The sequence below is a fragment of the Lygodium microphyllum genome, chromosome 20, assembly GCF_053477565.2.
Source record: "Lygodium microphyllum isolate KBCC chromosome 20, Lygodium_microphyllum_v1.1.10, whole genome shotgun sequence".
Classification (NCBI taxonomy): Eukaryota; Viridiplantae; Streptophyta; class Polypodiopsida; order Schizaeales; family Lygodiaceae; genus Lygodium; species Lygodium microphyllum.
This window is the reverse complement of record NC_141154.1, coordinates 36,245,587-36,317,675: the sequence shown is the minus strand read 5'-3', so window position 1 is coordinate 36,317,675 and position 72,089 is coordinate 36,245,587.

Sequence of the window (72,089 nt, the reverse complement as noted above, 5' to 3'; positions counted from 1 at the left end):
TATGTGACTTCTACTATGCTTGTGGTTGTCACAAGTTGGGGCTTTGAGCTTAGTAGGTTCGTTTTCTCTCTATAGAATGTAGGCTCTTAGTGATGCCTCCTTGTAGATCTCCTAGTGCATAGTGATGATGAATGCATAAGTATATATTTTGACCTTGTTTTGAAATTTCCCATATAAGGTAGTCTCTAGGTCAACGGAGAGCATCATAGTGATGATTCTTGCATGATTTCCCTTCTATTAAGCCTATAGATTGGGTCAACTTGGTGGCCATTGTCCTTTGCAATTTATCACATGTGATCTTCCGATATTCTTTCTCTTATAAGTGATGTTTGTGCTCTTTTTCCCAAAGCTATAAATTTTCCAAGGCCTTCAAATGTCCCATTATGCCTTGCTACTTGGGAGGATTCTAAGTGCTCTAGACTTGCTACTACTTTTCCTGATGTATTGTAGTGATGATCCTAATTGTAGGTCTCGCCTTGACTAGTTTTACTATTTGTATCAACTGTTGTACTTGATTTGTCTGGTTTTCCATTTAGATCTATATAGGCAGTGCCAAGAAATTTGGATTAGTTTAGTGGAGCCTCTTCTACTTTCTCCTTCCCTTTTATGGAGCTTCCCTCTCCTTTTTCTATCAAAATCCCAATTGCTTGTGCAAGGATTCTTCAAGGAGAAGCCTTATAACTTGATGATACTCTTCTTAGGCCCTTCTCATTTTGTCTTGTTTTTCTTGTTCCCTTTTGTCATATTCATATTTAGATTTCTTAATTGCTTTTTCTAGTAGGATTCTATCTCCTTCCATTTCCATTGCTCTAGCTTCCCTCCTTATTCCTTTTGCTATTGTTCCTTTTCTAGCTCTTATAGGCTCAATGGTGAAAGGTGGATAATATTGGGGCCTGCAAAGATGCCCATGTGAGTGGCTATGAGGTGGAATAGAGAACTACCATAATTAATGATAGTATTATTAGCTTCCATGTGATTCAGCTTGCTAGTTGTCTCCCCTAAGTAGACCTTATGGACCTTGGCCAGGGATTCAGTGATGCATATAATCCACAATGCATTCAAATCTTGCTTCATTTGGTTCCTTGTTAGGATGTCCTCCATAAGCCACTTAGGTAGTCAGTTTTTCTAGCTAGTCGAGGGCTTACTGTAGTTGAATAAATGAAGGAACACATATGCAGTGACCCTTAGCTCCTCATCCTATATATCAAGAACTAACATTCCCTTCTAACCAAGAATGGGATCCTTCAAATATTGGGCACCTCCACCAATTTTTGAGCTTTCATATATCTTATTGACTTTTCTTTTATCCCCAAGGTTTTCTTGACCACCTCTGTAGTGATCTCAATCATAGATTCTTAGATCACCCGTTATTCCCTACTTTGTACATTGTATGTGGGTTTAAAGGCTTTTCTTTCTAGGGAGTATTAGAAGGTGGCACATCCACAAGATGGTGGGAAGTGGATGGGGCTAGTCATTGCTCTGATTCACATTTTGATATTAGTTCTCAAAGTGATTGGTAATGATTCACTAGTTTCTTAATGATGCTTGTAGTTTGGAATCAAATGTAACCCATTTCATACATGTTTATTACTATTTCAAAATCAATGCATTGTTGGGTAGTGAAGCTGGTCTTACCCTCATTACGGGCATCCTTTGACAAGGATGGGCTTGTTCCTATTCTTGGTTGCTCAATATTCTATAAGACCAAAGATGTTCTCATGAGTTCTTTAAAAATGCTTGAAATATTATTTCATATTTAGAGTTATTCAAAAATTTAAATTTCTAATTATTTTAATACCTAGACATAGAATGAGAAATTCTAGAATTATTCCATCATCTCACCATCATTATAATAATTTGTTACTTGGTTGAAAGCCATCATTGTTCATCTTGTCTTGCTCTCTTTGGTCAAGACTTTATGTTTGGAGGTTGCAAAGATCTTGATCACTTAGTATCTTTAGTCTACCTTCCCCTCTTGCTAAATAGGAGCAAGCTTCCTAGCTTGGAAGAGAATTTCACAATGTGTGCATAATGTTTTTATTTTGTAAGGTGTATAGTTTTATTGTTATGTACAATTGAAGAAGTGGTTTATTTGTGTGTAATGGGAGAAGAGTCTAGAGTCCACTAGTCATAAAAGTGGGGGCTATACTCCATGTTGGCGTGAGAGTATTTAGATTGACCAAATGGACAGGCAACTTGCAAAGATATGATTTGAGATTGTCCTAGACGTGAAGGTCCATTGAATCAATTAGTGATGTGGATCTCTTCCTTAGTTAGTATCTTGTCCAAGAGTGGGTAATAAAAGAGATCTTTTGGAGGTGTTAGCATGTGGCACTGGATTATTTCCCATAGTAAAGAGGTCTCATAGTATATCAAGTCATATTTCAAGAGGTTGAAAATCTTTGTGTGTTTGGAGGTGGTGACCATTTTTCTTCCTAATGTTGTAGCCTCATGGCAAAGTGTATACCATTTGTTTAAGATTTGTTTAAGAGGTAAGTGGTTGAACAATAGAGTAGTTGTAAGTTTTTGACACCATAGAAGTCTTCGATAATTGTAGTTGGTAGATACGAAAAATTGGGTATGCTTATAAGCTATCAAGATGACGTAAGAGACTTTGAGACTTATAGTTGGTAGATAAGAAGAAAGGATTTAGAATGCTTATAATTTCTTTTGTGATATTTCTTGAGCTAGTTGGGTCCAAGGTGTAAAGCCATGTTGTAGAAGAGGTGCTCATGTTGCTCCCATGTAGGGTGCCATTGATGAGAAGGCACCATCAACATGTTGGTGTTGGCCAACCCTAACTCTATTGCAAATAGTTTGGTAAAGATGCTAAATATAGAGTCCAATTGCAAAAATCCATCAACAATGGGATTTTTAGATAGTGCAGATAGATGCTTAGCCATTTTGAAAATAGACAAGCATTGTTGTGGCACTTTGTTGGGTAGCTAGTTGGGGGGGTCTACATTTGCTTGATTGATTTGGGAGAAAAGTTTGTAGGCATTGACAAGGATCTCATCTTTCGATGGTAGGTATTCATTGTTTGAGTATATGGTTAGATCCAAGGACGGACTAGGAAATTTATAAAAGATGGTGTGAGAAGGTGAGATAGGGATAGTAGGGAGAGAAGAGTTTGAGAAAGAGCCCTAATCTACTAATATAACAAGCTCAACATATACAAACATTGATAATGGACCACCTAGTTAAATGGGTCTGCATGTCTACACTTAGTATGTTGGTGATAATTATGAGCATTACATAACTAATGACTTGTCACTAATTATATTCAATTATTATACCTACCTACAATTAGCATAATTATAACACCAATTGATTAGTATAGTTAGTTATGCATTGTTTGACTTAATAGACCTCTTTCCTCTTGAGTGAGATTTCTTCTATGTGCATTGTATGTATTCAGCATCATAGCTAAAGTAAGTCCCCCCACCATGTGATTCCTAACATGGTATCAAACCATTGAGAGAGGCTGGTTTTGAAGGTTGAAGTGAAGGAGAAGAAGCAAGGATTCAAGTAAGCAAGCAATTGATAAGAAGCTCTCCTATTCTCGTTCTTTTTCCCATATATAGTGCTTGTGGAAACATTGGAAGTAGGGTAGAGCAAAATTTTTAGATTTGGTTGTTATCATTAATCAATCATTTATGGCTTTTCCACAGTGTTTTTGGCTATCTAAGGTCATTTTGGACCTTGTTTTAGCTCCATAGGTTTGCAAACAATAGTTCCAAGGTATACTGTAATTTTTGCTATATCAGTTATTATTTGGTGTACAAGTTATATATTTCAAATTTGTAAGTTTTAAAGTTTTTTGAAGAAGAAAACATAAATTTTATCTATAAATAGGTTGCATATTGTATGTATTATTGAGTAATTAGTGGAAAATATTGTTTGATTTATTATTATGCACATTTTGTGAAGGGTTGTAGAAGTTTTGCTTACGGTTTGATACTCAATTGTATCATAATGACTAAGAATGGTGGAAATCTAACTATCAAGAAGCTAGACATGAACAACTACTGATCATGAAAGTTCCATGTGATAAAATTCCCTATAGAAAAAGGCCTCTATGTGTTCGTCTTAGGCAAAGAAAATAAACTAGAGCTAATTAATCATGTAACTATTTTGCTAAACAATTAAAGGTGTGGAAAGAATGTAATGCAAAAGACAAATAAGTAATGTATTGGCTATTTGCACTAATTGATAACATTATGCTTGGGTATATTAGAAATGCAAAAAGGTCACATACAACTTAGACATGATTTAATCATGGGATTATGAAGTGTTTTACTTTTGAGCATCAAGTAAAAGCCATTCCATCAAGAGTGATTCAACATTGGAGCAATAGACCTTGATTCATAGCATTTCTTTCTTCTTGAATACTTGGGCAGCTATGGATTATTGAAATCACTTCAATTCTTATTTATAATCAAGAATTGAAGTAGGATCATTTGTAGACTTGGAGGTTCCTTCTCCGGTGGGTATGATTTCTTTTTCTTTACCTTTTGTAGAAAGATGCATATTCAGTGTTCTAGTCAAAGGAGAAGTAAAATGTGATGTCCATCCTTTTTGCAATCTCTTGTTAGAGAAGTTGGACCAATTTGTCACATTACTTGATGTAGGCACCAATGAAGAAGAAACATGAGTTGGTACTATTGTGGTTGGTTTTGCAACCATAATTTTTTGCATCTGGTGACATAGAGTAAGTAGTTGGTTTGAGATTTGATGCAAAGATTCCATATTCTATATGAGACTTGTTAGGGCAAGATGTGTCCAATTCATAGCTTGTATTTCTACTGTCCAGGAACTATTATCTTGAGGATGTAGATACAGGGCTGCCTTATACCGATTACTTTCGTATTCAAATTATTGAATAATGTTAAGCACACAAGATGTAGCTCTTTCAATTAGCTTCTTACAGTGTTGGCAAACACCATGGATGACTTGATCATGAGAACATGGTTGGGTATGAAACTTCAGTGTGTTATCTCTTTGTGAAGGTGAAATTCTCAACTGTGGCTGCACTATAGCCTTTGAAGATGATGAAGAAGATGACTGTACTAGAGGAGGATTGTCAATCATCTGTTTCTATGCAAGTGGAGGGAGTAATTAATTTTTTCTAATGGAGGTGATATCTAATTTTCACTCATTAGGTAATTCAATTTCGGACCAGTTTACAAATCAGGTAAGAACCTTTGTGTAATCTCGTCTGATTTCATGATAATGGTTTGACCTTTATCATGAGATGAGTTCACTCCTTCTATGACTCTAGAATAGCTAAGGAGATACATCTAAAAATCATTTTGTATTGTATTGCTAGATGGGTGGATGATGCCTTCATCTGCAGTCCCATTGTTTTTATGTGTAGCATGAGTAGTTCAAGTAAGTAGGGATCATCTACAGCTATTACATAGTTTGGTCTTACCTCAAAAAAGATAGGGCCATTGAATGGTGGTGACACTGCTGCTCCTATAATCATGTCATGGAGGTTGAGATGGCATGTATCTAGTATGTTGCCATACATGATGCATTTATACCTTTACAAAATAAGGGTATAATGCCTATAGCAATGTAGCCAAGATGTATGTAAGGATACTCTTTTCTATTCTATTTTTTTTGGATTTTTGGGTATACAAGAGACAAAAAATTCACATGTTTATCTTCTAAAAGAGAGTCTCCAACAGTTACGATACCTTGATATTTGATGTACATAGTTGAATCCTTGAACTTGAAATTTCCATTTTCTCCATAGATTTGTGAAGCACCGATTTCCAGTAGAATCCATTTAGAGTTGGGCTGCTGAGATTCATCAACGATGATAGTGGAGTTCCCTAATGATTTGTATATTTCGAATAGTTTCTTGAGTGTAGAAGAGAAAGAATTTCCAACTTTCTTGGAAGCCATGAGGACTTTACTTGACTCAAAGAGGATAAACACTCAAAAGCGGCAACACAGCACTCACAAAGCCTCAATGCCTAAGTATGAGCTAAGCCTCTTAATGTCACTAACAACCTCACTTCCTTTGAGTTGATAAATGAAAATCTTGCTTTGATACCAAACATAGAGAGACACAGCAGAAAATGAGAGAATACACAAGATCAAGACAGAAACTCTTTAGAACAAGCACTTGAAAACACTAGATGGATGAGGCCAAAACGTGAGATGATGAGAACTTGAGACAGTATGCTTAGAAAGCTTCGGGAGACAGGGAGCCAAGACTCTTTCTGAGATGATGAGAACTTGAGACAGTATGCTCAGAAAGCTTCGGGAGATAGGGAGCCAAGACTCTTTCTGAGTGAATGTTGCTCTTGTATTTCATTATGTTACAATGGTTACAAAGGATGGATTTTATAGGCTTGAGCCAAGAAGCAAAGGTTTTCCCATGTAAAGAGATAAGATGGTATCTTTTTGAGTGTGGGGTGACATGGAGAAGTTTATGCCTTTTGGCGGGAACAATATTTGGTTTTTGTTACAAGAATATTTTAAATTAGGAATAATCTTTTACTTTTTTTAAGGTGGCTTTCTGGGAGAATTGCCATAGTGTTTTGGATTCCCGACACATGTTCGAAACTGACATCTAGAGCATCGAAGAAAAGTGACCATCGAAGTAATCTTTTATTCCTGATTTCATTTGGGGCCTTTTTGGTCAGGTAGCTTAGAACATGCTTCAAGTCGGTACGGATTGTGAAGTGGAAAAATTCCATGAAGAAGCAAAAGGCTTTGATGGCCTTTATCATTGCCAATATTTCCATTTGATAAGAGGGATAATTCTTCTGTGTGCTTGAAAATATGCTTGAGGCATATCCGCATAGGTGTAATTCTGAAGATTCTTCTTCACAAAGACATGCGCCCCATCCAAAATCTAAAGCATCTGTATAAAGGATAAGGGGATGGCTAGTTGGCAACCTTAATGGTGGAAGATTGCTAATTAATTTTTTAAATATTTTGCACAGCCAATGTGTGGATTTCCTTCAATTGGAAATTATATTTTCTTAATAAGGGATATAATTCTTTATAATAAAGGGCAATGTTGGGGGTCAAAGAGTTAACCCAATTTAAGCAACCTAGAAATTGCTATAGTTTCTTAATACTGACTAAATTATCCGGCATATCAAAGTTTTAACTTAATTTATCCTTGACTTATCTCAATTCCCAAGAACTCAATTGAAGTTTGAAACATTATTGATTTTGTAGGTGACAAAACCATTATTGTTTCTTCAATTGCTTTAGCAAACTTTGAGAGGTGGTCCAAATGATCTTGGATTGTATCTGAGAATACCAAAATATCATCTATATATGTCAGGAAAAAGGGAAATACCCTATGTTAGAATATCAAGCTCCCATTACTCTTCAATCAGTCTATCTTTATGTGTGTGACTGACATTAGCTGGATACAGTTGTATACGTGTGTGACATTCAATAAGTCGATGTAGTCATTGACTTAACCACAATTAGTCTTGGTTAGTCATACTTATGTGTGTAAGTCTCTTTCAGTTAGTATGATGGAAGAATAATGGAAGAAGAACAACAATGAGCTGAGGTTCATCTTCTGCTCCACTCTGTCTCTCTCCCTCTCTTTCAATGTGGTATCAGAGCTTCAATGCATGAAGCTTGAAGGCTTGGCAGTGGCCATTTGACATCAAGACATCAGATCTAACGAAAATGTCATCAAAGGTGTAGTGGGAGCTCACACTCAACCGCCAAGACCCACGGACCGCTTATTGCTTCAAGTGTTTCAAGCTGAATGCTAATGGCTACCTCTCACATAGCCTACGCGCTCTCATGCCTACCGAGTGTAGTGAGCTTACCTTCATGCCAATCGAGTTGCCTCCTCTCCCGCACACTCCAGTAGCTCCACGATCCAAGTGCAAGCTTCAAGCAAGCTCGATCCTCCCGCTCCAAGCTCCAAGCTCCATCGCCGCGAGCAAGATAAGAGAAGAGAAGAGAAGAGAAGAAGAGAGGAGAAGATGGAGAGCTTCTTCATCCCACAGTCCCTCACCCTCACACACTCACTCCCTCACACTCTCACACTTCTTATCTCAAGCACAAGCTCAAGCAAGAAAGAAGAAGAAGAAGAAGAAGAAGAGGAGGAGAGCTACTTTTGGCCACACACAAGAATGAGCTTCTCATTCACTTTTCAACTTTATATACAAAACCCTAAATCCCTTTTGGGTGGTCATCCCCTTATCCCCTTTTTTACATGGCCGACCGTGGCCTAGGACCTTTTTCCCACTGCCCTTCTATCTTCCTAGCTTCCTTCCTACCGCCCATCTACCTTTACAAATTGCATGGGTGAGAGCCCGGTGCTCTTTAAATTAAACCATGCTGCGCTTGTGCTCTTTTACAAAAGTATTGATTCACGCTTTTTCTTGTGCGTCCTTTTCCTTTATTTAGGACTTTTTTGCATTTCTTGTGCTTCCATATTTTTCTTGGCACGCCTTTGTCTTCAGTTTCACTTTTGCCTTGGCCTTTGTTTTCTGCTTTAGCTTTTTCAAAATTTTCACCTTGTTCGTCTAACGGTTAACATTATCCCCTCCTAGACGAGTGCCAGTCCCATGGCACTCACCATCGTAGGTAGCAGGCTTTAGCATGCACCGAAGACGTGGGTGGCAAGGACATTGGTGGCTGCCATGGAGGAGTGTTGGTGGTGGTGTGGAGGAAGGTCGTTGGGGGCACGTTGGTGGCCTAGGTGGCTGGTGCTAGGGCTTTTCTTTGTTGGGGATTTGGCACATGATGATTCTTGGTGGGCCTGCAGGACAATAAAGGATAAGAATTCAGAGTTGGGTGTCGATGAAGAGCAAATGACACTGTTGTTGGAGTCTTCAATACTTGCAATTGAAAACCTCTCATAGGTGGTCTCTCCCTAGGGGTAGTGCTAGTCTTCTCTATTGTGCACAAGACATAGTGCAATTAGTTTGGAAGACAGGTAAGCAAGCTGAGAGTATTGTCCTGCACTTGAGGACCCAAACTGTGTATATACTTCGGTGCATATATTATGTGAGTGCTCGTGCATACTTAGATATTACATAGTTAGAAGACCGTGGGCTAGTTTCTCGTAACAATGTGTGGATGAAGCAAAGTTTTCCATGTTGAGAAGAAGTAAACGTGAAGGTATATGAGACATCCTTTGCATTGTGATTGCATGACGTAGCATAATTGAATATAGGGACACCGCACTTTCTGTAGCTGGAAGCTATTGGACTTGCTTGATGAGGACGGTGTACTTTTCATGGCCAATCGTGTGGTGCTTACCACAATTGATTGCACTTTTCGGTACTGAAGCTATTGGACTTGCTTGATGAGGACGGTGTACTTTTCATGGCCAATCGTGTGGTGCTTACCACAATTGATTGCAAGGATATTAAGGCAGAGTGCAAGAGGGAATTGTGCAAGTGGGTCAGGGTGACAGGTCTAACCATAGGCGAGACAAGCTCCCTAGGTATGCCCTGCCCTTGATGTGCCCTGAACAATTGTGGGTGATGCTAAAGGGCTAGGGGACTAGGGATGGAGCCAGTCGACCAAGGTCACTGGACGTACCTAATTTGAGGACCCCTAGGTGTTGTGCTACGATCGTGGGTGCTTCTTATCTTTTCGTTCGTTTATTTTATTTTATTTTATTTTATTTTTTCTTTTCTGTTTTCTTTTTTGTTTCTTTTTCTTGTGCTTTTTTCTTTCTTTCTTTCTCTTCTCTTTTCTTCTCTCTTTTTTTTTTTGGACTTGCCTGAGTACAACCATTGCAATATGTTGAGGCTATTAGCCTTTCAATGGGTTGGAAAATGTCAAGCTTTGAAGGCTCAGGAAATGGATATTATAGTGATGATTGTGCCCTAGCCTCGTTATTAGAGAAGCAATTGTTGAGATGGGGAGATACACTTGAGATATTGCAAACCTCTTTGCAACATGCGATGTTGGTACAATTGAGGTAGCAACTGCCGTGAGTCAACTATAGAGCTTGACCCAGAAAGAGAGCATAGCCCATGAATATGCTTTGGGCCATGCGATGTGGGCAGTCGGCCAGGGTGATTTTTGCTTTCGACAGCATGGCTTTGTCGCGGCTCTTTCTGGGGTCGATGGTCTTGTGGTGATCGGGCATTGAATACTTTCACACAAAGATCTGTATCATCCTGCATCCACTTGTCACTTCATGAGATTACATGCATGGTATATGCCACAGCTATAATAAACTAGTGCAACTCAAGGAGACATCACTTATCTGACTTCCATGGTGTTGACTTAGATACTTATTACCTGCGCTTGATTAGCTTTTTCTTTTGCTAAAGACGTGAAATATATTAAATGTAGATATGAAAAGTTTGTACAATTGGGGAACATGTCAACACTTAACCATTTAAAGACAAAAATCCATGGCCAGGTAGCATTTGATAAGCCTTTTATACAACATGGGGCTACTCTATTTGTATGAGGCGGGGCGAGTCTGGGTGGTCGGGCGATTGAGGCTGTGCTGGTGAGGGGCTCCTGTGAGGTTGGGAGGGAAAAATGTCCACTAGGACCCGGATGGTGTAGTCCCTTGCTGCAACTGTTTCCAGAATGCTTTTAAACAATGCGTCAAATTCTTGCTTGTCTCGAGCTACCCTCTCCTCTTTCGAGCACCTGGTGCTGCTCAAGCGTCTGGTAGGAGCCTGCACGGTTGGTGTTGCCATGCACTGTGTGCTCCCTTGAGCTTCTATTCCCCTGGCCTGGGGATCTTTTGGCCTACGTCCGAGCTGGTGTCACTTCATTTCTTTGCATACCTTTTAAGGGTAGGTACGTAGCGTTCCGACGGAGGCGCTTTTGCTACCTACTCCCTTCGACAATGGATAGAGTCCTTGCAAGCCAACTGCACTGGGTGCTCCATGTCGGCTATTGTAGGGGGACCTACAAAATGCGAACCAAGGATTAGGCCTTGAGGCAGAATAAAAACTATTTGCATGGAAGGGATTATATAGTGGGTTGTCAAGCGCATATGATGAGGAGGGGAGAGGTGAGGCATGCAATGTTTGTTGTAAAGGGATGGCCCCCATGATGATGTTCGTTTTGCCTCCAGATATTAGCAGATATTGGCTTATGCTAAGTTGTGTGGACTGATTGTCATGGAGTGGGGCAGGGCTCATCCTCGGAAGGATAGACCGAAAAGGGGGAAAGGTGTATAGAAAGGGACGGTACCCTATCTACACCATCAGAGTTGTTGGTCAAGGCTTCCTACGGCGGTAATGAGGGTTGGATGCCCTTCACTTGGAGGTGGGGATGGTCATACGACTTTTAAATGTGTGATGAGAGGACCTAAGGAGCTTAGCCTGTCAAACCCAACTCTTCTCCCTACGCTTGACTATCATTGCTTGTGTGTGTTGATATTGTCTATACAGGGTCACACAAAAATCATTGTTTATTTATATACATATTTACGAATCCATGTCACTTCACGAGGATAAAAGCCAATTGTAGAACTCCGGATTGTACTGAAGTGTGGCACACGCATCTAGTACTCGTGGCAGCTTACTCAATATCAATAGATATTTTGCAACATCGACATCGAGTAGCATTGAACCTTGTCCAAGTCTACTGGCAACATGTAGCTCCTCCTCAGTGAGAACCTTATCAGCCAAAGAGTTATCTTGCCTAGTTCCAGCTAAGTTCGTACCCCGAATGGCAGTTAGCACTCGAAAGGAAGTTGGTGCCACATAGGTTGGGTCTCTTTCAGACTGCCATTTGGCTAATCACTCTTTTGAGATTGTCATGATTTGGGCTCCTAGTTCAGCCATTGCAACACGGTTTTCAAACCAACGTTTCTCAAATTTACTTTGACTCTTTGATTGTCCCTTTAGTTGCTCTATCTCTAAGAGATTTGGTTGGTAGAGCACATCATTGAATGTTACAGTTAAGCGTAGTTTGTCGGCTTCCTCGTCAGAGATGAGTCGCATGCGTTCATGTAGGAGCCTATCATAGTGCTCATTAAGATGTTCTTGCTCTTCCTAGGATAGGGAAAATGGCAAGTATTCTCCAACCTGCTCCTTAGGGAATGCACCCATGTCCGCAAGGACGTAGACACGTGCGAACACCTTGAGCTTAGCATCCAACTCAGTTAAGCATTCTGCGATACTTCTATGTTCAACAAGGGCTTGCTCAATTGCTATCTCATGCAAAGTTCTAGGAGTTTGCCTAGGCTTTAGCATAGCTGGGGGACTCAGGTCTAGATGAGCAAGATTGGTCAACGTTAGGATTGCTTATGCTCTCGGAGACTGTGCATTTTTCCTGAGATTTTGCTACTACTTTGTCATGGTTCTCCTCGGATGTGACTGGTATAGATTTGTCACCCTATTGTGATAGTGTTGTATCCACTCTTGATTGGTCGATGTGAGTTCTATTGTCAGTGGATTGAGTGTCAAAAGCAAGTGTTGATGGCAATGGCTGCTTTGAGTTTTTAGAGCACATGTATGTGTCTGAGGTTTCACCGCTATTAGGAGAGACATCAATGGATTCATTGGTGGATGGACTTGATGCTTTATTCCCCAGCTCTCTAGCGCTCTTGGTCTCAATGCTCTTGGGGTCCACAACCACCTGTAGCTACTGTTGTTTTCGTTGTTTTCTTCTCTTTTTCTTGGCCAGTGAAGGTGCATAACTTAATGATTCAAGACCCTGAACTAGGTCAGCCGTTGATGTGCTTGGTTGGGCCTCAACTTTCCCCTACTCTGGTGTGTCCTCATGGGACATAGCCATGGCTTGCTGAATAGCCTTGCTAGGTTGTGAGGGTACAACTACCTCCCTTTTTGGAGAGTCTAGCTTTTCCCTTCTTTTTAACTCCTCCGGTCTAGGCTTTAGGCACTTTGGAAGTGCTGGAGTTGTTAATGAAGTTGGTTGCAACACCTCCTCCATAGGTAAACTACTAAGGACACGTTCCGCAAGGGGCATTGTCACGGTCAAGGGCTGTGACTACTGTGATCCCTGATTTGAAGTAGTAGCAGCTAGTTCAGTGGACTTGCTACTATTGGTGGATTGCGGTGTCAAGTCCTTAGGGCAATTGGAAGTGGTCGTGTCTTTTGTTGCCCTTAGAGCATTCACTTGCATAGATCGAGTATCGGTTGAGCTAGCCACAGTGGATTGCACAGGCATATCCTTAGGTTGAGAGCTAAGGGTGGTGTCGTGTCCTGCCTCTTGGACATTTGGAAGCTCTGATGTAGGTAGAGATTGGGATTGAGTAGCCGCACTTGACGAGTGTTGTGCTTCTTGTGTCTGTTTAGGGGAAGAGGGTGTAGGAGACTTGGGACTCCTAAGTGGCTTTGACATTGGCTGGGAGATTTGCTCGTGGTGGCTGTTAGATGATTTTGCTATTTTCTTTGTTGAGCATTTAACCTTGCCATGATCAATGTTATGTCTATGATGCCTACTATCCTCTTGGGGAATCAAAGGCTCCTTGGGCACTAGTGGCTTTTGCGTATCCTCAACAATTACATCTGATGTCTGCTTGTCAAGCACACTAGGCTGAGGATCTACCCTCCAATTGGTCCCATTGGGTTTCTTGTTTTAGACCATGAGGGGGTCGGTCACTCCACTGTTTTTGACTTGAGACTTGGTTTTTCGTTTAGATCTCCTCCTACACTTCTTTGCTCTTGATACGATCTGGCCTTCAGTCGACAAAGAAGGTTTAACAGGGGGTTTTGGTACCCAAATCCATCGGTTACCTGCATAATACCCTTGAGCACATAGCAACGCTTTGGATATCTATCGCGGCATTGTATTGACTCTCCATTGATGCCTTTGTCTATAAGGCTTGGGCTTCTTTTGGGGTCTTCTACGATATTTGTAAGTCCAAAGGCCGTCCTTGGCATTGTCTCTTGACCTTCTTGTTTCAGGCATGGCCTCACTCACTGGTTCTCATTGTTCGACATGCACTTGTATTAACTCTTCCAACAAGTCCTTGCTCTCGTCAGCATGCTTGATTGTTATGTCAGCACCTTGCTTGCCTTTCCCTCAAGGTTCGATGAGGTCACCCTTGCTAAAGGTCGTGACTATCCTTACACCCAGTAGTGTCAGGTGTATCCTCTGTGCTACATAGTCGGCCTCACACTAGTTCGCCCTTTTGAAGGGTCTTCCAAGGAGGGTTCCCTTCTCACAATTAGCACTATTTGGAGGAACATGAAATATGATAGGCAAGCTTTTAGTCTCAATTTTTGCAAGGATTTTTCACTTCCCTATGAGTGCTTGTGGGTTCCCCCCGTAAGGGCTAAGAGTTGCATTAGTCGGTGTGAGCTCTGGGTGGCCTAGTAGGGTCCATGATTCATATGCCAAGATATTAAAATCTGCTCCTTCATCAATCAGAGCATCGATAGTATGCTCTCTTTTCGTGGTGAGTTTGACCCTAAGATAAGCAAGTGGCACTATGTCTTCATCTTCCAGGTCTTGGTTTACAGCTTCAAGCCTTCTGACAAATGCCCTTGAGTCCCCAACTGTACAGTCAGACGTGGATTCTCTACTGAGGTCTTGGGTCTTCTGTGCAGCGCTGCTCAAGGTACATCTATCATTAGGATTGTCATGTCTAGTCATCCTCGCATTGATAGCTTGATGATGTTGCATTCTGCTTTGACTAGAACAGGTTGAACACAATGTACATGTGTTCTTGTGGTGTGGCCTTTTTGCCCTTGATGGCTAGATTGGCCCGTTGAGGTTCTAGGGTCCTTGTTTATCTTTATCTGGGTATGGGCTTCTGTTTGTTGCTTTGCAAGTGAATATCTATGCTTATGTAGAGCCATTACTACACTAGGGCCTAATCCGGAGGACCTGTTGCGGTGCGTGTTTTCTCTCCAGCCTACCGGGGGAGGTGCAGAGGGGGCAGAGCCCCCTCTACGGGGGTCCGGGGGGGTCAATCCCCCCCGACCTGAAGGCCCGTTATAGTAAATACCATGCATGATTGGAAGGACCTCTGATAGCTAATTTTTGAATGATTTGCTGTGGATTTTAGCCTAGTGATAGATCTATATGTACCTTTGGCTCTATACGATTTATGAAGTCTATTTTGGTGGTGGCAACTCAGTTTCTAGCCAAAATGGAATTCTAGAAAAGTTGTAGTTTTTGGATTGAGTCCCCAATTCAACCGGCCGAGGGCCGAGGGCCGAATCTGGATGGCCAAGGGCCGAGTGGGCCGAGGGCCAAATGGGTGTGGGCCGAGGGCCAAGTGGGCCGAATGGGACGAGTCGGCCGGGGCCGAGAGGATCGCTCGGATGGGCCGAGTCGATGTTAGGGCCGAGTTGTCCGGACCGAGGGCCAAATATGAATGGGCCGAGTTAGCCGACCGGGCCGAATGAGTTTTTGGGCCGAGTCGGCCGGGCCGAGGGCCGAATGGGAGAGGACCAAGGGCCGATTCTAGGGTTTGGCCTAGAATGGCCGTCACTTGGACGGGCCAAACGCGGCATAGTTTTGGCAGATTTGACGAATAATGCTTCGTTTTTTATGATTTTGGTTTTGAGGGGTCAGACAAACTTCCAGAATGCAAGAATAGACATGAATGAAGGATTCTATACCCCTAGAATAGCAAATAACCTCCAAAGTACAAATCGGCAAGCAAATCAAACCCTCTTTCCCTGTTTTGACAACAAAAACCCTAATGCTTATTTTCTTTGTTTTTCTTTGTTTTCTCCTACTCTAATGCATCCAAATCACAAAGTAAATACCTATACTACTCCATCTCACAACATAAATCTCAAAAAAGTAAAAAACCTACTTGCCAAGGAGATCGAATATCATCTTTAGCCCCCTCACTTCCTACCTATATCAAGCACCAGTTCAGGGAAAACCCTACTTGAATGCTTAATGTGGAGCGGGCAAGCACTCAAGGCTTGAATCCGTTGGTCTCGGCAACGGAACCAAAATGTAGTGGGAGCTCACGCTCAACCGCCAAGACCCACGGACCGCTTATTGCTTCAAGCGTTTCAAGTTGGAATGCTAATGACTGTCTCTCACATAGCCTATGTGCTCTCATGCTTACCAAGTGTAGTGAGCTTACCTTCATGCCGATCGAGTTGCCTCCTCTCCTGCACACTCCGATAGCTCCACGATCCAAGTGCAAGCTTCAAGCAAGCTCGATCCTCTCGCTCCAAGCTCCAAGCTCCATCGCCGTGAGCAAGATAAGAGAAGAGAAGAAGAGAGGAGGAGATGGAGAGCTTCTCCACCCCATGGTCCCTCACCCTCACACCCTCACTCCCTCACACTCTCACACTCCCTATCTCAAGCACAAGCTCAAGCAAGCAAGAACAAGAAGAAGAAGAAGAAGAGGAGAGCTACTTTTGGCCACACACAAGAATGAGCTTCTCATTCACTTTTCAACTTTATATACAAAACCCTAAATCCCTTTTGGGCGGTTATCCCCTTATCCCCTTTTTTACATGGCCGATCGTGGCCTAGGCCCTTTTTCCCATTGCCCTTCTATCTTCCTAGCTTCCTTCCTACCGCCCATCTACCTTTACAAATTGCACGGGTGAGAGCCCGGTGCTCTTTAAATTAAACCATGATGCGCTTGCGCTCTTTTACAAAAGTATTGATTCGCGCTTTTTCTTGTGCGCCCTTTTCCTTTATTTAGGACTTTTCTACATTTCTTGTGCTTCCATATTTTTCTTGGCACGCCTTCGTCTTCCGTTTCACTTTTGCCTTGGCCTTTGTCTTCTGCTTTAGCTTTTTCAGATTTTTCACCTTGTTCGTCTAACGGTTAACAAAAGGAGACTGTGCATGGAGCCCTTTTTTTGCAGAAGCTATATCCTGCTACAAAAATGGTTTTTGGAGAAGTGGCCCTCATATCCTGACCATTTTAACGTGATCTACAACTTTGTAGAAGAATTGTTTTTCAAATTCCTCGCAAATTTTGAGATATTCAGCATAGACTTGTGCCCCGGGGGGTCCACTAGGGTTTACCGTATGGTACCACGTGAGTGTAAGGGAGGGGGTAGATACTGTTTGGGATAGGTAGATACTTTTTGGGATATTGTGAGTACTAAAAGTCAAAAGTTTGGACTGATTTGTTGCTGGTTATACCAGGGTATTGACTGGTTATTGTCTATAGGAAGGATATAGTTTGTTGTTAGGATGTTTTGTCACTACCATAGAATGTTTTGAATTGATCTGAGTTTGGTTTATGCTTAGTTGGTTGTGTTTTTTCATTGTTAAAATACAGTTTACAACAAGCAGGTTGCCAAAAAAACTATCTTGAATTGTAGAAAACTATCCTGAATATAGTAGGAAACTGGTCCTGAACTGTAGAAAAAGGAGTTAGATACTTATAGGTTGTATACATCAATGAATACCTAAGCTGCAACTATGGCAAATGCTCGCTAGACATAAAAAATTTTGCTTTATGTAAGTTTTGTATGAAGAATTTTTTGGTTGGCAGAGGCTATTGGGACTTATGTACAGGTGATGAAGCTGAACCTGAAATACATTAAAGGAATTCAACAAATGATCAGAAAAGGGCTCATAAGATATGGACTGAGAGAGCATGCAAGGTGTTACATTGGTTTTCCTTATATATATTAGATGCTATGTTTATACAGATTGCTGGATGCATGGGACATACTCATGAAGAATTATGGAAATATAACACATGCAAGAAAGATTAAGCTAAAGCAACAGTTCAATAACATGTCTAGGAATGATAGAAGCATTCAGGCCTACACTATAGAGATCAAGAACACAGAGGATCAGCTTGCCACCATTGGATCTTCAGTGTTTGAGAATGATATGTTTGTAGTGACATTGATGGACTTGGCAAAGAGTATAAAGCATTTGATACGTCTATTTATGTGAGAGTTGAATCCCCTGATTGGGATGAGCTAAACGCTTTGCTACTGCATGAGGAAGTTAAGCTTGGGCTGAATACAGATTCTAGTACGTCTCAAAGCAGAGATATTGTTCTTTACTCTAGCTAGTGTGGTAGAGGCAGCAAAGGCCATGGCTCTTTTCGAGGTCGAGGAGACACTTGAAATGCTTATGGACAGCATTAGAAGAATGCCTGGCATGGCATAAATACACAGGGCCATAGTGGATCTGGTGGCTTTAGAGGAAAGGGAATATTACTCCATGGTAGAGGTGGTGGATCTGGTTCATGGTAGCCAAATGATTAGTCAAATAGAGATAAGGACTATCACTATTGTGGCAGATATGGACACATTGCAAAGGATTGTTACAAGAAGCAGGGAGATATGAAGGCAAAGGGCAAACAGCATGGGCACTATGCATCTTCTAGCGATGCTCATGATGAGTAAGTTGACAAAGTGTTTGCCATGCAGCATGTGTCTAAGAATGCATCTAGGCAGAACAGAGATGAGAGATGATAAATTGATCAGGGGCTTCAAATCATATGACACCACATGGAGAATGGTTTGATGAGATGGTTGCAGGTTCACATGGTTATGTGTGTACTGGGGATGACACCCAACATGACATTCAACACATAGAAATTGTTCCTTGTTGATGTGCCTGATGGTAAGAAAAAGAGCCTGCATGATGTACTACATATACCTACAATAACCAAGAATCTTTTGTCAGTTGGATAGATGGTAGAATAGAATCTTCAGGTGAGATTTAATAAAGATGGATGCTTTGTTGAAGAATATGGTAATGGCTGCAAATTGATTGTTAGAGACCGAAGAGATGGCAGAATGTTTACTCTTGATGGGTCAATTCCAGAATTGAAAGTAGCCATGTTTGCACATGATGATGGTACTATACGGGTTGTTGAGATATGGCATAATCAGATTGGTCATGTGATGTACAAAAACTAAAATCTATGCAACAGAAGGAGATTGTGCTTGGACTACCTAAGTTCAAGTATCATGACTTTGGACATGTATATGATGCATGTCAGTTTGGAAAGCAAGCATGGTTTCCATTTATGAGACATGTACGGAATAGCTCATGATCCTTGCAATTGGTACATTCAAATGTATGGGGTCCGTCTCATAATACTTCATTTGGTAGTGCTCGTTACTATGTATCCTTCATTGATGATTTCAGCAGGTATACTTGGCTTTACATAATGAAACATAATGATGATATGCTTGATGCATTCAAGGACTTCAAGAAGCATGCTGAAAATGAGTTGAACTATAAAATTTCATATCTTAGATCAGATAGAGGTGAAGAATATGTCTCTAATTACTTTGACATGTATCTTGCTAAACATGGGATTATAAGATAGTTAATTTACAGCTATATACCACAGCAAAATGGTGTAGCAGAAAGGAAAAATAGGGTACTAATGGAATCGGAAAGAGCTATGCTGAATGAGAAGAGTTTGTCAAATGGTTATTGGGCTGAAGTAGTAGTGACAGTTTTCTATGTGCTAAATACAACTCCTACAACAGGGATTGTCCATATGAGAGGTTGTATGGTCATAAGCCTGGCATTTCACACTTGAAGGTATTTGGCAGCATTGCATATGTGCATGTTCCTGATGAAAAGAGGAAGAAATTGGATCCTAAAGCTATCAAGAGTGTGTTCCTTGGTTATGCACAAGACTAGAAAGCTTACACGTGTTATGTACCATCTACACATGAGACATTGATTAGCAGAGATGTTGTTTTTGATGGGCTGGCATCGTGGTATTGTAATCCTATTGCAATGACTATTGATGGTTCAGCGAGCACTAGTAATGCTGAAAATACACCTACAATAAGTACATCTATGAGTGGTCTTACAGACACGGATATGTCAGTGAGAGGGAGAGTGGATAAGGGAAAAGAAAAGATGCTTGAATATGTGACGGGTCCACTTATAGCATGTTATGAGTCATCGAGTAGTGATAGTTTGGATAGTGAATTGGGTACTTTGTCTATTATGATGCCTGGAGCAAGGCAGAGTCGTTATGTATTGCCTCATGAGAGGCAAGCTCAGAGTAAGCCACCATTACGAAGATCTGAGAGAGTCAGAAAACCAGTTGAAAGGTTTACATACATTGGTTATTCAGCCCGCCATTATGCATATATGGCTAGTGTGACAGGTTACAAAGAACTTACAAAGTTTGATGATGCAGTTATAGATGATAACTGGTGTGCTACCATGGATGAGGAGTATGCAGCCCTAGCTGAAAATAAGACATGGGAATTGGTTGAGTTGCCTTAAGGCAAGGTCCCCACTGGCAGCAAATGGGTATACAAGGTTGAGTGCAAGTCAGATAGTTCATTAGAACTCTATAAGGTCAGGCAGGTTGCAAAAGGGTATGCATAGTAATATGGCCTTGACTATGAGGAGACTTTCAGTCCAGTGGCTAAAATGGAAACAGTCAGAACTGTCATTGCTTTGGCACCATGGAAAGGCTAGAAATTATGGAAAATGTATGTCAAGAATGCTTTCTTGAATGATGATTTGGTTGAGGAAGTATATATGGAGCAGCCTGAAGACTATGTTCACTCGGACTTTCCTACACATGTATGTAAGCTGAAAAAGGCTTTATATGTTCACTTGGCACCTAAAGCATGGAATGCTCATATTAGCAGTTATTTACAGCAACATGGATTTAGATTGGGTGATGTAGATCAAAGTCTATTCACGAAGAAGACAGATCATGGCTATGTGTTTCTAGTGGTTTATGTAGATGATCTTATCATCATTAGAGATGATGAAGAGGGCATTGCTGAAATTAAATCATGTTTACAGGCTGAATTCAGAGTCAAAGACCTTGGTGAACTAAAGTATTTTCTTGGGATTGAGGTAGTCTCTACACACAAGGTACGCCTCAAGGTATATGGATGCTATAGAAGTAGTATGCTCATGTCATGTTACAGAAGTATGGTATGGCTGAATTTAAGCCTATGGAGACACCTCTTGATCAGAATGTCAAGCCACAGATTGATGTTGGGAATGACATAGAGAATATGACCATGTATCGACAGATGGTGGGCAGCTTGATATACTTGACTATTACCCGCCGTCCTGACTTATGTTATGCAGTGGGATTGATTAGTCAGTTCATGCAGAAGCCTTGCAAACCACATTTAGATGCAGTCAGGAGGATCATGAGATATGTAAAGGGTATTACAAATTATGAGCTATTTTATGCATATGGAAAATCTCTTGACTTGACAGGGTTTACTAATGCTGATTGGGCTTTGTGCCTATGACAGGAGGTCAACCAGTGGTTATGCATTTGGATTGGGCAGCAATATGATTAGTTGGCAGAGAAAGAAACAACCTATTATTGCATTTTCTAGTACAGAAGCTGAGTATAGAGGAGCTGCCTTAGTGGCTTGCAAAGCATTTTGGTTAATGAAACTATTGAAAGACTTGGGAATACAACTGGAAAGCAGAGTGGGATTGCATTGTGATAACCTCAGTAGTGTTATGTTCCCTAGCAATCTTATCTGCCATGCCATGTTTGGTTAATGAAACTGCTGAAAGACTTGGGAATACAGCTGGAAAAGCAGAGTGAGATTGCATTGTGATAACCTCAATAGTCTTATGTTGCTTAGCAATCTTGTCTCCCATGCTAGGTCCAAACATATTGAAGCTCACTACCATTTTATCAGAGATATGGTTCTTACAGGGCAGGTTGACTTGATTCATGTGAAGACTGAAGACCAAGTAGCAGACATATTTACCAAGTCTCTTGGTAAAGAAAAGTTCATATACTTCAGACAGCTACTTGGAGTTTATCATATGGTTTGAGCTTGAGGGGGAGTGTTAGAATATCAAGCTCCCATTACTCTTCAGTTAGTCTATCTTTATGTGTGTGACCGATATTAGCTAGATACAGTTGTACACGTGTGTGACATTCAATAAGTCAGTGTAGTCAATGACTTAACCATAGTTAGTCTTAGTTAGCCATACTTATGTGTGTAAGTCTCTTTCAATTAGTATGATGGAAGAATAATGGAAGAAGAACAACAATGAGTTGAGGCTCATCTTCCACTCCACTCTATCTCTCTCCCTCTCTTTCAACACCCTATTCATAGCATTTGTCATGTGTGTTGTTGCACCATGTGGGAGAGTACACATCCATACTAACCCCAAGGGAGTCTTCATGGTTGTGATATCCCTCCTTTCAATTGCAAGCTGAAACTGGTTATACCCCAAGTAAAGATCACCCAAAGAATAGATCGCTCTGCCTGCAAAAGCCTCTGCAAGTTCATCAACCACAGGACCTACACCCACATTTCTTATGGTCACTTTATTGAGAGTTGCATATCTTGAATAAATCTCAAAGACCCATTCTTTTTTGGCACAGTAAACCAACGATTTGAGTACGGGACTGAAGAAGGCTCCAAGATCTTCATACGAATCTTTTCATTTAGCATATCCATCAGTTTTGGCAAGTAAGATTTTGGCATTGGAATAGGCCTCAAGTTCCATGTTACATATGGCACAGTAAATATTACCATAGGAGAGACAACATTTGGATCCACACAACCTATTTCACTTGGCTGAAATGCAAATGCCTTTCCATGTCTAGCCAACATCCGCATAAAACAATTTCTTTCAACAGAGGCAAAAGAAACCCTTTTGCACCAACTTTCAATTCCTGTACTGTTTCAGATGTAAACTGCTAATCTTTAGGATCCCATAGGCTTGGCTGCCTTAACACTTTTTCATACAAGCCCTCACTTTTTGGTGGAAGTGGCAAAGCAATTGGTTTCACCTATTTTTCAATTATCTTATACTTTATCTCCACAAGTGCTTCAGCCCATTGTAATCCTTCTTACTGAGCAAACAATGCTATAACATCATACATGTCCAAAGAACATACTGACAACACTATGTTTTCAGCCTCATTTTCTACATGTATAGTTGTTGAAATTTTGGCCATAGTGTCATTAATATTCAGCCCATAAAAGATGCCCGAAATATCTTCATTTTCAGCTAAAAATCCCAAATTATGCTTTCAGTTTCTTAGCAGCCCATTTCATAGATATGCATTCAGCCTTGCACATAGCTTCCATAGGCTTAATCCAACATGAACAATTTGCTGTAAACTAAGAATAACCAATAGTAAATACATGCTTCATTCCATCAAGAGGCGAGAACATCCTTTGAACAGCACGACTGTAGCCTTGCATTACAGTAGTGCTTAATGAGAATCCAGGTCTTTGAATTCCCTTGCATTTGGAGCCAAAGGAGACTCTCGAAGTATATCCTGATTTTTAGGATGATTAACACAAACAGTAAGAAATCAGACTAATTTCCTCCCATCCTTGCTTCTAACTCTTGCATAAGTAGAACCATCATCAAGCACCTTCGTTTCCATATGCACTCGTGTAATATAGAGCTGTCCCAAAATCACTACATATGAGGAATTATTGTTGAGAATCAGCAATCACACTCAAACTGCCTCTTTGTATGGAGTCTCAGGGTCAAGGACATGTAGGCTAACTTATCCCATATGCACAGTGGTGCCTACTGCAGTTTCCTACTTTCCTATAAAGCATTGTACTTGCTTTCTTTCTTAATGCAATGATAGTACTCTTTTCATTTCAGTAAAGTGTCAATGTCATTGTCCACATACACAAGATTGTGTTTATGAGTCCAAGTCTCAATCTTGGAACCTAATTCACTTGTGTAACAAACAGTGTCCATTCCATCATGAGTCTACACTTCTCCTTCCATCCTCCATAGCTTCCGGTTATGTCATGCTCTAGATCCCGCATTTTTAACATGGTATCAGAGCCCAGTTGGGCATGGCATTGCTTCTCCAGCCTCTCTTGATTCTTCTGAACCTCCATCCAGCTCAGTGTCAGTGTATGACTTCTTTTCTCAACTCTACTCTCACTGAAGCTTCCATGGTAGCCATAGCCAGCAGCACCCTGTCAGATTGAACTGCTTATAACTCACTCCACAGGTCAAATCTCTTGGAGCTTCCTTTTGGAAAAGTATTCCCCAACTCATAAAGCTTCCCTATATCACATCAATCCAGGACATTGGACCATCTGGAGCTCAGCATTGTGAAAATCCCCAATCTCTGTTCTGTGTCTGCCATAGCCAGACAGGACCTACCTTGCTTGGAGCTTTCATAACTCTTCAACCAGGCAGAATTTCAACACGATTTCTTCTGGAAAAATGTTCCTTGGCTCAGGGCGCAGCTTCCTGTCACTTTAAACACCAACATTGATGATCTACAGCTCCAGCATTGCTCAAATTCTACCTCGCTGTCCAGATCTGCGCCGATTCTGTTCGCGGCACCTGCGCACTGCATACTGACCACGATGTTGACAATCTCCATGGGGCTTTGGTAGCCCATGACATAAGCTTCCTAGATATGTAAAAAGTTTTGAAAATGATGCACTGTAGCTCCTGCAATCAGCAAAAAACCAGGCCCCTGTCTCAGAAACCCTAATTCCACCATAGCCAAAAGCTTCAAAATCTTGACATTTTTCACTGTTTCTCTCACTGAAGTTATCAACAGTGATTTTAATCACTGAGCAATACTCTCTGAAGTTCGTTAAAGTACTGTCACTCAGATCTGAAGGCATCAGCATCAAATCAAGAAGGGGAAGATCACTTGGAGTAAAAGACTTTTGCAGATTTGGTATTCATTGACACTAAGTTAGTGCTTTTTAGCACTTGTGTCTCTCAATCAATTCTTCTGTTGCTCAAATCTAATAAAGTCTGAAGTTGATTTGCTACTGTTCCCGTAAATCTAACATGGGCAAAGACTCGCCAAATGCTCGATTCAAAGGAGTCGGATTCCACACTTGGCAAACCCGCATCAAGCTCATCCTGATGAAGAAGGGTCTCTGGGCCATCACAAATGGCAAAGAGAAGAAACCGCGGGACGCGGACCTTGCAACTACTTGGCAAAAGAATGATGACAGAGCCCAGGCCATTATCAAATTGGAGCTAGACGACAGTTATATCCATCATGTGGATAACTGTGAGACCTCACAGGATACATGGAAAAGACTTGACACTCTGTTCGGTGCACAATCTAAATCATCAAAGTATGGTCTCCTAATTGAATTCTTCAGGCTTGAAATGAAGTCCAGCACATCACTTGCCACACATCTTAATTACATGGAAGGACTCCTAAACCAACTTGCAGGAATCAACATTAAAATGGATGAAGATGTTTGCATCGGTGTTCTACTTAAGATCTTGCCTCCTGAATATAATAACGTATCAACAACTTTAATCAACATGCCAAATCCTGAACTTGTTGATATCCAGGCATCACTGTTAGAAGAAGAAAAGAAGCTAAAAACTAAAGAAGAACCAAGTACCTCTAGAGATGAGCATGCATTATATGTTAGCAACAGGTACAAAGGCAAGAAAGATCAGCTCTTTTGTGACTTCTGCAAAAGGACCGGACACACCGAGAAGTTCTGCCACGCAAGAAAGAGATCCCAAAAGGCCTATCTAGTCGCAGTCAAAGAAGAAGAAGAAAATGAAGCAAAGGAAGAAGAAGATGAAGATCACCAGGATCGGAAGGACAAGACTCATCAGTCCTTGTACTCTCATAATTCTGATAGACTGTTTTAATAGCCTTGTATTTTTCCTTGCCCTAATGCTTCCTGCCATAAGCTATGTAAACTCCTTATGTAACTTGGCATTACAGTCACTGTACACTTTGTGAGGCCCCTGTTACAGCCTCTGGATGTCCACCATGTTTATGGTACCCACACTTAGCTTTTTCTGCGACAGCCTCTGGTGTTTTGCCATGTCTGTGGTATGCCCACACTTTGCAGGTGGTTCTCATTACAGCCTCTACACACTTTGTGCCTTTCCTAGTTGTGATTGAGGAGGGGTGTTGAGAATCAGCAATCACACTCAAACTGCCTCTTTGTATGGAGTCTCAGGGTCAAGCAGCATAGAGCTCTCCCAAAGAATTATTTGCAACCCTCATACACCAACCATGATCAATGTCTACAGGCCATGCACCATTTTCATACAATCCATGCTCAATGACATTTATCTCAGACCCATGGTCAAGTAAAGCAACACAAGGAGTTTCACATTCTCCTATTTTCACTACCGTTTCAGTGGTAGCCCTGGCCCAATGATTTCTTGTGTAATGACTTCGAGGAATAAATCCTAGAGTCTCTTCCCTATATTGTTACATCTGCCTTACTTCACCATGTATTGCTACAAGACAATGTATTTTCAGCCACTTTCTTCTCTTTTCCACATGCTGTCCAATGATTAGTAGCATCCTGCATAGAGTATCCAATACTTACTTCATGCTCATATTTAGCCAAATATCCAATAAACTAGTTTCCTCTTTAAATTGCAGCAATGTACTAGTGGTATCACCAGGAAACTAACGCTTCCTCTTAATTATATCAATGATCTCATCATGAAATTCTTACTTGGCGATGCCAAGCACCTCTCCCAAGTTGAATTTCACACCTGACTATTTAAGATCCCTTCTTCAAGAATCTTCTTTAGATCTGTGGTTTTCTCAATGCTGGACTGCAACTTATACCTTGGCTGCTTGCCCTTCTTTTCGCCCTCTTGTTTGCTATCCTATTTTTGCTCATGACTGACCTCTTCCATAACATGCTCGGGAGGTGGATGATTTGTAGCTTTAGGCTGATCCACACTTCTTCTTGTCATTCTTTTAGATTTCCTTGCATTATCTTCATCTCTCTTCCATTTCTCTTCCACAAGTACATCTGTGTTTTTTACCTTTGCTAAATATGCATACACTGAATATACATCTACCGGTGATTCCCAACCAATTATGTCATGAATTTCTTGCCTTGCATGAGACATTTCACAATTAGTAACCTTTCTGTTTTTAGCTGTATGTAAAGCATGTGTCCAGATTTCAGCCTTTGGACCAACCATCACTTGGCCATGCATTCTATCCAACTTTAGACCAAAAGTAGAAGCATGTACCGTCGCATAAGCATTTCGGATAGCCAAATCTTCCAACAACTTCTACATACCTCCCTTTCCAAAATTCAAAGCAAGAGGAAATCTTGTTTCTTGTGCATGGATCTTGCCATCTTTCGAAAAGATGAGCTGTCGTGCCAAGGCCTCTTGATAGGCAGCACAATCATTTCTCTCATGCTACAAACTATCACACCACATACATCTTTTTCCTGGCTTAGGGGCTGCTGCCCGTCCCCTTTCCTCTTGTCCTTTTTCATCGAAATTTTCAACCTTCAATTGAAGATCTCGTATCCCTTTGTTTAATTCATCTAAGACATCTTTCCTAGTAGAGGGAACAATAACAGATACAACCATAGGATTAACTACAGAAGTGGGTGGATTACTAGATACATCAACTGTCTTGCCCATAATAGTGAGCCGGCTAGAGACATGCAATATTTCTCTTCTTCTATGCTTCTTCACAAGTGCAGTAACAGCTTCCTTGACATGTCTCCACTCTATTTTAAGACCTGTCTTTGTAGTCTGATCCTCCATCAAATCATCAAGCTTCTCTTGAAGCTTAGGATCAACTGCATGTAGAAACAATTCAATTTTTCGACTTGCAAGAGCTTGCTATTCTGTAAGATCCAACTGCTCAAATTGACTTTCAAATTCTCTTAACAATTCTGTAGCCACAAGACCCTTATTGGGTTGTAAAACCCACTCTTGAAAATTCTTGCACATAATCAAACTGGTATCTTCAATGTAAAATTATTCCCTGAGTGTCTTCTTGGAAGCTACCTAGTTAGCATCTTGCATGTATAATTCAGTAATCGGCACTTTCAGTTCATGTATAGTAACACGTACAAAATACCAGCTCCATGAGATTTGAGTCACCTCAAAGAATTCCATCTTTTGAGCATAGGTATGTACATATGCAAACACATTCCTGTCATTGAATAACTTCATCTCACACTCAAGTACTTGCAGAGCATTCATCACAACACTTTCTGTTTGTGCAGAAGTTTACATCACCTGTTGTTGTTGTTGTACATGCATAAGCATATTCATATTTTGCACAAACTATTGCAAAAAATCACTAGAGATTGTGTTTGGAGATTCTCCCATCTTGTCTTTCCTTCTTCTAACAATAGTTTACATTGGGTTCACCAATGTCAGAGGGTTTTTTGTCGAAAGGTCGAATCCACCGGGGATCAGAGGTACAAGGAAGTAAAGATAGGAGATGGAAGAGAAGAAAAAGAATAGACAAGAGATAAACACGAAAAAGACAAAGCACAATGAATTGAATCAATATGTATTGACAGAACTTGATTTCTTTTGTCTGGCACTACTCAGAAACAATCTCTAGGCATTAGATCTCGTGGAGCTTCCTCGTAGGACAAAAATGTGCATTAAAAATAACCATTCCTTCTCTGCTGCTCAAAAGTCAAATCTGATGGCTCCGTTGGCTTTTTGGAAGGGGTGTAAATCCCCAAGACACCTGATCAGGAATCTCCCATATCACTTTCTCTTCTTCTTCCAGTTCAAAGTGTAGTTTTCAACCTATCAACAGCAATCACAATGCGCGCGATTTCGTCAATCTATTTTTTCTGTGAAAAATCTCATAACTAGTTGAAAAAGAAACTTGATTTTTGCATGCCATCCTAATCTAGAAGCTTTTCTAACTTTTTTTAAATTTTTTACAATAAATAATATAAAAAATATGCTAAAATTATCCAAAAACCTAGTATTTTTGGATAATCCATGCCACTCACACTAGTACTAATGACTCAGATCACATTGACTCTCTTGATCAATAAGAAAGTTGGATGATGATGCATTCCATGCTTTTTCACACTGTGTCCGCATAGCATCACAACATCGGGAGATTGGGTACATGATCTTTATAGTGCTCTTGTTGAGGTCTCTATAATCAACATACATCATGTAGGATCCATCTTTCTTCTTAACAAGTAGTACATGAGAAGAAAATAGGTCATTTATTAGGCTAAATAAACTCCATTTCTAGCAAGTCTTTACATGTTTCTATACTTTTTGCCTTTCATACTTTGATAAACTCTAAGGGGGTTTGTTGATAAATTTTGTTTTAGGTGTCAAATCAATAGGATGATCCACTTTTCTCTTAGGTGGTAATGATGTAGGAGACTGAAATATGTCTTTAAACTTTTCCACAAGTTTATAAAGACATGGATAGATATAGAACATTGCTAATTTTCATCCACTTTGAGAGGAAAAGTGTAAAAATACAAGATATTTCATAGATTTCTCTCTTCATCTTCTTTTTGTTGATTACTTCCCATTAAGGGAGATTTGAGGTCTCAAAAATTCCCTGTAAGGGATCCTAGAGAGAGAAAAAAAATTATAAAATAAAATCATGTTTAAATTTTTAAAAACTTCTATAGATATATGAAAAATCGTTAATAAGTCATTATCGTGATATTCTCATGGTCACATAAAACCTAGAAGTCCAGGCTACCATAAAGGTGGCAAAGATAATAATAATGAAGATCTTACTCATCCTCATTTAAAAAAAAACTAATATTCAATTTGAATTTTATTTGACATGTGATTACTTTCCTCCATTCTCACTTACTTCCTTCTTTTCCCTTCTTACTATTTTCTTCTTTGTTTCCCTTCTTGTTTCTAATTCACATAGTTTTTCAATCCAATATTCTAATCACATCCTTAGCTATGGATCAATCATCCACCAATGATCTATATAGCTCTCGTAAAACACATCTCTATCATCTTCATATTGAGTTGGATAGTGAGTATGAACCAAACAATAAGGAAAAGAACAAAACCCATTACTATTACAGAGTCTATGAAACACATACTCAAATTTGAAGTAAAGAAGAATCTTGATCTTTGGTTAGATAGCAAGCTATATCCTAAAGATCCTAGAAAAAACAACACTCCGCTTTTCTATAATAGCTCTTCATTGATGAGGTTCATTGGTGAATGTTATAATGGATTTCTAGGTTATACACATAGCTTGGTTGTAGAAAAGGATGTCCTCAGATTGGAGATCCATCTTTTATCAAGACATAACAATGAGTTATTGTAGAAGCTAGAGGGTTATCAATAGAGGATTCATTCATTGGAGAAATGCATTAAAACTTATCAGAGAGAAAGCAAACTATTTTAGGCCTTTGAAATCAAACGAGATGTTAATTTTGTTTAGGTCTCTTTTTCAATCAAATGCAAGTGAAAGAGATTCTTTAAAAGCATCTCAATTTTATTATCATTTTCTTCCTTTAGTAGTTTCAAAAGATATTGTGGTGAAGAAAAGATTTAAAAAGGCAAAGAAACAATGCTTGGAGTCATTTATGAAGGATCATTCTTTGGATACTGAGTTATATAGAAGACACTAGAGATAGTATTGATATTAGTCAAGATGCTTATATACAACTCTTCTTGCTTTTACAATCAAACATGAAGGAAGAACAAGTATGCAATTGCATACTTCCAAGGTTATCTGTGGTTAGAACTATTAGACAAAGGGTGAATAACAAAGTGATGGAGATTCTAAGTGAGCCCTTCTATATCAAGGCTTAGCTTCAAGGGTAGGAAAAAGGAAGTTATATTCAATGAATTTAAAAATATTTTCTTGACTTTCCTACTCTAAAATGTTTAATGAACAGATTTTATGACTTGTCACTAGAAGAGGTACAAGAAGTTGCTATATTTGTGGTTCAACTTTATGAAAGTGAGGTTTTGAATCACACAAAACTAGAGACGATCTCTATTATCTTGATGAATAGAGCACTTTCAGCAAGTCATTGCAATCACTCAATGTCATTTAGTATTCAATTTGAACACAACATCTGGTGGCTAGAAGCATTTGAAGTAGATATAGAGGATTTTGATATATTGTATTGGGTTTTTTTTTCAAACACCAATACCTCATGTTATTAAGAGACAATAGGTAGGAGAAGAACTATTTGTTGACGGATTTGGAAACTATGAGATTGAGTGGCACATAGCTGGTGACTTAAAGACACTTAAATGTATGTATACTATGTCAAAGGGAGCCAACTCTTGATCTCCTTACCTATATTGTAGGTCCCCAGTCATAGAGTTGAACTCAGGCAATTGGATTAGAGGTCCCTCTAGGCACAATAAGGATTCACAATTTAAGCTAGTCCTAGATATTCCTTTAGTAAATGCCTGTATCTATACACTTTATGAACTTTGTAGAATAATTGAAAAGCTTGTTCATCTTTATATAGGACTTTCATGGAAGATGAAGCTATTATCAGCTAGAATAGATGCTACAACAAATATTAAAAAATTCTTATTTCAATTGGTTTGCATGGTGGTAATGTTGTAATTGAACCAAATCTTCAAAAGTCTAAGGATGGCAATTGTGTCCCTAAAAAGGTATTTGTTGGTGGAGTGAAGGCTAGAAGATTCTTAGGCTTTCATGGGAGACTTGGTAAGATAAACTCTAGGAATGGTAGCTCAACTATTAGATAGTACAATTAGTGGAAGTCCCTACATAATATAGTTAAGGATCATGCTGATAATGGACAAGCTCAAAATAAAGTAGCTAATGTTTGGGAAACACAAGAGAAAGTGTTCTTTTATTGTGATAAACTGAATGGAATAATAATGATCTCAAAGGCTTCAAAAATCAATTGAATCTTCTTAAAAGGACAATGCCTAAAGCTTGGGGTGATCAACACTTCACTCACTATATAGTGAGAAGTTTGCACATGTACGTCTCTTCATTGTCTAACTCTTATAAGGCTTTTTTAATTAATTTTTTTAATTTTTTAACTATATAGTATATTTTATTCAACCATGCTCCATATTTTATCAAGAAATTGAATCTCTATCTATCTAGTCAATCCAAGGTATGAAAAAATCACATTATTAAGCAAGAAGAAAATACTTTGACACAACAAGACATGGAGGTAGAAGATATAAAGAAAACAGTTTATTAGAGGTCTTCCAACGGTTCCATAAGCAAATTTGGCACAAATTCAAGCTCAAAGATAAAACCACATAATGTAATACATCATTTTTAGCAAGGACTATACAAACTGCCAGTCAAAGAAGAAAATAGGGATATTTAAACTCTTGTGCAAAGCAAATATTTTCAAAATGGTTACAAACTAGACAAAGGGATGGAAAAAGATGGGTTTTAAGAAACCCTTGACATCTTTTAGTCTGACTCTATTGCACAAGAGTCTTTAGTTTCAAGCAACTCACTAGGGCCTCCAGAGAAATATTTTGTTTCATCCCACTCAACAATAAGAACTCTTGTTTTCTATAGCCTAGAAGGAGCTTTCAAATTCTTGGCGTCTCCTACATGGAAGAGCAAATAAGAGCCAAGAACTTCAAAGTATCCTACCCTAGATCCACTATAACCAAGCATAAAGTCAAAAACTCCTACAACTTCTTCCTTCTCAACCAAAATTATCTTACTTCATCCTCTATTGAAAACTTGGGATCCAATCACCTTGGAGATAGCTTTCAAAGCCATCATTGGTAGGCTTGAAAGCTTGGCAGCCTACTATGATAAATTGCAATTGTTTGATTATTTAAGCTTCTAATATAATGACCAAGGTGTTGACTTTTGCCAAGCTTCAATGGTGGCCTTGAGCCCTTGGCTCTTCCAAGAAAGTTTTTTGGATCTTCAATTTCTATCTACACAATAAACCACAATAGTGTAAGATGCCAATAGATAAATATCCTATAATATTTGTCTATAATACATAACAAACTCTAATATGAACCTCAATATATATCTTAAAATTATCTTCCATAACTTAGGGTTTTCATCTTCTTCAAGAAGACAATCATCATAAAGATTTATTGAACTTTTTGATTTCTCCTCTAATGAAGACTTTAGTTTCTCTTCATAGCCCATGTTATCAATACCAAGTCTCTGTTAAACTGGTGAGAACTCTTCTTCTGTACGTAGCCCCTCCTTTTCATATTCCACAATCTGATTCATACATGAATGCAAGACTATAGAGCTGTCTTGAAAATTCTTTCCCTCTCAACATCAAGACTTGCTAGTCATTACCTATAAAATTCTTATCATTTTGGCCCCATCCTACAAGGATTAGTAAGCAATAATCTTCTTTGAGATAAAAAAGGTGTTGAATATCATTTAGCAATACATATCTCTTTTATTGATGAGGTAAGTGAAAAATATTGGAACACAATCAAGAGGACCTTCTTCAATTTTTGCACTCAACTCTATCTCCTTTTCTTTCACTTTTACAATATTCTCACTTTTAAACAAAGTAATATCAAATCCTTGCACTAGTTGGTCCTCAACATCATCTTGAAACATTTTTCCATTCTCTTCAACCTCTTTATCTTTACTTGCAATATCCTCTGTCTTCTTATCTTGTATTTTATCTAAAGAATAAGTATCCATATATTGAAGATATACCAGAAATCCAACATCCTTGTGAACAATAAGACATTGATGCTAATCCCAATGAAAAGGGCAATCTGCTTCCCACTTCTTGAAATCCTCATCAATGAGGCTAAACCTTGTTTGCAAAGTTGTTAGACTAGCTGCATTGGTAGGTTCCACTACATCATTGCAATGGAAAAATTCCTCAATCTCTAAGCCCTACATATATCTATCATAAAACTCCCTATAATCCTTCAGTTTGTCTTTAAGATCCTTCAAGAGCTCTTGAAAATCAAAGGGAGCATTGAGCATAGCTCTAATGTAGTTGAATCTAGATGGATTTCCACTTGCATGGAGGAAATCAAAGAGCTTCTCATCACATGTATCCTCCAGATCCTCTTTCTCCATTCCCTCTAGAGAAATCTTCCTTTTAGTAATCCTAATTACTCAAAGAACCAAATTTTGAAACAGTAAGACAAGTTTAGGAGTACAAAGAAGCAACCCACATTTGCTTATATCTAAATATTAAGCAATTTAGATTTGTATAAGTTCTAATGACCTTCAAAAAATAAAAGGCCTTGACTCAAAATCACTCAACAAAAAGTGGTAATACATTTCTCAATCTACATCACTTGGAATATGCTCTTAATATCGAGATTTATGAGTTTAGGACTTATGAAACATGAGTCTATTAGCCAAGTAGTAAATTGTGGCATCATCTTTCATGTTTCATTTGACATATGCAATTTATGAGGTGTTGACTTATGAAACACAATTACAGGGGTTAGGTAAGAGCTTTCTGGAGTCTTATTGTGTTTCATCAGATAAAATATATTGTTCAGCAATGGGAAAAATTAACACAAAGTAAAGACAGATTCCTTACTTGTACGTCTTTAAAATAAATTCTATTGCTCTTAGTGGAATTAAAAATAAATTACAATGCCTAAGCATAATAAGAGAAATAATCAATAAAATTTTGTTATCTTAGAAATGTATTGCTTTGTGAGCATGAACTAGTTTCCTCAAGAGAACGTGTATTCTTGGCTCATGATGCACAATGAGTATTGTTGTGGGAGAGAGAAAAAAATCCATAAAATAAAATTTTGTGTAAACATCAGCTTAACTTCGCTTCACAACATGTACTTATTTATAAAGAGTCGCCTTGCAACTCACTCAAAAGGTACCATGCACTAATTTAAAAATTGTATATTTAAACTAGAAAAAGAAAGCTAAAAAAATCTTTCCTTTATCCAAAAAATAATGCCATAAAAGTGTGATAATGTCCAAAAAGGTCAATGACATGGCTGCACAAGTTCCAAGGTGACAATGATATACCTGCCATACATGTGGAGTAAATTGTTCATTATACTTTGAGGAAAGGTCCTTTTAAAAAGAATTTTTGAACCACAAAGTGAATTTTTGAACCACTAAGCTTCTTTCTTGCTCCGACTTTACCAGCGTGAGGAAACTTCATCACAACTCAAAAATTTCCAATACCCAACACACACGGAAAGATTTCATCATGCACAAGGTCCCATAATACATAGTACTTTCTATAGTCTTGGACTAAAAAGAATATATTTTCTCTATAGTAATGTAATTTTCTCTTTGATAGATCCTAGCTAGTTGTTATTTCTCTACAGTGATATAATTTTCTTTGACACATCCTAGCTAGCTCTATACCTTTTTTTCAAACAAATTTTTTTGAAATAAAATAAAAATTATTGTTCGATGTATAAAATGTGAAAACGACGGCTCTCTCTCATAAACAAGTCTTCATTTTGCATTTTATACATTGGATGATGAAAGTGTGTTGTCATACACTTTAAAGCAAAGCACTAGTGTCATTCAAGTATCTCATGATACTCTATATTACCTTCTAAATGCTTTTTGCCAAGGTTTGTCATATACATGCCAACCACTTCCATTGCATAGGCAATGTAAAGACATGTAGCAACTATGGCATACATAAAGCTAACAACTTTGAATGCATAAGATCCTTGGCTATGTCAATCTTTTGCTAGTTTAACTTGGGGCTATCCTAATTTTGAGTTTTTTTTGTTTTTTCTAGATATTTTAGATGGCTAGAACTAAGGCTACTACAAGAAAGTAGAAAGTTGATCCTAGAGGCCTTGCTTCAAAGATCCATGAGTCCTCCTAACTTCCAAGGCAATCAAAGCTAGGGAGAATGTTTTCACAACATGTTAGATACACAAATGAGATTAGAAGTGCAGTATGAAGGCTCTAGATATTGCAATTCCAAAACAACCCTTTTAAAGGCTTGTCAAAGAAATTTGTAATTAGCATAGTCTTGATAGTTTTAGATAGATAAGGACATCTCTCAATTGCATCTAGGAGTCTACAGAAGATTTTTTGATTGAGTTTTTAAAAGATTCCTATATCTGTACTACTAATGCACATAAGCTTACATTCATGGACAAACACATGATAATTCTTAGGAAATTGAGATACAAATTTTCAAAGGTCCTTAAGCCAGTCCCCCTTATTGATGAGAGGACTTTCAATATTTTAAATGTGCCTCCATGTAGAAAAAAGAAAGGTGATCCAAGTCCTAAGGTTGAAGATGTCACCCATGAAAAAGACACAAGACAACGTGAGAAAGAGAGAAATGCCATAGAAGAGTAGGCAGATAAATGGAGGGAGTATAGAAGGAAGAAGGCCGAAGAAAAGGAAGCAGAGCAACTTTCATATTTTCAAAAAGAGCTATCTACCCTTCTTAAAAGGGTTGATCCTTAGGGTTTCAATGTGTGTTGCTTTTTAGTTGGTGATATTAATAGATGATCTAATATGATATTTTTTTGACTCTGACTATGTTCAGATCCTCAAGAATAAAATTAGTGAAGTAAAGGACTCTATTGTTCTTGCTAGGATGAGATATACCCAACTTTATTTTTACTTACTATATTTTTCTAGCAATAGGTTTTTCATGTTTATGCTCACGATCTCCATTTCTTTGCTAGGTGTGTAATGCATGAGCTTTCCTTTGATATACAAGAAAAAATTGAGGTTATTGTTCCATCTATCTCATACTATATGAGAAGTGATCTTGATGCAAGTGCATTTGATTATTGGTTCAATCCAATTGACTTTAACACGTTGGAGCTCCTTCTAATTCCATATAATGAAAAGTAAGTAAATTGATATTTTGTTATATTTTATGAGATGTTTCTTTACCAAATTATTAAAATATGATTGTTTTTAGTTCTCATTGGAGTCTAATTGGAATAGACTATGTGGATAAGTAATGTTTCCTCATCAATTCTTTGAAAGGAAGCCATGGAAATGCTAAGTTGTAAGCTATATAATCTAGGGTCTCCCTGATATTTTGAAATTTTTTTTTGTAAGTACTCTAAAATTTATTATGTTTTTGGTATAGAGCTATAAAAATATTGATTGAAGTGCTAGAGAAAAAGCGTCCTATGCCTTTTGATTTACTTGCAACAATGCAATATAGACAAGTTGTGGTAATGTCTTGATTAATATGGTTGTAACATAATTAAAAATTTTATTCCATAAACTACCATAAACAAGTTTTATAGTTTTACTTTATATTGTTGGTTTACTACAAGGATATAGAGGCATAGCGACGGTCTTTTGTGATGTAGATTAGCGATGCAAATAGCGACGGTACTTGGAGAAAAAAAAGTGAGCAAAATCCGAGTGCAGCATTTTTCCGCAAAGAGTTTGAGAGAGAGTGAAAGAGATTGTGGCTTTGGGAGGGAGAGGGAGAGGAAGAGAGAAGGAGGACTTCTCACCGCCGCCGCCGTTGCCATTCGCGAAGAAGAGGAGGAAGTACACAAAAGAAGAAGAGGGGCCATCGCAAAGAGGAGATGAAGAATCTATCCTTGGGCCTTTGTAGTGAGTACATGGTTTGTTATTATTCTTTCTTCTTTTCTTTTGTTGGTTTTTCTTGAGAATGAGGTGTATTCAGGGAGAAAGAGAGGAAATGAGAGAGGGATAAGAAGAAAGGAAAAGGAAGAGAGAACGAGAGAGAGACAATAAACATGAAAGATAACAAAGAAAGAGAGAAAGAGAGAGAGAGGGAGGGAGGGAGAGAGGAAAATGAGTGAGAAAACAAGAGGGGGTGGAGAGAAACAAAGAGAGGGGTATTAAAGAAAGAGAGAGAGAGAAAGAAAGATTGGAGAAAGGGGAGAAGACATAAAATGAAGAGCGCAAAGAAAGGTGGATAAATTGTGTTAGGTTAGTTAGAAAACTAAAGCTACTCTTTGAGAGAAAGGGGTGAAGGGGATGTTTAAAGTGCCCATGGATTTTTATATAGCAAAGTGGTCTTGTTTAGCGAAGAGAATTCCATTAAAATTTTGAAATGCTAGATTAGGTCAAGTTAGGAATGATCGAATGTCAACTATCCTAGTGTGTCATCCTAGATCCGAATCAATGTTGGCCTGAGTTGGAACTATACCTTATTAAAATGAAGTGGTTGATGCATATTAATTTGGATGAAAAGGGATCAATTTGTGTACACCTTAGATTAGCTTTATGATCTTTTTGCATTATGAAAGGTTCTGGATATGGAATGGCATATATTGCTTTATAAATGTCGATCATCTTCCTTATATTAGAGCCAATATTAAGTATATATAGTGGATAGAAAATCTAAAATTTATTTAATGTTTATTTTGAAGGAATCTATGGTTAACCACACTATTAATGTATCTAATTTCCATGTATCTAAAGTTGTTGTGTGTTGTAAATCAAGATGTTTCAGTTGACGTTAATTTTATTGAGCTACAAAAGAAGAAACCCCTTCTCAAACAAATTTAAAAAGAAATAGAGAATGAGAACAAAAACCAATTGTTTGTCTCGTAACATAGACAAAATGGAAAATGATGATGGTCATGATGTTCAAGATCGCGAGGCGTATCTTAATCAGCATGTCTCGTGTCCATGCTATCAATGCAAGTTGGCAATCCGAAAAAAGTGTCACTTGTCTATAAAACACATATGACACTTCGACGAGTTCCAATCAGAGATCATTGATTAGGTGATCTCAGAATTTGAGAAAATGTTAAGAAAAATGTGTATCAATCATGTCGTATATTTGCAAACTAATTGAATATCATATATAAAAACATTAGATGTGGCCATAAAATTTATACAGAGAGATGATGTCTCATCCCAAGGAGGAATACACCTATTGCGACCACTTAGAAGAGTTCATGGGCATGCGATGAATGGAGTGCTTGAGCCAATCCACCACTTGGAAGGCACAACCTAGTCTATACTGTTAATACCAGAGGAGACAGGTAGCCTTTCAGACTTTCCTACAATCTTGGAGCATGGGATGCAAGGAATGATCGATGCATTGATGCCCATGGATGCGGAGATATCTGATCCGCTAAGAGTTGAAGCATCCATACAATTATATGATGGATGCTGAGTATCTCACCTGAAGATGCTACTTGTACTTGTAAGTGTACAAGCAAAATACGGGTGGAGTGATGCAAGTATGACCAAGTTGTTCACATACATTCTACGTATGCTTCGTTGATTTCTTTTCGATGCCATTATAAGAAACAATTGTGCTTTTTCAAGGAGTTTTATGATTTCTTTTTAGGTTGCTAAAGTATCATATATTACCACTTGAAAATACCATGCTTGAGTCTCGTGATGATGCGCGAAATGTTTTACGAAAGCTTGGCATGGACTACAACAACATCCATGCATGTGTCAATGATTACATGCTGTTTTGAGGAGAGTACAAGACTATGGAGACATGTCCAAAGTGTGGTGCTCACAGGTATTGACAAGAGTTGTAAGGGAAAACCATCCCTCATAAAGTTCTTAGACACTTTTCACTTATCCCCCATATATGTCACATGTTTCATATGTCAGGTATGGTGATCTTGACAACATGGCATGCATAGAATAGATCCATAGATGGATTCCAACGAATGTTAGCGGATTCACACGCATGGAGCCACATTAACTCTACTTTTCTAGACTTTGCAAGAGAGCCAAGGAATCTTCAGCTCGGTCTTGCTATGGATAGCATGAATCCATTCGGTCTCCGCTCAATTTCTTATAGTATGTAGCCTGTATTCCTTGTTAATTACAACATTCCACCATGGGTTTCTATGAAGAACGGACACCTGATCCTTAGCTGTTTCTCATTCGTGGCCGCTACAAAGTTAAGAATATGGACGTCTATCTCTATCCATTAGTCGATGAGCTTAAGATTTTATGGGAGGAGAGGTTCATTATGGAAGATATGAGCAAGCATGCTGCCAATATACGAGCCAATCTCATGTGGACCATGTATGACTTTCCATTATTCAAGGAGTGCTCAGGTAAGTAGGCTTCCATTCTCATTGGTCATATCTATCATAGCTCATTCAAGTTTGTGTTTACTAAATAGGGGTGTTGGGATAGGTCTAGTTACCTCATGTTATTATGCATATCCATTGTATGGGCCATAGTTAGACTCTGGAAGATGGTATATCAAGGACACATCTCTTTCTTGTCAAAGAGTCATGAATAGAGGGAAGGTTTTCTTGGATGACCTCCAGCATGAATGAACGCCCAAAGCTAGTACGAGTTGAAAATGGTCCACATGGAGTCACATCCAAAAGGAATGTGGTGCGCAGATCGGACGCAGGTAGCTCACGTAGTGAATTCCCAAAGGTCCCCAAGAACAAAGTACTCTACTTTTTAGCACAAAAACCAATGTAAAAGCAAGCACGACATGAGACAAGAGACAAATTGGGTTCAATCTCCCCCATGCCTTGTGTGAGCGCTTCACAAAGCATGTATTTAATGTATATTTCCAATCTTTATGCTCAAAAATAGCCCAATTACAAAAATATGACAAGCTTTTAGCTTTTGAGTTTGCTTTCTACCAAAAATAGGAAAATAAAGCTAATGGACGGTGCCCATAGAGTCTGGCACGCCCAATCTCAATGTCCAAATAAAAATAACATATCCAGGCGCATAAGCGCATACAAAATAATAATAAATAATCGATGTCTCTATAGACATAATCAAAATATAGGCGTGGCGCCTATCAAAATATAGTCCAAAAGTCGAACACCCGCTAGACTCCAATGCTTTCCTCCGCCACTGCTGCTATCTCTACACATCAACTGAAGCATTCACAATCGTTAGTAAAATAACACAATTAAACCGACAAAAGTGAATACCTAGCAGTCTTCAGCTACATAAATAAATCAACTGGTTAGAAGTAAATCCTAACCTTAATTTATTACGAGTGCGCACTCTAAACTCATAAACGTTTATTAATTTAATATGCATTTTGCGGAATCACCCGCTATGGAATCACCCATGTACACACTAAATTCATAAAACGCCCGAAAAGGACAGGCGTCCCCATCAACTTCTCGCACAAAGAATCCTCTTTGCGTATGAGCCCCGGTCATCTAAGTAAGTTTACGGAATCCACCGTAAAACCTCACGGAATCCACCGTGGAATATGCCTCCTGGCATCATACCCCCGGGGTGGGATAGCAATTGACCTCAATTGCTATTAGCTCAATGTGGAGCTAACAGAGTGGGGAAAGCATTTAGGTCTCTAGCGTGCATCCATTGTGCTTCTTCTACAGGATGGTTCTTAAATTTCACTAGATATCTAGAATAGCTTCGGCCAGTTCTAGTGGTCATGTAGTCAGTGTCTATGATGGCTTCTGGTTCAAGTATTTCAGTCTCTTCTTCTAGTAAAGGTGGGTTTTCATAGACAGGGTGGATAGGTAATTGTCCTCTAAATGGTCTCAATAAACTAATATGAAATGTATTATGAATTTTCCAATGAGATGGCAGTTCTAACTTGAATGCATTGTCATTAATCTTATGAATGATTCTAAATGGTCCGTAGAATCTAGGGGCTAATTTAACAACTGGATGTCTATCTACACTTTGCAGTCTACGCTTTTCTATTCTAAGCCAAACATAATCATCAACTTTGAAATTCATGGCTTGTCTTTTCTTGTTGGCTTGTTTGGTATATGATTGTTGGGCTTTAGCAATCATATCCTTTACTTCATCAAAAATAGTGTTATGCATAACAGCAATATCATCGGCACTTTGTATTCTATTAGACAAAGATGCAACAGGTGTAGATAATCTATGTCCATAAATAACTTCAAAAGGTGCTTTCTTTGTAGATGTGTGCGGTGTATTATTGTAAGCAAACTGTAATAAATGCAAATGAGTATCCCATGTCTGAGGTTTAGAGATAGTGTATGCACGTAAAAGATCTAGAATGGTGCTATTTGTGGCTTCTGTTTGTCCATTTGTTTCTGGATGAAATGCAGATGAAAAATCAATCTTTGTGCCTAGATTTGCAAACAGTGTAATCCAGAAATTATTACAAAATCTAGAATCTCTATCTGAAATAATGACTTTCGGCAATCCATGGTTAGTAAAAACAGTTTTCAAGAATAACTGTGCTGCTTGTGATGCTGTTAAAGTTTTCTTACATGCAATGAAATATGCTTGCTTACTAAATCTATCTACAATTGTCCAAATCATGTCATGGTTAGATTTAGTATTTGGTAAGCCAGTAATGAAATCCATAGATATATGTTCCCAAGGTTTAGATGGAATAGATAAAGGCATTAATAATCCATACTGTTTACCATGATGTCTTTTTATTCTTTGACAAATCAGACATTCAGAAACAAAATTAGACACATCTGCATCCATATGCGGCCAATACAAATCTTCAGTTAACATGCGTAATGTAGAAATGATACCTCTATGACCTTGATATGGGGGACAATGAATTTCATTCAAAACAAAAGATCGGAATGGAATAGTAACACACAGTCTCTTTTCAAAGAACATGAATCCATCATTATATGACAATGAATCAACAGGAATGAAATTATTTTGAACTAATTTTTGCCAATCAGAATGAAAAGTAATATCCTGGTGATATGTGTCTTTCATAGCAATCAAAGAATCAAAAGATATGATAGAAATGTTATGAATTGCAGGTCTTCTACTTAATGCATCGGCAACTACATTTTCTTTTCCAGGTTGGTATTGAATGATAGGATGGAAACTTTGAATGAATGAAGCCCATTTAATATGACGATCAGAAATTTGGGGTTGGCTAAGTAGATGTCTAATGCTTTGCTGGTCGGTCTTTATCATGAATTCTGAACCCATTAAATAATGCTTCCATTGTTTTAATGCTTGTACAACTGCTAAGAGTTCCTTGTCATAAGTGGAATATTTGAGCTCAGAGGGTTTCAGCTTAGAACTAGAATATGCTATTGGATGGTTGTCTTGCATTAGCACGGCTCCTATTCCTGATCCGCTAGCATCGGTCACAACTAGAAAGAATGGTCTGTTAAAGTCAGGCAATTGTAGAACAGGGGCATTGGTCAATGCACGTTTGAGTAAATCAAAGGATTTCTGCTGGTTTTCAGTCCATTGATAAACAATGCCTTTCTTAAGAAGTTTGGTCAATGGTAAAGCAAGTAATGAGAAATTACGTACAAACTTCCTATAGAAACTAGCAAGACCAAGGAATGAGCGTAATTCATGTACATTTTTAGGAATAGGCCAATGCAATATTGCGTCAATTTTCTTAGGATCAACTTTTATTCCTTCTTTTGATACAATATGACCTAGATATTCTATTTCTGTCTTAAAGAATTCACTCTTGTCAGGATTTGCAAACAATTGATTTTCTTTCAGTAATTGAAAAACTAATGATAAATGCTCATAATGCTCTTTTTCACTTTGACTGAATACTAAAATATCATCAAAGAAAACAATCACACAATATTGATATTTTAGAAAAATACGATTCATCATTCTACTGAAAGTAGCAGGTGCGTTAGTTAATCCGAATGGCATAACTAAGAATTCGTAATGGCCAAACTGTGTCCTGAATGCAGTCTTAAATATGTCGGATCTATCTAACCTCACCTGATGATATCCAGACTTAAGGTCAATTTTACTAAATATAGAAGATCCTTGCAGTTTGTCCATAAGGTCGTCAACTCTAGGTATAGGATACCTATTCTTTACAGTGATCTTGTTTAATGCTCGGTAGTCAATACACATCCGATAAGTATTATTCTTTTTCTTGACTAAGAGCACAGGTGCACCGAATGGGGAACTGCTAGGTCGAATTAAACCTCTATTTAGTAATTCTTCTACTTGACTCTGGATTTCTTTTTGCTCTATTTGATTGTGCCTATATGGGGCTTTGCAAGGTGGTTGTGTGCCAGGTATTAGGTCAATCTTATGGTCTTCTGGACGTGATGGAGGTAAACCTGGTGGTAGGTCTTCTGCAAAACAGTCCTTAAAATATGCAAGAAATTCCTTATGTCTAGGGTGCATATGAGTTTCTTTTGCGTGTAATTCATTCACCCAAATGAGATATGATTTAGTATTCTTGCGTAGTGCACGTTTCGCTTGAGTATGCGAAAGCAGTGGAAACATATGAGATGCATGCATACCAAATAATGTAATAGATTTTCCTTGAAAATTAATATTCATTGTGTGTGTGGAATAATCTATATTGGGATTATGTTGGTGTCTCCATGGCATTCCTAGAATAATGTCGCTAGACTGTAATGGGACAACTAAGAAATTTCTTCTTTCAATATATGGACCAATTTGAATTTCTAAATCTTGAACTTATTGTGTGCCATTGTACCTAGTGCCTAAAAATGCAGCTTTTATGCGATAATGCGTAGGTACTGTATGCAATTTCAATTCCTTTACCAATTTTGCTGAAATAAAGTCATGCGTACTACCGTCATCATGCAATATAATTCTTTCTTTTCCATGCACCATACATTTCATAGTCAACAATGAATGTAAAGTAGGCATACTTGGTAAAGTGTCAGAAATAGTAGTAGGATCATCTTCTTCTTCAGTGAAATCCGGCATATCCTCATACTCGTCCTCGTCCATAGCTCCAAGGTAGTTGATATGTGCTGATGGCTTCTTTGAATGACAATTTGCTGCGAGATGGCCTGGCTGGTGACACTTGTAGCATACGATGGGCTTGGCTTTGGTCACATTATTTGCAATGACTGGGAGTCTGGGTATATTTGGATTTGCTTGTTGGATAGGCTTAGGATTTGGATTGACAGTGGATGGTAATGCAGGTGGTTTAGGCCAATTCTTGCGGAAAGATAGTGATGAGAAACGACCTGGATTAAACCTTCTGAAATTGGAATTGAATTGTTTAGATCCATAATTACCGTTTGCTTGGAATGGCTGTGGTCGTCGATCTCTTCCACGTAACTTATCTTCAGTGTCGTGAGCTAAGGAGATGGCGTCTTCAAGGGTAGCAGGCTTGAACATATTCACCTCAGCGTAGTAATGTCCAAGAAGTCCAGACATGTACTTCCGCTTATGGGTCGTCTCTGGTACGTCTTCAAGCATGCGTAGCTGTAAAAGTGCATTCCAAAAATATTCTGTATACTGTGGAATAGGCTCACGATCTCGCTGTTGAAGTAAATCCCATTGCTTGATAGCCTTCTCATGAAATTGCGGTGGTAAGAAGTTTTGCATGAACTTCTTCTTAAAATCTTCCCATGTAGCAGGACATTCTATGCTCTTGCGGACTACAGTCCACCAAAGTGATGCTCTATCTATCAGATGATTAGTAACACACTTGATTTTATCTTTCTCGGGATAAGTTTCCTCATGGAAATAGTCATCAAACTGGCTAATGAATGATAAAACAGTCTTTCCTTCTCTTATGCCATTGAAAGTGCGAAACTTGAAACTTCGTTTACTTATCTTGGATTCCTTGCGAATGGTTTGTGCTTCAAGAGTGGCGTCGATGGTACGGCGAATCAGATCTTCAGCTTGAGGTTCTTCTTTATCAGTGGATGCTCCTTGTAGCTTTGTCAATTGCGCTTGCAAGGCTTGCCTAGCTCTTCGCTCTTCGTCCAATTGTAACATGATAAGATCCAGCTTTTGTTCCATGGTAGGCTCGGGTAGATCGTCTTCAGCCATAGGATCATCCATATGTGGGGTAGTCATCCTGTAAAACTCAACAAACCTTTCTCACTCAAAATCAGTTAGCGGGATGAGCGTAGCTCAAATTTGGGGTTACAAGGCTATGTATTTTTGGGTATTTTCAGAGATTCTGAAATATTTCTGTCTCCGTTTGCTGAAAGTACTTCAACGAACTTGTAGATAGGTAAAACAGCTTGCTGCGAACAACTTTCCAGTTCTGAGTTTTTGCAAACGAACAAGTCTTCTAGGAGTTTCGAGCGTTAGTCAGTTCTGATTTAGTCTGACTTGCAGAGTTGCAGACTTAACAGACTTGCAGGGTTGTGAACTTGCTGGACTTAGCCGATTTGCAGAACTTGCAGGACTTGATTAGTGTCGACTTGCGAAACTTGACTTCTGATGCGCAGGACCCGGAGTTTACAGACTTCTCTGCCTTGTCTGACTTGAGAATAGCTTGATGACTTAAGCTTAATTTATTAAGCTTAAGCTTAATAATAAGAAGAAGGCCGCCGCTTTTCTGATCGTGGGGGGGGGGGGGGGGGGCGTTTTTCACAGCGCGATTTTCGGGCTGCTCCCTCCTCTTGCCACGATTTGCCACAATTTGTAGATTATGAAGCTTTTAAGCTTCTTAAGCTTAAAACTAAGCTTTTTAATGAAGAAAATTAGAAATTTCTCACTGTTTGATCACGACTTGTTCATGGAGTTGAGGGAGTGGTCCTCCGCCGACAGAGAGTGGTCCTTCGCGATCTGAGAGTGGAAACAGGGGTTCTTGATCGCCAGAAGTCTGCCTGTATCGACGGTTCGCGACGAGATTGACTGTAGAGGCCGTTTGTTCCTGGAGCTCCGCCTTCGCCCGAGATTGGTAGCGATTGGAAGCCCTTGATCTCTGCTCCGCTCTGATACCACTGGTGCGCAGATCGGACGCAGGTAGCTCACGTAGTGAATTCCCAAAGGTCCCCAAGAACAAAGTACTCTACTTTTTAGCACAAAAACCAATGTAAAAGCAAGCACGACATGAGACAAGAGACAAATTGGGTTCAATCTCCCCCATGCCTTGTGTGAGCGCTTCACAAAGCATGTATTTAATGTATATTTCCAATCTTTATGCTCAAAAATAGCCCAATTACAAAAATATGACAAGCTTTTAGCTTTTGAGTTTGCTTTCTACCAAAAATAGGAAAATAAAGCTAATGGACGGTGCCCATAGAGTCTGGCACGCCCAATCTCAATGTCCAAATAAAAATAACATATCCAGGCGCATAAGCGCATACAAAATAATAATAAATAATCGATGTCTCTATAGACATAATCAAAATATAGGCGTGGCGCCTATCAAAATATAGTCCAAAAGTCGAAAACCCGCTAGACTCCAATGCTTTCCTCCGCCACTGCTGCTATCTCTACACATCAACTGAAGCATTCACAATCGTTAGTAAAATAACACAATTAAACCGACAAAAGTGAATACCTAGCAGTCTTCAGCTACATAAATAAATCAACTGGTTAGAAGTAAATCCTAACCTTAATTTATTACGAGTGCGCACTCTAAACTCATAAACGTTTATTAATTTAATATGCATTTTGCGGAATCACCCGCTATGGAATCACCCATGTACACACTAAATTCATAAAACGCCCGAAAAGGACAGGCGTCCCCATCAACTTCTCGCACAAAGAATCCTCTTTGCGTATGAGCCCCGGTCATCTAAGTAAGTTTACGGAATCCACCGTAAAACCTCACGGAATCCACCGTGGAATATGCCTCCTGGCATCAGAATGCAACAGTCTCGGGGGGTCCACTAGGGTTTACCATATGGTACCACGTGAGTGTAAGGGAGGGGGGTTATTTAAGGGAAGGAAGGTACATTTTATAAGGTAAGGTCCCATAAATAGGGGGTAGATAAGGGGTATTTTTATATATTTCTTGCATGCAAGTGACATCTCCTTATTACTACTAGTGAATCCCCCGTGGAAACCGTTTTTGATTTTCTACGAGTTGCCATATTGAACCCACTTACAGATTAACCACTTGTTGGATCCCATGTATATTTTTAAGAATATGGACAGATTACTATGGGACCATATCATAGGAAAGAGAGACATTACAGGGGCACGAATGGATTTGAAGGAGATAGGCAAGATGGATGCACTTTGGCCATAGTTGAATGCTGATGGTCACCTACACCTACGTCGCGGTCCTTGGGTTTTGTCCACTAAAGAAGAGTGCATTGTGAAGCAAATTATCAAGTCTATCCACGCTCCAAATGATATGATGCATTCTCTCAGATGCGCTTTTTCTAAAGACGACCAACTATTAGGGCTAAAATCCCATGATTGGCATAAGATATGTAAGGTTTGTATGCTACAAATGGATCGTAAGTGGCTTGCATATTTTTCTATTTGGAGTCTAGTCGGTGTTTGTAATACTTTTTCATTTGTAGCACTTTGTATTACCGATCACAATCAGAGGAGGCCTCCCTCCAGAAATACATGCGGTGATTTATAGGTTGTCAAATTAAGTTTGTCACATTTGACCATTGGTATGCATCATGCACGTATCCCCATTGAAATACAATATCTATACCCCTCAAAAAACATATAGCCACTTGTAAAAGATTAGTAAACCTGTGATGATTTGCAATTCCTTTGTGTTCACCACCCTATTTCACCCTATTTTAATGCCCTATTTCTCAATTAATTTCAATATTCTTCCACTCTATCATGAGTAGTCTTTCATAGTCATCCACCTATGGTGATAGATAAAATAGTGGATGGGGTATCTAAATGGGCTCTCAAAATCTAGAAGGTATACAAAGTTCCTTTCAGGCTAGGTTGTGCACCCCAACACAATCCTAAATAGCAAGGGAGGGTCACCTCTCTTTTGTCTTGCTGTACTCTCATTCAATTTTGTTCTTTTTTCTTAGTTGGTATATATACATGGTGGTAGAGCTAGTATTTTGGAAAACAATGATGATTTGCATGGCTAAAATAAAGCTTTGGACATTCAACGAGATGCAAGAATTGAAAGTTGAATGAAATGAAGAGAGCTGAGAAAGGTTTACCTTTAGTAATCAATGACTCATTGATCTATTAAACTTGCATGTTATAATTTTCTTGGGTATCTCAACGTATAGGATCACAACAAATCAAAATGTAGAGATTAGGTAATCATATGACAGAGAGTTTATTGGAATTTTAAGATTGGAATGCACCATCATGCATATTTCAATCATGAAAGATATAAATGATGGAAATCAAGATAACGGGCTGAATTATCCATCACTTCATGATAGAGACTCAATCAAAAATGAATAAGCATTCAATTTTCAACATCACACCCAATTCAACCCCTCCTTTAGAAATTGGCTGAGCTTCAACAATTGGAATTGATAGCTTTTTTTATGCTTGAGGTTGATGTAGCTTACTGAAATAGATCAAATGCCTTCAAAATATTTGATGGGACGTTCGTATAAGCCTTTCGTTGATGTGTCCACTTGAAGTCTTCAAAAATCTTCAAGAATGCCAAACTTGAATCATATATTAAGAGTCCACTTAAATTCTTTAACAATGCCAAACTTGAATCATTGTTACTTGCATTGACTGAAGAATGATCAAAACCTATAAATTTGAACCAATGATTTAAAATATTTATATTGCTATGAAGATTTGGAAGAATCAAACTACCCAGAAGATTTGCTTGAAGAAATCCAGAATATCTACTGTCCTATGGTAGAAGATATACAAGACCAAGCCACTGGTTTTTGGTTACATTAGTCCACACCTCTAGGACTTTTTCAAAAGTGCATTCAACCAGGTCACACAACAATTGAGTTAGTAGAGTAATCAGAATTCATGTTTCCTGACTGGTCAAAAATTGACTACATGATTGCTTTTGATGAGATAGAAAATTCTGATTTTGAAAAAATTCAAAGACAAAGAGAAGAAAACCAAGTGCTAGATCAGATGCCCTTATGCATCGACCTAGAAGAAAAAGACAATGATGAACTTACCTGTCATCTTCACAAAAGACTGGACTCCAAAATTATGGGTGAGAGTAAAGAACAAAACCCACCTCATCATCCTCCAACGGAATTACCTGCATGGTACTACCATGACCTGGCTTCGAGTAAAATAGAGCATATGCCATAACCTCTTTAGATCAAGAAAGAGAAAGTGTAATCAAAGAAGAATTTGCCCCAATCACGGGGGACTCACTAGTAGTAATAAGGAGACGTCACTTGCCTGTAAGAAATATATGAAAAGACCCCTTATCTACCCCCTATTTAAGGGACCTTACCTTATAAAATGTACCTTTCTTCCCTTATATAACCCCCCTCCCTTACACTCATGTGGTACCATACGATAAACCCTAATGGATCCCCCGAGGCCCCAATCAATCCTCATAGGACAAAAAGATCCCCCACATCAATACTTAGAGCACAGATGAATGCTCATCATCATCATTCTCCTGAACCCATTTTGTCTACTACAACTATACCACTTAATGCTACAAGTACTACCTCAACATCCAAGACTTCTTACAACAACTTTTACAAGAAAATAGGAGTGCTTGAAAAAATTGGATCTTTTCCTATATGGTCTATTGATGAAAAGACATCAGAAGAAATCAAATTGTTGATCTACATGATGTATGCATACTTCAGCCAAAAGATAGTTGAGAAACCACAGACAAACAGGATTGACATCCTCAATGCCATAACTCATGGTTTTGTGGAAGGTCTCAAGCATTGGTGGATATCAATTCATCCACAAGTAAAATTGGCCATAGTACAGCCATAGTACAAAACCTACCTTGTACAGATTTTCTTTGAATTGTTACTAGGGGAATTAGTGGGAAATAAGTTAGATGATGTATTGGAAGCTAGAGAAGCTTTCTTTAAATCAAAACTCTGTGATCCTAGAATGTACAAATAATACTTAATATATATGAGAGATATTTTGTACGAGGGATTAAGTGCCCATGATAATACTATGGAAGAACACCTAGTTTTTTCTTTCCTTGAACCGATCCCCTTCTACTGCAAACAAAAGATGAAGAATGAGAATCGATATTTTACAGACAGCGTTGGTCATATTATCCAGACCATCGAGCAAACCATAAAGGAAGTCAGTCATCTCTAGAAGATGACACAATTGAACCAAAAGTTTCCTCACTCTGTCTGCAAGAAATCTTATAAATTTGATGTTGACTTTGGATGCGACAAATGCAACTGTGACAACAGCCATAAATATGATCACTCCTATCACAGGCATCAACACTCATCTAGGTACCACAAAAATTCTTCCCATTCAAGATCTTATTTCAATAAACAAGACAATATTAATAGTCCTCAAGACATTCAAGGAAATCATATAGATACAAAAAAAGGCAAGTCTTAGTATAGATATGACAAATACAAGGAAAACCCAAAAGAATCAAAGAAGAAAGATCTTAAAATCTTCATATGTGGAAGTTCTTCCCATCTAGCAAACAAGTGCCCTAACAAGGGGAAAGGGCAGAACCATTCTGCAAAAGTAAACATGCACTATTATGATACTAACTCTTCAGAAGACCTCTCAAAATATTTTACTAACACTGAGAGTTGTTACTCATATGATGATACAACTAAAAGTCTGGAAGAATCAACTACTACATCAACAACAGAGTCAAATATAGAATTAGAATCACACTCTTCAAAACATTCTTGGCATATAGTAGAAGAATCTTGAGAAGAAGATACGGCATCAGATGCTACTGAAGTAACAGATGAAGACACTATCAGTCCTACAAGTTTCCACTCTATCAATGTTCATGAAACATATTTTCCAGGAGGAAGAAAAGACAAATTCATGTTTTCAGCTTCTACTACCTACTTCAAGAATGATTTTTCAAAGAAATCAAGTAAAGATTAGTTCCACTGAATCAAGTGTTTCTGACACATCAAATATTTCTTTGTCTAAGCATTAAAAGCATAAGAACAAGATTAGGTAAGAATTCTTTGCCAATCCTTATGATCTACCCAAATCGGGAACTCTTGGACCAGAAACCAAAAATCAAGCTAATATGTTTTTACCTCACAAGCTGAAGAATATTCATCAGCCTAAAACTGCCTCTCAACTTTTCCAATATCTCTCTTCAACAACTTCAAATACACAACACACAAGTGATGAAATTGTGAATGATTTTGTTCAATTGCACTGAGACCAAGAACCATACAAGATGGAGATTGGGTATTGGTTTATGATAGCAGTTTAGACAATCAGTATAGTGCCATGCGTAAAGTTTCCAAAAGATGGTTTGGACCCTATGTGGTAAGACAATTGTTTGATAATGCCACTTATGCATTAAATGAGTTGGATGGTACAACCATAAAACTTTTGGTAGTAGGAAAAAGAATCAAATTATTCAAGAGGCTAGAATCTAATACCTATGAGTTGCTAGAATTGGAAAAAAAATTTGGCCATGATACAAGGGCTAGCTAGGAAGATATGGAAGGTGAAGAAGCAAAGGATATGGTTGCAGAGGATGAGGACTCAGAATCTAGTGACAACTAGGTTTTTTGCACATACCGAAGGATGTGCAGGTTCAGAGGGGGTGGATGTCATGATGCTATCCAGAGATAGTGTGAAAAAGCATGGAATGCATCATCATCCGACTTTCTTATTGATCAAGAGAGTCAATGTGATCTGAGTCATTAGTACTAGTATGAGTGGTATGGATTATCCAAAAATACTAGATTTTTGGACAATTTTAGTATATTTTTATATTATTTATTGTAAAAAAATCTAAAAAAGTTAGAAAAGCTTCTAGATTAGGATGGCATGCAAAAAGCAAGTTGCTTTTTCAGCCAGTTATGAGATTTTTCACAAAAAAAATCGATTGACGAAATCGCGCGCATCGCGATCACTGTTAACGGGCTGAAAACTGCACTTTGAACTGGAAGAAGAAGAGAAAGTGATCAAGGAGATCCCTAATTAGGTACCCTGAGGTTTTACCAAATCAAGATAAAGGAAAGTGATGAGTACAAGACAACTTTTAGAATAGAAAGGGGTCTCTTACACTTCTTGGTTATGCCATTTGGACTTTCTACTGCGCTTGCTACTTTCTAGGATCTTATGTATAAGGTTTTAGAGCCATTCTTATATAGATTTATCTTGACATTTTTTATGATATTCTCATATACATGAGGAATAGAGATGATCATTTATAGCATACCTATGCAGTTCTTCTTACATTGAGACAATACAAGATTTTTGCAAAGGAAAGCACGTGTACTTTTATGGCCAATGAGATAGAATATTTGGGTCATATTGTGGGTGAGAAAGGGATCAGAATAGATCCAAAGAAGGTACACTGCATTAAGGATTGGCCCATACCACAAAATTCTACTTCATTGAGAGGATTTCTAGGACTATCCTCTTTCTATCAATCCATAAAGAACTATGCCCTTGTACTACAACAAAAAGGCTCCATAGACGCGCTTGTAGACGCAATATTTAAACTGTGATAAAAAATGTTGGGCGCATTTATTACCGCGTCTACTGTTGCGTCTACGAATTCACGTCTAAATGCGTGCTTATGGTCAGAGTTACACGCCCATGTAGACGCGCATATAGACCCCCGTATTGATGCGCTATGTAAATATATAATCATATTTATAAAAAAGTGGATATATTCATATTGTGCCTCTATACACGCGTGTATCTACGCGTCTAAAAAATCGTTTACTCTGCAAGTTTTTTATGAGAATAGACGCGCATTTATCCTGCAATTTAGACGCGTTGATAGACGCGCAAAACAGAGGTATGAAAAAAAAAACAAGAGAGCATGTGGCTTTGCAAGCCACATGCTCTCTGGTTTTTTTTTCCCCATCAACATCAAATTATATACTTAGGGAAAACAGAGAAAGATTATTTCGAAGATTGGATACTGAAAACAAAACAATGTATGTAGAACACAAAAATTCATATATATAGATGAAACGTTTTATGAGTTCTAGTGCTTGTGACCTCAAGCATGGTCATGGTCACAAGCACTAGCTGAAAGTAATACATATCAAAAATAAAAATTACAAGCCAAGGGGAGGCATACATGAATGGGGCTCCTCTACATCTCCTCAAAAGAGGCATCATCATCGCTACCACCACCGTTGTCTGTGCCGCTGTCGTTGCCGCCACCGCTACTGTTAGTCTCCCCTTCGCTATCCTTAACTGCATCAGGGTTCGCCTACACAAAGGATTAAGATATATAAATACCATTACAAACAATAAATTAGAGTTATCTATACTTTTCATGTAAAAAATAAAACATACCTCTTCTGGTGGTGGAATCCTCATGGCACGATTATATTGGTCCTCCATGATGAGTCCCTCCTCGTAGAAATGCTGCCAAGTGGACACCCGGTTATGACCTCGATGGTAGCCTACCTCTCTAGGAGTAGGTATCCTACCAACGATATGATACTACAAAACAATTTGAACATACAACGTATTAGAACACACTACATAATGAAGTGAAACAAATTACAAAATTTAATTTAAAAAAATAAATCAAATAATACTTAAAAACTCAACCTCCCATGACTCCCTGCCACCCGATCCATAATGCGACGATCCCATGGTTGCCATCTGGATACGTCGTGCCTTTGCATGCTGGCGACTTGTCATTTTCTCCGCTGCTCTCTTCTTGGCCTCTTTCCACTCCCTGCAAAGGAAATTGGGTGGTTGGCCATATCTAGGGCACCCCTACTCTTGTCTCCGTAGTGACTCCTTGGCGCACGTCATAAGGTGAGACCTCTTCTTATGAAGCGCGTCTCTCACCTTTGACCGTCCCCAATCATTTGAGAATCGTGAATTCTCGGGATTAGGGTACCTTCTATGTACTGCCCGCAGCACCTCTTGCCACAAACCATTTTTTTAGTGCTTGAAGGGAATCATGTAATCTTTGTATGTGGCATGCACAACACTCCTCAAGTAGGCTATCACTTCCCTCCCCTCAGAGTCATGCAAGATACCACCAACATTAGTGACAGAGTAGTACATTTGTGGAGGCTCACCTCTCTCATTTCCTGGTGAGGGTGATCGAGAGCCACTTCCTAGGCAACCTCCACAAAGCCCTTGACCTCCTCGTCCTCCCGCACGACTCTTCCTCCTCCCTCGACGAGCATTATCCTCTACCTCACTCGATGCACATGCTTCTGAGATGCACGTGCTTCGGTCGATCCATGTACCTCAGCTGATCCTTGTGCATCAGCTAATCTATGTGTATGCATAGTGCGTGGAGTACCTGTTAGTAGAGGTGTGCCAAGGTTTGGTGTTTGTGCGGCAGTGCTTGGCAAAAATGTGATAGGTGTCCCAGACATCACGCTGAAAACCTCCTTTGCAATGGGAGGGCGACCAAGATAATTGGTCATCTCCCCCATGAATTTCTCCTTGTTTGGAAAACCTCCAAAAAAGCTACTAACACCTCTAGAAAACTCTGCTAAGGTGTTGTTCATGCGTTCCAACTCAAGATCAGTGCTGGAGGATCCAGGATTCCACATCTACACAAGAAAAATCATATTACCATGTGCAGATACATCCACACTGTCATCTGGACGCGCTGACAGACGCGCACAGTCGGACCATTTCTTTTCAAACTTGGTTAAAAAACGTGTAAAAAAACCTCCATAGATGATAGATTATAGCATGTAAAGAGAGAGACAAACAGATAGAGAAAGCAAACAAGATTGAGAGAGAGAAAAAGAACTCACCTTCTTTGCTTGTTCCGATGGGTGGCGGCTAGGTTGCAAGCTCCTTGTCCTCCTTCTCCCTTCCCTTAATAAGTTATTTGAATCTTCTTCTCTTCCTTGCTGTTTGGATCTTGTTCTTTACTCTTTGGCTCTTCTTTCCTCATGTCCTCTTTTTACTCTTATTTCCTTGCCTCATTGTCGCAGAAAAGCACAGGTTTGAAAAGAAAGCCACAACTTTTTTTAGAAAAATTTAATATTTGCGTAGCGCGTCTGTAAGTGAGTGTAATTGCGTGTGTATATGCGCAGACAATACCTATTACACGCGTTGACAGACGTGCGCAGGAACAATTAAACTGATTAGATGCTAGCTTTTGGTTGTTTTTGGATCAACATGACATGACTTTCCTAGTCTTTCAATATCAAAATGTTTGCCTCCATGTTGTAAGTATTAATGCATGCATTTAGGGAATATGACATATATAGATTGTGTGTGCATAGTGTCCAACAATTCAAGCCTCTTTCTTATTTGCAGGCATTATATATTGTAGTTAAACTCTAACAGTTTATATTATGCAAAAAGGCATCTATACCTGCGTTAAACTCTAACAGTTTATATTGTGCAAAAAGGCATCTATACCTGCGTTAAACTCTAACAGTTTATATTGTGCAAAAAGGTGTCATTGATTTAAGCCACAAATTTTTTTAAATTCTTTTTTATATTTGCGTAATTGTGCGTGTATATGCGCAGATAATACCTATTACACGTGCTAACAAACGCGCGCAGGAACAATTAAACTGATTAGATGCTAGCTTTTGGTTGTTTTTGGATCAACATGACATGACTTTCCTAGTCTTTCAATATCAAAATGTTTGCCTCCATGTTGCAAGTATCAATGCATGCATTTAGGGAATATGACATATATAGATTGTATGTGCATAGTGGTCCAACAAATCAAGGCTCTTTCTTATTTGCAGGCATTATATATTGTAGTTAAACTCTAACAATTTATATTGTGCAAAAAGGTGTCATTGATTTAAGCTAAGATCTTGATCTACATTGCTATTCTTACAATTTCATTTATGTTGGGTTGACTAATCTGCTTGATTAATGCAAGATATGCTTGATATGATGTTTTTGATTGAGAATATTGGTGAAATATATAGAAAATCTTGAGACAAGAGATGGTACACTAGCAAATCAATTGACCTATGTGGTGACATATATAACAAAGCTTGAGGATAAGAGATAACACATTGGCAAGTCAATTGGCTCATATGTGGTGACTTACTAGACCATCCCACTTACAATTGCATGCAAGTATCAATAGGTGGATAAAGCACGAATGGTTTTTAGCTAGAGAGAGATAATGCAATGAAGGTGTATACGAAAGAGATAGAGAAAGGCATATTATCCATCAATCAATCAAAGATATGTACATGAAGTGACTTGATATAGTAATTAGAGTATTGTGATTTTTAGGATGCTCCATTGACTTCTGCAAGTTCCTATAACCTTGAAGTAGATAGCCAACCACACTGTCCATGGAAGGAAAACTTGACCTTATCAAATTAACCAAGTTAATTTACTTATACATTTCATAGATAAGAGATTTGTAGTTGGCTTGTTGGTATTGCAAAGTATTCTTACAGTAATCTATTTTAGTCACCAACAAGTGGACACACTGGCTAAAGATGATGAAAAGAGAATATGTGCACATTGGCTACATGTGGTCCACCTTATCTAAAATTATATGTGAGCTATAACTATACCTTGACATGATTGGAATAGCTTGTACATGCACAAGCCAACTGATTTACATCAATCTACTCATGCTATGAATTGGCATGCATGGCTAGGTTAAGTGCACAACAAATGAGACATGTGAGTGTATTGATCAGTTCTCTCTCTCTCTCTCTATATATATATATATATATATATATATTGCAAATGCACAAGTCAACTTTTGATCTATAAGTTTTAGCCATGGCTAGGTTAAGTGCACAATAAATGCAACATGTGCATATATCAATCACTTCTCTGATAATTATGTCGTATATACATCCAATCATCATGCCCTATCCAATCACATTTGTATAGGGCACGATTGGATGTATATAGGGCATGAAATCACATATATATAATTAGCTTTGAATGATTGGATGTATATTTGTAATACTCAGAAAGAAGTAAAGTTGGTAATGTATATCATGTCCTATACATGTATGCCCTATACATGTATATCATGTCGTATATACATGTATATCATGTCCGTATAATCCTATACATGTATATCATGTCCTTATGATCCAGGTGTAATTATGTCATATATACATCCAATCATGCCCTATCCAATCACATTTGTATAGGGCATGATTGGATGTATATAGGGCATGAAATCACATATATATAATTAGCTTTGAATGATTGGATGTATATTTGTAATACTCAGAAAGAAGTAAAGTTGGTAATGTATATCATGTCCTATACATGTATGCCCTATACATGTATATCATGTCGTATATACATGTATATCATGTCCATATGATCCTATACATGTATATCATGTCCTTATGATCCAGGTGTAATTATGTGGTATATACATCCAATCATGCCCTCTCCAATCACATTTGTATAGGGCATGATTGAATATATATAGAGCATGAAATCACACATATATAATTAGCTTTGAATGATTGGATGATATACATGTATGCCCTATACATGTATATCATGTTATATATACATGTATATCATGTCCTTATGATCCTATACATGTATATCATGTCCTTATGATCCAGGTGTAATTATGTCGTATATACATCCAATCATGCCCTATCCAATCACATTTGTATAGGGCATGATTGGATGTATATAGGGCATGAAATCACACATATATAATTAGCTTTGAAAGATTGGATGATATACATGTATGCCCTATACATGTATATCATGTCCTTATGATCCAGGTATAATTATGTCGTATATATATCCAATCATGCCCTATCCAATCACATTTGTATAGGGCATGATTGGATGTATATAGGGCATGAAATCACACATATATAATTAGCTTTGAATGATTGGATGTATATTTGTAATACTCAGAAAGAAGTAAAGTTGGTAATGTATTCAAACAAATACTAGCTGTTAAGAGGTTTGGTCATATTCAGGGACTTTATGAGAAATGAAAAATATATGCGTTTATTTTCGCATATATAAGCGCGTTTATAAACGCGGATATATAGATGCGTTCTGTATACTAGCGTGAATAGACGCGCTTATAAACGCGCCCGCTTTTTTGCGTATACAGTGGGCGTCTATAGGGCCTTTCTCTTGTAGTGGTAGTAGCTCCTCTCACTAGTTGATTGAAGAAATATGTTTTCTTTTGGGATGCTATATCCACAAACAGCTTTGATGAGCTGAAAAGTCTCTTATTTTAGCACCTATTTTAGTGTGTCTAGACTTTTCTTTTGAATTTACCATCTATGCTTATGCTAGTGGTCATAGTATTGGGGTCTACATGATAGGGATATAAATTTGAGATCTCTTATATGGCAAGCAATGATAATGTAGTGGCAGATGCACTATCTTGGATGTGAGCATGTTCAGTTTCTACTATTTCTACTCTCTACAAAGATTGGATCTAACACATACAAAAAGAATATTTGTTAGAAGAGCAAACATCCAACCAGTAGACGACACAAACTGCCGAGACAATCTATGTGCAAAGCAAATAGTGTACTTTACTCTTGGCTCAATTACATACCTTCCTCTCATAGTTCTTTCCTAGTTTTTGTCAAGCTTAAACATGCTTTTAAAATGGTGCAAAAAGGAAGGGCTAAGTGCTAGAATATGTGTGTTGAGCTTTGCTTAGACATTGCTTGGATGGATTTTAGTAGAAAATGTAAATCAGCTTTGTTATTTGTTTTCTTTGTTAAAACATCCTTGGCCTACTTCCTTGAGGTTTTTGACCTCAGTCAAGTTGGGTGCATAGCATTTTGAAAAAGTGGGTGAATGGATAGTTGAGCTAATATGCAAGTCTTTTAAGGAAATTCTAATTCAGCAATCTTGGTCTATCTTCTCAAGCTCTTGAAGATTTTAATTTGTTTTGGAAGAATGCTAATATGTAGATACCTTTTAGGATCAACGTGTCCACATTTAAACTCCCATGTACACATCGAGACTTATGGACCTTACAATCCTCCAAGACATACAATTCTAAGCATACAGAGCCTTTTAGGAATAGCGGGCAACAAAGGAAAAGCAAAGTATTTTTATAAAACGCTAAGGCTAAGGTTTCATATAGGAATGCAATTTGTGATATTTCAATCGGGAAATTTAAGGAAAGACATTGAGGTTTCATATCGGAATGCATTTGTGATATTTCAATCGGGAAGATTCGCTTGATTCCACGTAAGTATACATTGCAACGATAGAATCAGCTTAAGCAGACAGCAACGGTCATGCTGTAAACGCCAAAACCCAAGGTTCAGACAGCAACCTCCACTTGAAAGACTGAACGAATGAACAAACTTAACCCGTGAAACGTAATGAATTATGTATAATCTGATAGAACCATGCTCTTTTGCAGTCCAGGATTCATCACAAAGCAGAAAAGAAGGTCACAGAACCACAATTTGCAGGGATCATGGGGGGCCTTTCCATGAAGCCAATATACCGATGTTATCCTTGTGATAGCAGTACAAATGATGTGATTCGATTCAGATAGGTGATGGGCTCTTTCATGAGATGTGGAGCAGAAGGATAAGCATCAGGTCATGGCGCCCTCGCTGATCGGCATGCGATTCCGCGAGTCGCATTTCGGTGTGAGGTCCTGTTGTCTCTACCATGGCACATGCAGGCAGGCAGCTGGCCTTTGCAGCTGACAGCTTCCATGTGCCACAGCAGAAACAACAGGACTCAAAAGTCCTGACAAAGTACTATTCTAACATCCATAAATGGCAGAACATACATGAGTTCTGCTGCTTGCACCTTCTGACGCATACCTCCTCGCACCAGTTAATGGTTCCCTGGGCGCCAGGCAATGAAACAAGGTCATGACAGGTTGGTTTGCATATCGGAAATTATGTAATTATGTTAATCCTGCTGCTGGGAAGAAGCTTGATTAATGTGTGCAAAGACATAAATCAGAAGTTATTCCATGCATCTAAAAGGCAAGGAGAGTCTGCAACTTAGCTCAGTAGAAGTAGTAGCAGTAGCAGTAGTAGTAGTAACAGCAGCAGCCCTGGTCTGGTGGATCATGACTTGGATGGCCAGATATGCAACATATGATATAACCAGAGGAAGTAATCAGGGCAAATGGAGAAGCAAGTACTGATATAACAAAAAGAAGTGATCAGCGCTAATGCGGAAAGACGCACCTGATCAGGATCCACCATGATTCATGCCTCTCATGTAGATATATATGATCAGCATGAGAGGATTGCCGTGGATCAGAATCAAGGTGGCAAATAAGTGATTGGAGCTGCTCACTTAAGGCCGAGCTGCGGCAGGATAATTACAATGGAATGCGCCCTGCCCATCTTTATATCTACCCTTCTCTCTCTCTCTCTCTCTCTCATATTCTGCAGTACTTGCTATATCATGATCAGAAGGCTGTTAATCGTGGAGACATGCCTGCCCCTCATCGCCGCCATTATTATAATCACTCATCCTCTAACGCGGGTCAGTTATCATCTACAAAGCTCCAGTAACCCAACTGTCAGTAATCAATGATTCGCATTAGCTTTTCCGCCCCATTTCTGTTCCTAATAGAAAATACACCCTGGAACCTTTCTCGACATCAATCGCGCCGTTTTCTGAGCTCCCACCGTTTTCATCTCTCCGTGATCGATCCGCTGCTGACGACAGGCCTTGCCATTGATGGAAATGTGAATCAAGCATATTCCCAGATTCACTTACCGGATCAATAAGGGGCATATAATAATAATAATAATAATGATTATAAATATGCGTTAACGGAATTGCCACCCTTATACGTATATTTTTGTATCACTATTGTTCTCTCTAATATTATCCCAAGGATAATCAAATTTTACTACTCTAGTTATCAGTACTGTATTATTATTATTATCCTTGCACGATTATTATAATATTTATTTATTTATTTATTATTGGAAACTGGGGAAAAAAGAGGGTAGGCCCATTGATCGGGTCTTGCCTTGATTCGAATTTCCTAATTGACGGGAAAGGACCGAAAGAATGCAAGAGGGGGGCACGTGTCACACGTACGAGGCCGTGTCATTGTGCAATTATAATTGAGGGGTGTGGGAAGGTTTTTGGGGCTCTCTCATCTTTTGTGGAATTGAAGAGCCTCGCTAGATGGGGGGTATTATTAATGGGCCAATGTTGCGTGTTGTAACTGCCACAAGTCCGTTGCTTTAGAGAGAGAGAGAGAGAGAGAGAGAGAGAGAGAGAGAGAGTATTGTGTGAGATTTGTGGAAGTTAAGAATCCTTTTTTTAATGAAATGCATGCCATGCAACTATTAATTGGGATCGCCCATGGAACATTGCTTAATGTGTGTGTGGGGGGGGGGTGGGGTGGGGAGGGGGGGCCATCTCAAAGAATTATTATTCGCCCACAGAACATTGCTCAACCCCCCATAGGGACACCATCATGCAACAATTGGGAGGAATCAATATGTAGACCATCTAAAATGCACTCTACCAACAAAGCTATGGCTTATTGGCAATTAACATTCCCTTACACTTCGCATCTGTGACCTTGATGTGTGCAAGTTTCTCATCATCGGTACCTTATTGATGTGTGCTCAATAATACTCATCAAAACCTTGGGTTTATAAGTGTCCAAGCACAATGCATAAACACGAAAAATGGCTCAAATACTAAGTTGTATAAGCAAGAAAAATAGCCTAAAAATATTTAGCGATGAGGTTAATTTTTTATTCTTCTATTTTCATGAGATGCCAATCTGTGTTCGAGATAAGCATGTGAACTTTTTAAATAGACCTTAAGCATCCAAAGGTTCCATGTGGGTGGTTTAGCTAACCATCAATGTTGTATATATTACTTTTGAAAATGAAATCTTATCTACCACATTCTGAAAAAGTATTTTTTAAAAAACAACTTTCTATATACATTCTCCAAAACTTCCATTTGTGTTGACCAATTTCATGTCCACCACTTTCCTTATCTTCTAAGATGAAAAATGACTTGTAAATGTGCTACATAGCACAGATATGTCCAAATATTTTTCAAAAAGTTATGTCACTAATGGTTACGATAACCCACTTAAGAGATATCTTTAAGGGTTACAATACAAATAACTTCTACAACGAATGGCACAAAAGCATATTAAGTGTAGATCATCACTCATTTGTTATTAGATTCTTAGAAGCTAGTTAGTGTACTTATATTGATTGGATGTAGGTTAAGTGAACGTTGTCAATCTTTTTAAAAACCTGCTTGCATAGATTATAAGCCAAAAGACATTGGAGTAAATACTCAACCTCTAAAAGGATTAGCCCATGGTTAAATACTTAGCCTCTAAATGAAGCAGTTAAGGTTTGGAAGGATGGAAATCTCAAACAATGGATGCCCCTCAACTAATGACTCCCAAGATAGTAACATTTAAAAGTCCATCCCATGTCTATAGTACTTATTTAAAAAAAGGAGCTGCATATTATTGAATGCAATAAAGCATTTTTGAGGCATTTTTAAATTGGGATTACATCCTAAAGTATATAAGCTACTTATAAGTGAAACATATATCCACATTCTTAGATAGAGGCTTATAAAGGGTTGACAGATAGAACAAGACAAAATGTGTATGGAATTAGAAATAAGAAAGAGCATTATAACCTAAAGATGAAGCACTTAATTATCACATATTAGATACATTATTACCTTAAAACTTTATTTGATAAATATAGAAGAAATTTTCGTTATTTTTGTTTATGGGCTTTTATATGTATACTTCCCTCCCTTATGACGTAATCACTAGTGTATTCACCAATAACATGCATGCAAACCATATGTATTTATAGCTAACACATTTGGGGTTTTACATTGGTTGAAGTCATGTAATAGCATATATCTACAAGAAGATTGTAGCACCACAAAGGAAAATCGGCAAGTTATATAATTGAGTCACATACAATGTCCTACATGTAGGGTATCTATGGCAACAACTATTATGCCTAATTATGCAAATCCACACCTGATCACCATATAGGAATGCTAGATGCAAAATTGCAATAGATATTTGTATGTTATGTGTGTCCTTAGAACTAGAATGTGGTGGAAAACTTTAAGTTGTTTCAACACTCTTCCTTCCAGATTTGGCAAATAAAAATAATATAGTATATATTGTAAAACATGCTTCATTATCTCAAATACACTTCTTCACTATACTCCAAATCTCTTTCAAAGGTTTAGTTCCTTTTCAAAAACATTTCATGAAATTTAAATGCATTTTTAGGACCAACACACAAAGTAATAGCAAATCAATTTCATTATGTTAGATTGCTAGAAATCTTCCTAGTGGCTAACTAGTGAAATCAATACCAAATTGTACTGTGGGGTGTCCAATGGTACTTTTGAACTTGTACAAACACTTACAAGGAAAAGCCCTCTTGCCACTAGGCAAGGAAACCAAATCCCATGTACGATTCTTATATGCAACGAGTCAATCTCAGACTGCATAGCCCTCTCCCATGAGTGACTATCACCCTTGCACATAGCTTCACTACCATAGGTGAGAGGCTCTCATGCATCTGTAACTAAGACATAATTTATGGAGTGCTCATAGTAGTCAAGACTCGGTCGTCTATCTCTAGTAGAATGTCTCAATGCATGCTCTGTTGTCTATCCAATATCCTGTGTAACATCCTATCTAACATTCTGTCTAACATCATGGCCGTGAGGATTAGTTGGTGCAAGCTGTCTAACTAGGTATATGGGAGCAAGGGATTCCTCTTGAAAGATAACCATGTATATCTCAACAACTTTCTCATGCTGCATATGCATTTTGTCCTCACGGAACACAACATCATTGCTATGGATCACTTTCCATGCATATGGATTCCAAAGATGATATCCCATCTCACCTGCATCTCCATAGCCAAGGAAAATGCATTTCACACTTTTAAGATCTAGCTTATGGCGTTTATTTTTGGGCACATGGCAAAAGGCATCACATCCAAAGACATGCAAATGAACATATGAGGGAGACTTTCTTGTCCATACCTCCTCTACAATTTGGAAGTCAATACCACTACAAGGTGACATGTTAATGAGATGCACGGCAGTAGAGACTGCCTCAGCCCAAAAATGTTGTGGTAATCTTGCTTGACTAAGCATACTGCGGTGTCGTAGAGTTCACGCAAGGGCTGCAGAACACGGGGTTCAAGATACAACAAGAGAAGAGGCTAACAAGAAGAACTCAAATATTTGATGCCAAAGTTCACTATATTCCTTGTCAAGAGAGTTACATGCGGTCCATGTTCAGAAAAAGCTGAAGTATCTCATAAACTGTTTTGCATTCCGGTGTATGATCTCAGTTACATTAAACAGAATAATGGCATTAACTAATAATCCAGTTCTGAGGGAAAGTGATGAGTTCTGGTAGAGGGCAGATTGACATTTAGATCTGATGCAGCTGATACTGCTGATTCAGAAAATTATGCTGCTGAGGCAACACCTGAAGATACTCAACTAGTTGTGGATGCTGAACCTGTTGATGAAAATACCCCTGTTGAAGGAGAGAGTTAGTAGCTTAGGCATTAGGTACAGCTGTAAGGACCTGTTATAGTCGTAGATTCTGTATTTTGGAATTATCTGGAGAGGACACAATGGTAGGTCCAAATGCCTTATTTGCAGTTGATGTCAAGGGTGTGGACACAGAACTCTTGTTTAAAAAGGATAGACAGATCGATTCAAGCACAATACACCCCTTTCAACTGAGTATTCACCTGGTTGCTGCTCTGAATGTCGAATACTAGGGTTAGAGGTTGGCACACCAGAGGCAGTCATGTTAACCTTTTCAGATCGTCCTAAACTAGGCTGCCCATCTCAGCAGCCTTTTGCCTTGCTGCAAGCTGTGCCTGAAGCTTTGATTCCAGTGAAAAATCGTCTACCAGTTCTCCATAACATTCTCATAGCCATACAACAGCTCTCCGCTTGGATGGATACATTTAACATAGTCAAACTGTAACCAGTTACGTTTCATGCCTTTCAAAGACTGAGCATGAAAGCTTTTGTAAAAGTTTCTGTTGGTTTCCAGCATAGCCTTAGTAGCAGCATAGTGAGCCTTCCACCCACACGGCACAATGACACCACTCTGTTCAGTTGCAAAGTCCTTGCTTGATCTCCTCTGACTAGCTATTTGAATCCTCTTCAACTCTTTACCTTGGAAGCTCTATTCTCATCTGTTGTCCTCAAGCAAATCCAGCAATTTGTAGCTCTGTTTCTCAGAGTTCCAGCCACCTTGAAGAATCTAGGAGTCTTACTGTTCCAATCCGCATCTTGGATGGTGACCTGCGCATCCATGGCTGAACCAAAGCAAGGTTTAATGTCGAGGGCTGGCTAGGAATTCAGCAATCTGAACCAGACCGGCAGAGAATAATGTTATCTGTCAAAGAGGTTATCTTGTCTGATGCACGATTTTTAATGCAGCTTCCAGGGCCTTGTGATGGAGAACATTAAGCCAAAAAGCGGCTCTATATGATGCCAGGCGACTACGCAAGGAAGCCTTACAAATATGTGGAGATTCGAAAAGTGCTCCCGAACAGTGTTAGCATGGTGGCAGAGAAGGCTTTTCATTCCAATTATAACTTGCGCAAGGTAGTGCAAAGGAAAGGTTGACTTAATGAACCAATCCATTCGGGAATCCTCAGTCCTATTGGAATAACTTTCAAAGCTTCTTGATAGCTAGCATGCGGGAGGTAACAGTAGCTCCACCTTCCAATCAAGTGCAAGTTGAGATTCATGAGAAAAAAAAAACATGCTAGAGTCGCTGTCGGGGAAGGTGATGCATCAATCACCTAGTAGACATCCTCCAATATGGAATAGAAGTCGTGTGCAAAGATCGCCGATCCTCCCCCAGTCATCTTCTCAGTCTTTTGCTCTTCCGAGTCAGCGTGATTTCTTTCGATGATTTTCGAGATGCCTCAAGTCGACGCTTCCCTCATCTTCTCCTTCATCACCATCTCATCGTCTTGTCCTTCTTCATCACACTTCCCTTGTCTTCTCCTTCGTCACCCATCTGCCTCCATGAACAGCACTCCAAGTCTTCAACAGCCCAGGCTACGCTTCCAACAAAATATGTCAGTTTTCATAGATTACAACCAGACAGAATAGATTTCAATCATCGCCTATCCTGTACAGCCCTGTATCATAGTCAAAACAGAGCTGGCCCCAATTAAAGATCCTCACTATCCTGAAGGGGAAGCAAGGTTCCAGGACGTGGCCATCCCCTCAGGATCTCGATTCCTCCTCCTTTCCTTCCCAAAGGTGCCTAAAAAAATCCCTTGCTTTTTTACCCAAAAGATGCTTTTTCCCTCCAAAAACGGTTTTTGAAACCAAATTAGTCTCCCCTTCTCCTCTTTTAGTTGAGCAGGAATAAAAAAAAAGACCTCCTCTTTGACAAGATAATTTCTGTACACCCTTACAAGATCTAAGCACCAACATTGATTTTGACTTTGAGGTTTATGTTTAAAGTCATGCATTACCCCTTTGACAGTCAGCTTTACAATGACTAATATGCGCATAAACTTCGACTTCGGTCTTGAAAATTGGATGGCAAAATACTCCCTCGGTGCTTCACTAGTGCTTTGCTCGCTTAAGCAGCTTTTGAGAGACTTCCTTCAACTCTGTGTCATGGGATCTTTTGAACTTAGATGACTGCTTCCGCAAACCTTCCTTTGATTCCATAATTCCCTACACTTTTCTTAGAGATCATCATTGAAATTATCAGTTTGATAATGTCCTTTGGCATCAGTTTTTCATATTTTTCTAATACACACACATCATGCATCCAAACAGAATCATACACACACACTAACGGAATATATACATTGGATGTGGATTATCATAATGCATCTCACACACAATGAATCACATGCAGAAAATAACACAAATGCACAACAAAAGAAATGGAGGTGTATACGACTCGGATGCGCAGCAGCACGACATCCACCCCCTCTATGTCAAGATTGTGGGAGAGAAGGAAGGAGTCTCACTTGAAGCTTTCTTGCTTGCACAATGGGGGAAGACACACAAGGGTGGAGGCTGAAAACAGTTTTCCTCTTCTTAGTTGTGTAAGCCAAAAAACTCAAGTACAAAGAAATAGAAGAACCCTATATATGGGTCTCAAACCAAACTCAACTAACTAAGGTGGCATACTAACTGAGCCACGAACTAGAGTAGATAAGGATAGCTATCATGTAGCTATTATTCATGGGCGGTGTACCAACCGCGTCTGCAACTGACAAGTCGGTGACATAAATACACAACGGTCACCCTGGCGTATCACGAGTGGAGCTCGATATCTCAACACTCCCCCTCGAGCTCAATCCCAATTCCTGCACACCAAGCAGGTCTCTGAACTTGCGTAGCTTCTCTGCGCCCAATGCCTTCGTGAATATGTCAGCTACCTGATCCTCTGTGCTGACATAAACTAGATCAATAAGACCTAGTAAAACCCTCTCTCGCACATAGTGATAATGCACCTCAATGTGCTTTGTTCTAGCATGATAGACTGGGTTATTTGCCAAGTGTATACTACTCATGTTGTCACAATAAATGACAACTGGCCCATCTGTAGACTGATGCATATCATAAAGTAGCTTATGCAACCAAGCTACCTCACATGCAGCCATTGCTGCACCCCTGTACTCAGCCTCTGTGCTCGACAAGGCAACTGTAGGCTGTTTCTTGCTGCTCCAAGTGACTGCAGCACTCCCAAAAGAGAACACATATCCACTGGTAGATCGTCTATCAGAAATACTACCAGCCCAATCAGCATCAGTGTATCCATGCAACTGTATCTGAACCCCAGTCTCATAAAATAGTCCATACTGCAATGTGGACTTCACATACCTGAGTATGCGTCTAGCCGCATCCAAATGCGGTTTCCTTGGAGCCTGCATAAACTGACTTACCAATCCAACAGCATAGCTCAAATCTGGCCTGGTAATAGTCATATAAATCAAACTTCCTACTATGCGTCTGTACATAGTAGGGTCTTCCAGAAGCTCACCTGCATCTGCGCTCAGCTTCACATTCTGCTCCAAAGGAACTGAAATAGGCTTACAGCCTGTCATCCCATATTTGGACAGCATGTCCAATCCATACTGCCTCTGCAAGAGCTGTATCCCACTTGGTGATCTAATCACCTCAATGCCCAAGAAATAACGCAGCTCTCCCAAATCCTTCATCTCAAACTTTTGCTTCAATAGCATTTTCACATGAAGGATATCTTCATCACTGTCACCTGTCATAATCAAATCATCAACATAAATGGCAAGCAGCATAATACCTTTCTCTGTTTTTCTCACATAAAGTGAGAAATCTGCCTTGGAAATCTGAAATCCAATAGTGACAAGATACTGTCCTATCTTGTCAGACCATGCTCTAGGTGCTTGCTTCAAGCCATACAAGGCTTTCTTCAACCTGCAAACAAACTCAGGATGAACAACATGCACATAACCTGGTGGCTGCTCCATATAGACCTCTTCTTGCAAATCACCATGCAAGAAGGCATTCTTTACATCCATCTGATGTAAAGACCATCCCTTTGATGCAGCCATAGCAATGACTGCTCTTACGGTTGCCATCCTTGCAACCGGACTGAATGTTTCTTCATAGTCAATGCCATATGTTTGTGCATACCCCTTGACTACTAATCTTGCCTTGTATCTGTTCACAGAACCATCTGCATTGTGCTTCACCTTATAAACCCACTTACAGCCAATTGCATTTTTACCTTTAGGCAAAGGTACCAATTCCCATGTAGCATTTGCTTCCAAGGCATCCATTTCTTCATCCATGGCTTTCTCCCATTTTTCTTTTCCCATGGCTTGCTCAAAAGATGTGGGTTCTGGTTCCTGTATCACTTTGACCATATATGCATAGTGAATGGCTGTAAATCCATCATATTTCAGCCTATCCACAGGATACCTAGCTCTTGTAGACCTGCGCAAAGTAGGTTCACTCCCAGGTGCTCTCAAAACATCCCTGGTCTTCCTTACTCCAGGTGTAACAATAGAAGGAATACCCAACTCATCATCAATGCTCTGTTCTGAGCCACTGGATTCACCATCCACATAAGAGTGACCTGCATTCACATCAAACATGGGTTGATCAACCTTCTCTTTTCCTTTTCGTGATACCTGCATACCACTATCTGCATTGCTTTGAGAAGATTCTCCTGATCTCAATCTGCCTGTCCATGGCGAAGAATGTGAACCACTGCTAGAGGACGCTCCAGGTCCACTAATATTTTGTGACTGCTGCTGTGAATTCTGTGCAGCATTACCATTTTGTGCATCTACATCATCAATCACATTTACTGGTTTATACCAGCTACTCATCTCATCAAAAACAACATCTCTGCTCACTGTAAACTTACGAGTAGAAGGGTTATAGCATCTATACCCTTTTTGCTGCAGAGAGTAACCAATAAAGATGCACTTCTCAGCTTTTGGATCCAACTTGGATCTCAGCTCATCTGGCACATGTACATAGGCAATGCAACCAAAAATTTTCAGATGAGAAATATCTGGTTTCCTACCAGTATACCTCTCCTCTGGAGTCATTCCATGTATTGCTGCAGTGGGAGTCCTGTTCATTATGTAGACTGCTGTAGCAACTGCTTCAGCCCAATAAAAATCTGGCAGGTCTTTTTCATTGAGCATGGCACGAGACACCTCTCCAATATGTCTGTTTTTTCTTTCTGCAATTCCATTTTGTTGTGGGGTATAACTACATGAATATTGCTGCTTTATGCCATGCTCCTGCAGGAACCTTGCAAACTCATTTGAGAGGTACTCTCCCCCTCCATCTGACCTTAGGCATTTTATCTGCAGGCCTGTTTCTTTTTCAACCATAGCTTTAAGAGTTTTGAAATGCCCAAAAACTTCACTTTTCTTTTTCATAAAATACACCCAAACTTTTCTGCTATAGTCATCAATAAAAGTGACAAAATAATGACAGCCTCCAAGAGATGCAGCTTTAGTAGTCCACACATCAGAGTGGATTAATTCCAATGGCTTCTCACTCTCTTGAACATGTCTAGGAAATGGTTTCCTTGCCTGTTTTCCAAACTGACAGGCTTCACATACCTTATGCATTTCTGCAACCTTGAATTTGGGCAATCCTGCAACAATATTTTGGGCCTACATTGATTTAAGTCGCTGTACATTAACATGACCAATGCGTTTATGCCAGATATCAATATCTGCAACTACACCGGTCCCATGTGCAAACATTGCTGCACTCAATTCAGACATGTCTGCATCCAACGTAAACATTCTGCCCTTCTTCTTTCCTTTTGCTATCAAGCGACCTTTATTTTTCATATCCTCAACAAAGCATCCATGAGGATTAAATCTGACCTGCAAGCCCTGTTCAACCATTTGACCAACAGAAACCAGATTCTTGGTGATATTCGGGACATGAAATACATCGGACAGGTATTTCTTTTTCCCATCCTGCATAGACAAGGGAATTTTTCCAATCTGCACAATAGGATGTGCAGTATCATCACCAGTCTCCACAAATCCTGGTTTTTCCATTTTCCTTGCATCCTCCATCCATTCTGCATGACCTGTCATGTGGTTTGATGCACCTGAGTCAACATACCATACATCATTGCTTTCTTCTGCACTTGTCACAGAATTGTTCATGTGCTGCACCATGAACAAATGCTCATTTCTGTCATCACCCTGTCTGCTAGAAGATGCATAATTCCCTTGTTGCAGTTTTCCATTCATGATGTCATTCTGCTTTTTATAGCAGTCTTTAGCCATATGACCCATTTTACCACAGTAGTAGCATTCAACATTACTGTTTGCATTTTGACCTCTTTGCCATCCACCACGACCTCTTTGGCTCCCCCTGCCTCTAGAGTTACCACGTCCTCCTCCATAGGACTGGTTTTCTTGAGTTTGCTGCATATTCTGATTTCTGCCACGGCCTCCAAATCGGCCTCCTCTACCTCTGCCTCTACCTCTTCCAGCATTTGAGTAGAAGACAGCTTCTTTTGAAGTTCCTCCTGAAGAAGATGCACCACCATTTCTCTGTTCCTCAGAAATTAGAAGAGCAATCAACTCCTCAAAATCAGGAAATCTTTCACGAACTGAAATGGATGTCCGAAACTGTGCATAATCCTTTCCTAGACCATTCAAGGTCACGGAAACTAAATCATCATCTTCCACTGGCGACCCAATGGAAGCAAGTGCATCTGCAATCTTCTTCACCTTCATGTGGTAGTCGTTGATGCTCATACTTTCTCTTTGCACATTATGCAACTCTTGCTTGAGCTGCATTTTCCTGGCTTGCGTATTTGTGCTATACATTTTTGACAAAGTATCCCATGCCTCCTTTGGCGTACTTGCATCCTGACTGCACAATCATAGAGTCTGAAATACTGATAGACAGCCAATACATAACTTTCCTGGCTCTCTCATGCCATGTTTTAAATGCCTGCATTTGTTGTTGATTGGGAACATCAGGAAGAACTGGTTCTTCTTCATTTCCTGCAACAAATTCCCAATATCCTTTTCCCATAAGGAAATTCGTCATTCTAAACTTCCATGCCTGGAAGTTGTTCTTGTCAAGCTTTTCAGTGACAATCTGTGAAAGAGAATCAGACGCCATTACAGAATATTGCAAGAAATTCTGTCACTGCAAAAAACACAGCTTCACCCTCACAAGGGCAAATCTGCAAAACTGGCGAAAGTGGTATTTGACCACACAGTCACTTCCTAGTGACGATTTTGCATAAATAGGAACCAAGGATGATTCTGAAACTCCCAATGTCTCTGCGCACAAGCATACGATGCAATTTCTACAGTAACTTTTCACCGACCTGTAGAACAGTGGTCGCACAGCATAAAACTGAGCCTTTTCTTGAGTGCGTGCAGAAAACTTCCGTCTGCAAAACAGGCCCCGAAATGGCCTCAAATCAAAAAAACAAGGT